The 71,696-nt window shown below is 39.9% G+C and overlaps 5 protein-coding genes across 6 annotated transcripts in view; 3 read left to right on the top strand and 2 right to left on the bottom strand.

The window, feature by feature from the left end:
• The first annotated feature begins 2,779 nt into the window (after positions 1 to 2,779).
• Positions 2,780 to 5,838, top strand: LOC118478219 (inactive pancreatic lipase-related protein 1-like). Its single transcript, XM_035971386.1, has 3 exons — positions 2,780 to 2,902; positions 3,742 to 3,889; positions 5,423 to 5,838. Exons 1-3 carry the CDS (start codon positions 2,869 to 2,871, stop codon positions 5,613 to 5,615), a joined length of 375 nt encoding a protein of 124 aa, XP_035827279.1. The 5' UTR covers positions 2,780 to 2,868; the 3' UTR covers positions 5,616 to 5,838.
• On the top strand, positions 5,700 to 11,956 carry LOC101852976 (pancreatic lipase-related protein 2). Its single transcript, XM_035971202.1, has 6 exons — positions 5,700 to 5,708; positions 5,885 to 6,182; positions 7,113 to 7,352; positions 8,512 to 8,624; positions 9,649 to 9,778; positions 11,726 to 11,956. Exons 1-6 carry the CDS (start codon positions 5,700 to 5,702, stop codon positions 11,758 to 11,760), a joined length of 825 nt encoding a protein of 274 aa, XP_035827095.1. The 3' UTR covers positions 11,761 to 11,956.
• A 10,428-nt stretch (positions 11,957 to 22,384) lies between these two features.
• Positions 22,385 to 37,919, bottom strand: LOC101852746 (mitochondrial import inner membrane translocase subunit Tim17-A). The gene is made up of 5 exons (XM_013085649.2): positions 37,798 to 37,919; positions 28,706 to 28,805; positions 27,789 to 27,852; positions 23,277 to 23,405; positions 22,385 to 22,464 (listed from the first exon to the last, which is right to left on the bottom strand). The coding sequence occupies exons 1-5, from the start codon at positions 37,821 to 37,823 to the stop codon at positions 22,400 to 22,402; spliced, it is 384 nt and encodes a 127-aa protein (XP_012941103.1). The 5' UTR covers positions 37,824 to 37,919; the 3' UTR covers positions 22,385 to 22,399.
• Positions 37,920 to 38,323: 404 nt separating this feature from the next.
• Positions 38,324 to 54,146, top strand: LOC101857619 (zinc finger CCHC-type and RNA-binding motif-containing protein 1). Of its 2 annotated transcripts, none has more exons than XM_005090356.3 (6): positions 38,324 to 38,646; positions 46,844 to 46,955; positions 49,448 to 49,555; positions 50,806 to 50,918; positions 52,347 to 52,428; positions 53,692 to 54,146. In XM_005090356.3, exons 1-6 carry the CDS (start codon positions 38,534 to 38,536, stop codon positions 53,800 to 53,802), a joined length of 639 nt encoding a protein of 212 aa, XP_005090413.1. In that variant the 5' UTR covers positions 38,324 to 38,533; the 3' UTR covers positions 53,803 to 54,146. The 2 variants fall into 2 exon arrangements, with proteins under 2 accessions (XP_005090413.1, XP_005090414.1); XM_005090357.3 differs by having other exon boundaries at positions 38,636 to 38,760.
• Positions 54,147 to 66,958: 12,812 nt separating this feature from the next.
• The window catches only part of LOC101852298 (THUMP domain-containing protein 3), a gene marked incomplete at its 5' end in the record, with an annotated part of 5,128 nt that continues 390 nt past the window's right edge, over positions 66,959 to 71,696 (bottom strand). The window contains 5 exon segments of the mRNA XM_013085636.2: positions 66,959 to 68,051; positions 68,722 to 68,842; positions 69,724 to 69,737; positions 70,348 to 70,435; positions 71,260 to 71,445. Of these exon segments, the coding sequence (XP_012941090.1) occupies positions 67,752 to 68,051; positions 68,722 to 68,842; positions 69,724 to 69,737; positions 70,348 to 70,435; positions 71,260 to 71,445 (709 nt within the window).

Raw genomic sequence — 71,696 nt, 5'->3', positions numbered from 1 at the left:
TCGACTTCTGTTCATGATGAACATTTTATTTTTTTTTCATCAAAAGCAATGCAAATGAACAGGTTTTAAGAGGATACCAGGAACTCTACATGGCCAAAAATATTGACAAGCGCCTGATTCCAAACGTCGTGACTCAAATAGATCTAGCTATATTCTTTTCTTTGCCCTTGCCGACCTTGGTTACTCAGTTAATTGGGCGCAATGTGGCTAGCGTTGTCAACTTTTCCAGGAGGGGAAGTTCAAGTGTTTTTTCATTTATTTTTGATTATTAAAGTGTTTTATGTCCTCATGGACCCAATGAAAATTATGTAGGAGGCTGGTTTCGATCCTGCCTGTCAGAGCTAAACTAGGCTGAAAGAGATACAACGTCCCCAATAGAAAGACTGAGATACTTGATTGGAATTATGCACATGGGAATCAAACTCAGGTCTCCGTTGTGCGACGGCGAAGAGCCTAACCGCTACACCACGTACAAAGGCCTGTGAAGGTTAAGTGTCAACCGAGTGATTTCACATCTTCCAGTTCCTCCATGTGCGAGCTTTGGCCCTTGAATTAAGGCTCGTAAAGTTGGGGGGGGGGAGCGGAGGGAGGATGGGATAATCAAACCATATCATCATCATCATCATCATCATCATCATCATCATCATCATCATCATCCTCATCATCCTCATCATCCATCATCATCATCATCATCATCATCATCATCATCATCATCATCATCATCATCATCAATATCACCCAGTGCCTTGCCGACTGGCGTGGTCGATCATGAACCTCCACTTCAATCTGTCCTGCGTGGCAGCCATATCACAAGCGGCTTAAAAACAGTCAACTGACTTTAACAGAAGTACGAGGCAATCTTTCTTCTTACCGTTTATTCGACCATTTCAAATATTATCAATATATGACATTTTGAATCCTCACTGGTCAATTCAACTTGATTTGTTTAAGACCATTTGAAAGTGTTTTGCATTAGATTAGGCTGTTTAGGCGATAGAATTCGATTCTGTCTGCCAGGAATGAAACGAGCCCAGGAGTTCATAAACCCAGCGAAAAAGAAAAGAAAACTACGGAACATTAACTCACGCCTTTGCCTTTCAGGGCAAGGAGCCTATTGTGTGGTCAAAATACCGTGGCGCAACTTATTGATAAATAATTCCTAAACTATAGAACATAGACGCTCCTGCTTTCGCACAATTGCTTTTATCATTTTGGCTTAATAGATAGTTTTGTAAACCCCTGTTAGCCGAATTCTTGAAAATTTCTTGATCAATACTAACTAAAAATCTGGGTGGTTTCTACAGATTTTAAAAGGTTTACTGCTAGTTAGGGAAATATCGCTTTTAAAAGGAAATCTGTCTTTTTTGTTCTAATAGCAAAGAGTCTACATAACAAGAGGGGCCACTTCTCTCTTTGAGCCAATTAAAAAAGTGTCCTCAAAATTCGGTGGCGCCCTCTTCACAAAAGTGCACCTTTTGCGAACAGAGTTACCCTACTTGAGTTTTAAAAATCAAAGTGAAACTAGCAAGTTTTTGAATAAATTTCGGAATTTTAAATGGTTACGCTGGCAAAAAACCTCTTCCGGAGGAAAGGGTGATTGTTTTCTTCGTTTAATTTGACTTTAGAATGAAAGGCCAGAGGTCATTAAAATATAAAAAAAAACTAAAACTCCACACTGAACGAACCTGAACTGCTGATGAACAGCAGTCGATCTGCGCACGCAGGGGGTGCTATTCCTATTCTTCTTCTGGAAAAACGAAAGAGAGCTTCAAAACAGACTGCAGCGCCATCTGAAGCAAAGAGCGCACTTCCTGCGGACACTTTTTTGGCTGAGTGGCCCATCTTGTTATGTACTATCTTTGCTAATAGAGACAATATTTTTATTGAACGCTTGTTTTGAGAACCTTTGGTGCAAAATGTATTGACTATAAAATTATATTTTTTATGATAAGTTTTGCTACTAAAAAGTATCATTGGTAAGCTGTGACGTAGGCTGGTGCGCACGTAAAATTTGAGTGAGAAGCGGGAAAAGCTGTGAACAATCCCATTTTTCGCGTGACATAGATTATTACTATTTTATAACGAATTTTTAAAAAATCCATCCTTAATGATTTTGGAAGAATATGATCTCTCCATCGCAAGTGATCTCTTGAATCAAAAATTATATCATGGCATAATTCACACAAGGGAAACATGTAATCGGTAAAAAAAATCGAGCGCCACACAAACAGATTGAAAGTTGGATGATTATAGATACATAGATAGATACATAGACACATAATTGATACATAGATAGATACATAGAGAGAAAGATAGAGATAGGGATACAGATACAGATGCAGATAGAGAATTAGATATAGAAATAGAAATAGATATAGATATAGATGTATATAATATATATATATATATATATATATATATATATATATATATATAGATATATATATATATATATATATATATAGTGTGTGTGTGTGTGTGTGTCTTTATGTGTGTGTGTGTGTGTGTGTGTGTGTGTGTGTGTGTGTTATTTCTTTGATTTAAACCGGACATCTCAGAAAAACCGCAGTTGCTTTTTTAAATTTATATATAGCAAAAGTCATAGCAACTGTCACAAACTAATCAAACAACCCCGGACTCTTTTTTCCAACAACAAATGTTTGCGTGGTAATATGAGGCGGTATGCTCCAGTTTTTATCTGTATTTTAGTCACGTGAGCCTGTACGTAAGTACGTTATTCCCAAAACGAATGTGTACCTTATCCAAGAAAGGCTTAGACGAACGGATAAAAGGTTCCAGACTGTTTGTGATAAGGCTCAAGACAACGTTGTTGCAGATCACTTGACCACCTCAATCTGGGCCTGCAACATGGGATTGATCTACGTTTTTCTCGCCCTCGTTCGTGAGTTGTGTCTCTTTGTCTGTTTCAAAGCGCACAGGGCGAACTGCGGAGCATGGATATGCGCTATATAAATGCAATTATTATATTCAGTGTTTGGATAATGTACCAAAGCGATGCCAAGAAGCTTAATTATTACCATATGAAATGCCTCTGGGGAATTCTTGGCACCGAATTATGGTAGGACAAAATACCATATACCAAAATTCTCAAATGGGCAAATGGCGACAGTCTGTTTTCTAAGTTCAAAAGGACTCAAGTGCGCTGGGCTGGCCATACCGTGACAATGCTCAATTTCAGAATCCCAAAGGCAGTATTCAATTCTCACCTGTCGTCAGGGAAGTGTCAAATTGGTGTACCAAAATAGCGCTGTGAAGACACCCTGAAAATGTCTAGAGGATTTCTACATAAATCTTTCCACATGGGAGAGCCTAGCTCCCGAGAGACCCACATGTAGAGCAGCCATCACAGTGGGAGGCAAGTCATGTGCCTTTACGAGTAATACATACTGAGGCTACACATGTAAGAGAGAAGCCCACAAAAAAAAACTGCGCACATCCGCGAATGAGGTCAACTATTTTTCTGCCAGACTTTACCTAATTGGCCTTAGCAGAAAGCTCAAGTCATTGTAACCTCTTTAGGTCTTCCATTTCACTAAAGAAATAATACCTCTGCAGATGTATTTGTCATCGTTGGACCTTGACGGACGAACTAGATCTATAGTTGTATTATTAAGCCAAATAAAATAACTGTAATCCACAACTACAATGGCTAATACATGTACAATTTTTTTTCATTAATGTTTTGTTTTGTTTTCGTTTGTTTGTTTTTTTCTACAAAAGCTGCGTTGGCGGTTTGTGAAGATACCACTCCCATCCCCGACAGGAAGGTATGCTACACAGATCTCGGCTGTTTCGAGAACAAAGCTCCTTTCGACAACGCCCAGGGAAGAGTGCCCAAGTCGCCCGAACAGATCGGCACTGTTTTCAGGTACAGCATTAACGGGCGCCTGGTGTATTTTGTGTTTGATGTTTCATTTCAGATTGTCACTGTCTCCTATTCAAATGCCTGCTGTGTTTGCAAAATTAGCAAGTATTCACAATGGGTCTTTGTTGTGAGGATGAGCGCCGTTAGTTAAGGTCTATGAAGATAACGATAAATCAAGTTCTGAAACAGCTAGACAAAACCTTTTTTTTTAAAAGCAGCAGCAACAACAACAACAACAAAAACAACAACAATGACAAAAACAACAAAGACAGCACAATGACAACAGCATTAACAAAAACTATAATAATAGCAAACAAAAACAACAACATCAACATCAACAACCTCAATAATAACAACAACCACAGGTCTGTGGAGATCCTTTAACCAAGTTATGGCATAGCAAAACCAAAACAAACAAAAAACAGACTAAAACAACAACAGACAAGAAACAACAATTATAATAAACATCAGATATATGGAGATCACTGAGAACTTTCTGACAAAAACAAGCAAACAAATTAACAAATGATAGTGTTTTTTTTTTTCTTTGTCGTGTCAACAAAACTATTACCTCTGTTCTAACTGATACAAAATGCTAGAGGTCGATTTATCACTTCCTAACAAAGCTCTTTGTCATCCCAATAGGCGTCTCTATTTCGTACTGGTACGGCTCATCTTGCTGCAAGTATAGGATCCGATTTTGATCTCCACCAGGGAAATGATTTTTCTTGTCGGTCACACACCCCCCCCCCCCCCCCCAAAAAAAAAAAAAAAATTTGTTTATGCTTGGAAATACCCCATCAAGCTCAGGTTGGCATTGACAGTCAAAGTCAAAGCAGCTCACAGTCTGTATGAAACACATTATGTTGTGGGGATGTAAACCGCTCTCGACAATACAAGCTCTAGCATTTATAAAAATATTATGTCCACATATCTCCAAGCGCATGAGTGTGGGTCATATCTTCCTATTGTTACCTAATGGCCACTGTACACGCAGCCATCACCTAATTATGCCCACCAATACATGCTCACATTAAAATAAACACGTGCACTCACACGTGTACACACACACACACACACACACACACACACACACACACACACACACATACGCACACGCACATACACACACAAACACACACACACACACACATTCCACTATCGCTTCATGCTCAAAAAACAACTTTCGCTCTTTATCGGTCATTAGCGTTCACCTTCATCTTATCTCTGTTACTTACACCAAAACCCCACCAAAATCATTCAGTGGATGTTTGTCGGTCTCTCTGGTGCGGTTTGCTCTAGACGGTCATATAATCGCCTAGGGTTTGCTCCTTCTTTCCTATCAAACATCTATCTCCCTTATCTCTGCTCCTTCTCGTCTTTGTATGTCACTCTCTAGTAACAACTCAAATCTTCAGCACTTATGTTATGCCCTATTTGTATTGCAAGGGCGATAAAACTCTTACTAAAAACTAAAATCCCTTACAGCTGTTGTCTTTTTTTTTTTTTTTTTTTTTTTTTTTTGGTATTGTCCAGATTGTTCACTCGCCTGAACAGAACCGACGGCCAGGACCTTTTGTACAATGACTCAACCTCCTTTGCCAGTAGTGACTTCAATAGCTCAAACCCCACCAAGTTTATCGTCCACGGCTTCGGTGGAAGGCTCTCTAACAAATGGATGGTCGCCATTAAAGATGCTCTCTTGGACACGGTAAGTTATTATGCTTAACCATACCCAAGCCCAGGTGCATTTTTGAGCAGGATACAGGCAAAAACATTATCAGCAATTATTTTGTGGATAAACCCATGAACTATGAGCATTGCATATTTCCATAAGAGTTGACATAGTCTCAGGAGAGACGTTGTTTAGTAACGGCGGGTTATTTGATGAAAACTGAGTTTACTTAATATTCATATAAAACTAGTTTACTTATTTACACAAAACTAAGATTAATTAATTATACAAAACTAAATTCCTTATTTATACAAAACTTACAGTACTTGATTTTATACAAGTCTGCATATTTATACACATTGTACACTACTCTATTTGTTTCCTTTCAGGGAGATTTCAACGTGGTACTCGTGGGATGGGCAAGAGGTGCGGCGTTTCCTGATTATGAACAGGCCGTGGCCAACACTCGCCTTGTCGGCGCTGAGATCAAAGTTGTGGTGAACGAAATGGTAGCCGAAGGTCTCAACCTGAACGATGTCCACCTCATTGGTCACTCTCTGGGAGCCCAAACCAGTGGCACCGCTGGAAAACTGCTCAATGGACAAGTGGGGCGTATTACAGGTGAGTATTTATATACATGTATTATATCTAGGCAGACTAGGCTGTCTCTCATTAGATCTAGTTCAAATAAGTGTTTATTAATTTCTCAGGGAAAAACGTTTTTGAGCAATTCCAAATTTGAGATACAATACTTACAATATCTTTTAAGTGTTTTTACAGTAAAAGTGTGTACTAACTCCCCTCAACAATCAAACAGAAGCTACGTAATGTGTCTGTGGTTTCTGTGTCTGAGAAAAGGTAACATCGTAGTCAGATCAAACTCTCCCTGTTGTTATAAAAATTCAATGAGATTGACAACTTTTTTTAGTTTAGTTTTAGTAAGAGTTTTACGGCACTTGCAACACAATAAGGTCATATAAGTGCCGAAGATTAGAGGTGTTACAAGAGAGTAACAAACATAAAAAAGAAGGAGGGGAGAGACAAGGACGATAGATCAACTTTTTTATTTAAAAAATCATATGATCAAATTAAGATCTTCCAGCCAGTCAAGAAAGCACTCTGTCCTCAATCACACACACATACACACACAAAAACACACACACGAACACACACACACACACACACACAAACAAACACACACACACACACACAAATACACACGCATACACACACGCACATACAAACACGCGCACACGCGCCCATACACACACAAACACACACACACACACACACGCACACACACACACACACACACACACACACACACACACCAGTTTTTGGGGAATACATATTATTATTAGTACAGGGAGAAGGGGGAAAAGGGTAGGGGGGGGGGGGGCTTTTGTGCGGAGTGGGCATTAAACTCGTGCTATACAAGCCAATAAAAGAATAAACCAAACAATAAAAGAACGAATTAAACAATAAAAGAGCAAACCTAATAATAATAGAACAACCCAAACACCAAAAGAACGACAATATTATTTCCTCCAGGCTTGGACCCTGCAAGGCCAAGCTACGAGTTCTTGCACGAGGATGTCAGACTAGACGCCAAAGACGCCAAATTTGTGGACATAATCCACACAAACAGTGAAGCGGAACCTGAGGGTCAAAGGTATGGCTATGGCGTTCACCAAGAGAGTGGAACGGTCGACTTCTACGTCAACGGTGGACGCAAACAGCCCGGCTGTCATGATATCTATGTCTCTTCCATTCTTGGTAGTTTGGTCGGAAGTAAGTAGGAATTAGGTTGAATATTTTTATCGTATAAATTTCCCTACCTGAATCTGTTAACGACAAATCAAATTTTGCTAGCAACTGTTGAAATGTAAACATTTTTTACTTTAAAAAAATGTAACATACATTATACACGTTATGTGAGTTATGGGTTGGGGAGGGGGCATAAATTGATATAGAATTCCTTGGTGACGAAGGGAAAGCTAGGCATATGAAAATCTCCTACCTTTTGAAAATTAATATGCCCTAATTATAATTTTAGAAAAGCGTTTGGACTTCTGTTTGGCTGGCCTTTAGGAAGAAGATAAGTGTAATTTTTTCTTTTACTTAGTAATGTTTCGCTTAATCGTGTTTCCTCACGAGGAAAACGTTCGGTAAAACGTCCAATCAAAGCTCTCGTGTTTTGTTGGGGACAAGGAACAGGTTGTTTGGGAGTGGGCTATGTAAACAGATGTTTTTTATTTGTTTTTTATATTTCGGGAAAAGGGGGGGGGGTGTTTTGGAGTTGCTTTTTGTTTTTGCTTGTTGCTTTTTGTTGGGGGGGGGGGGCGGTTTGGGGGGAATCTTTGGGGGGTGGGGAGATTTTTGTTTGTTTGGGTTTTTGCGCTTTTCTGTTGTTGTTTTTTTTGGTGTGTTTTTATTTCTTGTTTTTTTTCGGTGGGTGCGTTAACCACCAGGGTGATCCCACCGCCCAAATCCTAAATGGCTAACTAGTGGGCGAGACCACCGAGGTTGGCACTCAGGGACTGGTGGTTTTTCTTCGTAGGCTCCTTGCCTTCAAGCAACCCCATGCCACTTTTGAAGTACTCTATATATTAATGTTGTTGTTTGTTTGTTTGTTTGTTTGTTTGCTTTCTGTGTGTGTGTTTTTGTGTTTTGTTGTTGTTGTTGGCTTTTTTGGTTTGGCTTATTGTTGTTGTTTTTGTTGTTGTTTTGTTTGTTTGTTTGTTTGTTTGTTGTTGGGTTTTCTTTGGGGGGGGGGTGGTCGTTTTTTAATAAATTATTTGAATGGGCCTACTGAATAATACATTTTCAGTTTTGGTAGCAATTAATTTTGAATTTTGCCTGGGTGCCGGCAGAAGCCTTCTATTCTTATTGATTTTACAACCACCAAGTCCCCGTGTTCATTATTTACCTGTCCCTTGTTACTTCGCAGAGCGCAGATCTCTCGCGGACTTGTTCGCCTGCAGCCACGGCAGGTCCCATCAATATTTCCTGGAGTCCATCAAGTCACAGTGTACATTCACCGCCTACAAATGTGACTCATATGTGAGTTCTTTTGTTTGTTTGTTTCTGTCTTTGTCTGTCTGTCTGTCTGTCTACCTGTTTGTTTGTTTGTCTTTTTTATTGGTGTATGTATTTTACACCCCCATCGACTCAGCTTAGATTATATTTTATAGGAGGCGGGCTTCGACACCACCTCTCAAGGTCAAGCCCAGAGCACCGGAGAGGGAAAACTTAACTCTCAGCCCGGGTTGGCCCTTATAACAGGCAGCGCCGAAGACTGCCTCCTAAATGAAATAATTCAAGTTGATGGGGACGTAAAAACACACTCACATTTAAAAAACAACAATTATTGAGCCTATCATTAAAATTGTGATTGATGATGACAGGTGTAGCATCCTGAAAAGTAGTAGGCTACATGCATAGGTCTTAGTATTTAGTTTTAGAAGAGTTTTACTGCGCTCGCAACCGCATACGGTCATATGAGCGCCAAGGGGTGGATGTCAACAGAGAAGTCTATACAGGTAATCAGGCTTACTCTGCTCACCTCTCTAGCTTCAACAGCACAAAGGCTGCTTCGACTATCAAGGCACCCTGGAAATGATGGGTCACAAGAGTATGACAAACATACAAAAGAAGTAGAGGAAAAATGACGATAGTAAGGATTAGGAAAGAAAAAGCAGCAGTTCCCGGCTGCAGTTCAGACACGGTTATGAGCATAACATTGATGAATCAGCCCATTTACAATTCTATTGGGCAAAATAACATGTTAAGGTCCCCCCTTTGGGAATTGCCTAAAGACACTTCAGTCAGTAGCAGGGGGGTGCTGCGTAGGTCTACCTTCAGGTATTATAGAATATCCCAGAGTGTGATACAAACTTTCTGTTGTTGTTTTTTTGCCCGTTAGCTCTTCGTTGGTTTGGAGTTTTTTGCGTGTGTGTGTGTGGGGGGGGGGGGGGAGAAGGAAAAAGGGGGAGGGGGGAAGGGAGGTTAACTTGTATTTTTGTAACACGTGTACTTTGAATAACAAAATTATAAAACTGTACGTGTACTTCGTGTGTTTTTGCAGGAGAATTTTGAGACAGGCCAATGCAATAGCTGTGCCAACAACGCCTGCAACGTGATGGGTCTAAACACTGACCCTAACAAGGCTTTGGGAAGTCTCTATCTGGACACCAATTCTACAAGTCCGTACTGCTGTAAGTATAATTTTATTACCGACGTCCAAACTTTTGTTATGTAGAAAAGCACGATATTATTACAAGTAAGCTAAAGAGGTTGGGTTTTTTGTTTTTTAAACTCACATAGCTCTTCACAAGAACTCCATGTACAAGAAAGGCTGATAGGAGACTAGAGGGTTTGACTCACGGCTTTCTCTGTTGCAGTTTATAGTTAAATTATGGTCTTTGCTTGGGTCATCGTACATTTTGTACTGTTAATGCAGCATTACGCGTTCAGTTAAAACTAACAGTTGTCCGTCCTCTTTGTGATAAGAAATTAAATCACGATACAATCTCGGTAAAAAAATACATCCTGTACTTCTTTTTTGTGATGCTCAAAATCCAGCAAGAATAAGAGTCACCCTAGAGTAAGAATGGTAATTTCTATGCAATTATTCCGCGAATTTGATATCATTTTCACGATAGAACGCAGATCTAGTTATCAATAACTTTAAAACGAGAATTTTATCACCCACGGCCAGCTGTGCTAGATTTTTCCTAGCGGCCGACTGGATAGTCGCATGCCTGCAGCGCGCCATCAATAAAATCTTCGTTTTTAAACTTATTGTAGGCTACGTCCTATCGTAAAAATACTTTAATGATAATAATCAAATTCGGAACCAGCGTATCAAAATTAACAGAATGACTCATAACAATGATTCTTTTTCTTGAGGGATTTTGAAGATCACAAAAAGAAGTATCTTTACCAAAAATACATTAAGTAGGCCTATGATGCAGGCTACTAGCTGGGTAGCCGTTCTTTGAGCCGACTTAAAAAAAGAATCGATCGTCAAGTCATAGTTTAAACAGTGCACATTACTTGTGAACGGAAGCCTCGCTTGTTTACAATGGCGTCTTAGAAGAGGGACTTTTCTAAGATTAAATCTAAACGAAACTAATGAAAAACTGAAAATTAAACTACAGTGACTTCAGACTCCTTAATATAACTATGCACCCTTTAAATGACTCTGAATCGCTGTTATTTTTTATATTTTTTTCAAATTCGAAAGTTAAGTGGTTCGAAAGTTTAAGGCTACCAAAGTGACGAGCTTTTTTTTTTCAAATTCGAAAGTTAAGTGGTTCGAAAGTTTAAGGCTACCAAAGTGGCGAGCTTTCAGAAAGGACGGCCAACTGTCAGTTTTAACTAAACGTATAATAGCCCCTTGGCGAGTGCTGCAATATGAAGCGGTGATCTCAAGGAGTACTATACAGATACAGTACTCCTTGGGTGGTCCACATGCGCCTTTTGTGTACCGGTATAATTATAGACCTTACTCTCCGGACTATTGGTTTGCCGTAGGTCTTCAGCTCTGCACTGTGGAAGTGGGTGGTCTTTCCAATCTATAAAAGTCGGGTCGCATGACAAGAGCAAGGTAGCTTGCTTTGATTATTTCTATTTTGTCTATGAATCTACAAGTCTCTCCGTTTGTTTATTTGAGTTGAGAGAAGCTCGTCGACACAATAGCGATCTTGCAAGGGAAAAGTAATACAGGGACCAAAGAGACAAGAACAACAGGGGAAAGAAAAGAAATGGGAACTATCATTAACGCCCTCCAACAACTTGCCAAGCCTCTGTGAGCATGATATTACGATACTGATAATGTACAATAACAATATATCCCTGACCTCAAACCTAATGTCATACATTTCTTGGCTAAATATAATATTATATGTACTGCAAAGCAATATCACTAAAAGCGCTTACAATCGGTGGGATGTTTGGGGGGGGGGGTGCTCTTGTGTGATTTCCGTCTTTCCTATCGTCATTAAACATCTATTGTTATTGTCATGAGTTATATTGTCTCCTTTTTTGTTGTTGACATGTATATTCGTTACAACTCTATTGTAACACCTCTAACTTTCGGTACCTGTGTTTAAAACAAACAACATACCGGTAATCGGCAAATTTTCTGTTCCCTTATCCAGCACAAACAGCCGGTCCTCTTTATGGCAGCGAATAGGCGGGCCGTGAAAACAGCGCGTCATGCCCACCAGTGACGACTTTCACTGACGAAGGAGGACAGCACAAATTTTAATTCTCTATGGCTTGAAGGACGTGCAAGTGTTCTGTGAGGCGACCATGAAATAGTAGATCTAGTAGCTCTACATGCATTTCATATCAAGTACAGCCACAAATACGTCTGCTAATAAATTGGAGAAAAAAAAAAGAAAAAAAAACCCAAGCCAATATTATTATTGTTCTTCTATCTTCTTTTTCTTCTTGTAATGTAATGTCACGGAAACGAAACCCTCATTTTTTTTAAGTAGGCGGTTTGTTTGTTGGGTTTTTTTTTAATGGGGCCAACGAACACTTCGTTCACGGATGTCGATATGGTATCCCTTTTATTCCCGGCCGTCCTGAACTCCGTTCGAGTGGAGAGCACTTTCTAAAAGACAGTATAATGAACGTGCGCGCGGCAGGGCAAATCGGCATCGATACGTCCCGTAGATGGGTCTAAACATCTCACAGTTTTGTGAATCGCACTGCCACATCCAAAATGCCTACATCTTTTTAAAAGGAAAAGAAAGATCTTCAAAATAGCGGTCTTCACGTGAAAATCGATTCGGTAGAACGGGAACTATATTTTGCTTTTGAAAACAAGGCAATGTTTACAACGTGATAAAACAAAAACCACTGGCTGAGACATAAAGAAGTATTATTCATTCTAGCATCTTTTGGCATCTGAGTTGTATAGTATAGGTTGAAGTTTTCACAACGCTAATAGGCCTTTTCGGAAAAATGCATACAAAAGCCAAACCGCCGAATCGGCCGGTCTCTCCCATGCGCACTGCGATTACGTGTTGTTTCAGCATCGCATTTGTTCAGTACTATTAGAAATCTAATACGTTCCGCTATGGAATTTGTGTTGCATCGACTGACAAAAGAATTCAGTTTCTATTTTACCATATTTGGCTTTTGAATAGTCCAGAAGCCGTAGATGATAGTTAAGTCTAGATTCCCTGTCTAGAATAAGTAAGTAGTAGGCTAGAAACAGCCAGAGAGCCTACATCTGCTTGATCTAACTTATTGAAACAAAACTTGAATTGCACAGTTCTAGTTAATTTTAGATTCAGCTTCTAACTATATTTTCCAGAGTAAATACTAACAAACCTCGTCATACCAATCACTTTTACTTTTATTAGATCCAACTTTTTTTCTGATGTTTTTCGCAAACTTACTAGAATCTAGTAGAGAACAGAGTTTATAAGCCTCTGCTCAGACTTTCAGTACATAACAATTTTGCTATTATTTTCTAGATATGATTTTTACTTTTTTTTCACATTATCAAATTGTGCCATTTTCTTTCGTAAGAATAGCACTAGCATGGGAGTTTCTAGACAGCTAGTCTCTGGTTCAATATTGTTTTTAATTTTCTAATAATAAAATACAGTTGTCATAAATTTGAAGAAAAATGTGAAGCGTTCTAAAGCGTTCGCAACTGAATAAGGTCATATTGAGCGCGCAGGACAGTGTGAGGACACCAAACATTTTCAGTTGGTATTAAATTTTGCATTTTGCCCGGGTGGCGGCTGAAGCCTACTGTTATCGATTTTGGACCACCGAGGGATCTTTAACTTGCGCAACTTGCACACGGGACCTCCGAGATTTTTAGCCCTTGTCCGAGAAGGCAAGGTATAGATAATAGATCTTTCCTACCAGAAGATCAGGGGTGTGGCTGAAAGACAGCAGCAAGAAAGAGCCATGGAGTAGCAGTAGAAAGGCTACTGAAAGAGTTAGGAGCCCAGAAGAGGGGGCAAGGGAGGTGAGGGGTGGGGGCAGAAAGTGGAGGCGAAAGCAGACGACAGAACATTGCTAGAGAGCAGGAAGGGAGGTGAAAGGAGACAATTTTAGAGAAGAAAATTTCCCGTAGCTACCCAGATTCGAACCCAGGACTTTCGAATGAGAGACGAACACCTTAACCTCTAGGCCACGAGAGCCCCCGAAAAATGTGTGAAAAAAAGAGGTAGACTGCAAATAATCTGTTTTAAAAATTGCAAGTGCAAGTGAAGATCATAAGATGAATTTGTTCGTTTCCGGTCATCTTCACGCGGTTTATAAAATGTTCCAATGGGCCTACTACATGCACTATATCTCTGATAAACATTTTGTCTGACTTTATTAGCTTTTTTATGTACTTGAAATTATAAAACATAGTTTCCCACAAATGTACGCGTAATACTTTGAAAAAGAAGAATAAGGAGCTGACTTTTACGGCCATTATTTTTTTAAAGAGAAAAGCGCTAAAAACAAAGTTTTAAAAAATTAGAAAATGTCCATAATAATAGAAAATTATTGCCTGGTTGGCCTACTCTTTAATAATTATGAGCAGTTAAGAAAAGCAAAGAGAATGATGTAGGATTTGTCTCGATATGACCATTAGCAGCAAAGATAGTGCCAATTTTGTCCGGCTATCATTGCGGGTGATTTTTAAAATCACCCTGTACATCTATAAGTATAAAAACATATTTATGTGACTTTGCAAAGAGGTGTTTTGTTGCTATATGTGCATTCTATGTAAAATTCCCAACAAATTGATGTACACTTGGACCGTACAACTCAAACACTCACGCAACGCAATATAACTTTCACGCACTTACACACATTATACACACTCACACACACATACACACCATTACATGTTCTCTCTCTCTCTCTCTCTCTCTCTCTCTCTCTCTCTCTCTCTCTCTCTCTCTCTCTCTCTCTCTCTCTCTCTCTCTCTCTCACCACAGCCACACACACAACCCCCCCCCCCCGAGCGCGCACACACACAAGTCCTACCCTTTGTCCGTCCACTTTTCTTTCAGAATCACTCATCTATTTTGAAATAATCCCCTTCACTAAATTAAAGATCAGTAGAATCTCGATCTTGCGAATCCATTGTGAGGGGTGGTTCTAGAAATCTACTTAAGAAACAAACGAACTGCTGTATGTATATGATCTAATGTAGATATGTTAGGACTAGTCTATCAGCAAAACATATACCATGCCATCGAATCTGTCATCTCAAATCCTCAAAATACAAAGATTTTAAGTGTTGCCAGGTGGCAGTTTTACTCAAAATTCGGTCAAATACATTATGCTGGGATGATTCACCACAAAAAAAAGAAACTTTAAACAAATCATTTTTTTTCAAAAAAGTAAAAAAAAAAAAAAAAACATTTTATGACGATTTAGGTAGAAGTAGTAGAAGTAGTAGATGTATAGCAAGAATACTATCGAACCGAAGCTGCCCACCATGCCCCCCCCCCTCCCTTTCTTTTGAACCTTGCCTTACCCTAACACATGACGATGATAGGCTACATCTCGAGGTGTACCTATCCACTTTCGAAGAAAATACACATTTTAAAATAAATTCGGTACGGGCAATTTAGACATGTACCACCAGCACAAGTTTTTAACTGCAGATTCGTAGATACAGAAAAGGAACTTAGTCTTAGATTGATTCTAGATTTTTCATTAGCCTACATGTTCTGATGTGATGGAAACAAATAGATGTGAAGAGGGTTTTTTTTTCTACATGTGGCCTAAATAAGGTCATGTGAGGGGCTAGCTTATATAGGTCATATGTGGCCGAAATAAGTTTATGTAGGTTTTTTAAATTTTTTTTAGCTACACCCCCAAAAGTCCCGATTCGGCTCAAAATTATGAATTTTCAGTGGAAGGCGTTTTTTGGTTTCTTCAGCCTCTCTTACAACTATTTCATAGCACTAGAACCCCCTAAAGTGGCTAAAGCCTGATTTCTTCCGTTATAAAATCCGTTTAGGAAAAATTCAACAGACAATTTTGTAGAATTAATGTTTGCTAACATGCATGCAAAAAACCCAATCTATTTCCATGAAAAATAAGTGCGGTTTCATAACGTTAGACATATCAAGTCAATAAAATCCAGTAAGGGAGCCGTGTTCATGGAAACAAAACATTTTCCCTCAAATTTGACTGCGGATTTTAAGACTCCTTACTATGCTTGTTATTGTGAAATTTGGATAATTTTGATCAACTAAAAAGCGAGATAGCCTTCATGTGTAGGGCCTATCTGTTTTCGTTTTCAAAGATAAGTTTTGTCTTTATGAATTTTATGTTGAACACATTTCTTTTGAATGAATAACGTCAGTTCCAAATTCTAGAAACATTTTTGTACGAGATATTCAGAAAAAAGTTGTAATTTTATTTATTTATTTATTATTATTATTATTTTATTTCTTTATTTTTTTTTTTTGGGGGGGGGGGGGGGTCACCTGTAGTTAATACCCATTGCTGTGCTCTGCTTCTACTTTTAGTAAATCTACAACTTAGTGGCTGCTACTTTTGCCCCAATTGATTCCCTGGCACTGAAATGAATGTAACTGATAAGCCATAAAATCGCCCTTCTCCTCTTCATCTTTCTTCTTCCTCCTCCTCCTTCTTCTTCTCAAGAGGATGTTAGTCGGGGAGGAGGAGGATACATGTAATTAGTAATACAAAAGATCATGATGATTGAAATAACAGATCAAATACGTTACTGTCAAGTGCAGCTTGGCTCCCAGCTGTACTCAAGGCCAGCAGAGCTTCCTGATAAGACAGTCCAAACCACAAATTGAGGGTTGGTCACTTCTATCCTGAAAAATTTGAGGGACATAACCGTCCTACCCACGCAGTTTCACTAAAAATGATTTTTGAATTAAAAAAAAATTCTGCTGTTATTCGGTTAAGTGCTTTTATAAGTGTGTTGTTAAAAGCATTGATTTATCGCCAGACACCGCTGTTTTGAAATAAAAGTTATTTCCTTCTGAAAAATTTACCCTGCTGGGGTCAGTCGGTTTTATCACAAGACATACCGTACATGTAGGCTACAAAGAAAAGGAGGACGGACAAGGATAGATGTTTCATATAAAAGATGGAGCAAAGCACACCAGCCTAACATCCACTTTCCAGGCTAGAGGACAAGGGTACTTCTTGGGGTAAATGTGAAGTAGGCCTTTGATCGAAAGACTTCGGTAACGCCAAAAGTAAAAGATGTAAAGTAGAATGAACCCAAAGGGAAGAAACTGAAATACTTCTGTTTACTCCAAAGTTTAATTTGCTACCTCGAGGTTCTGAGATAAGAAGTTGAGGGAAAAAATTGTCGAACTACTCGAACTCGTCTTCGACGATCACCCATTGTCGAGGAGAAAAGTGGACGTCTGAAGTGGTCCACTTCTATGGCAGTGTCATTGTAATATAATAATTAATCTTTTTTTAAACACTCAAAAACTGCACATGGGACAGTGGGAATAGGTTGTTTGAATAGATGATCTAGATGATTGGTTGTCTTGGAAAAGTGGTCGCTAAAGCAGGTTGCACTGTAACAAACTATTGATCACATACTCATTAATAATTACCCAGGTAGCAAGTCGTTTTCTAAAACTTTAGTGGAAGTGAAATATACAAATGTATTTAAGCCACTCTGTTATTGTTGAATTAAAATTAAACTGTTTGGCAGGGCATTGTTTACTTCATCAGAAGAAGTATACGTTAATTTGGTTTTGGCGATTCCACAGGGACAAAAAGTCAAAGGGATCGGTTATTACACAGTGGGGAAAGAAATGTATATACATATGTGTCTTTTCTGAGCCTCAACAAAGTGTTTATTTTGAAGGTCAGCCACATACTGGTGGCAGATGGATCAGGAGTTCATTATTCCGCTGGTCGTTTGTTTGTTTTAGTAGAGGTTATACGGCGCTCGCAACTGCATAAGGTCATATGAGCGCCAGAAGATTAGAGGTGAACTGTAACAAGAGAGTAACAAACATAAAAAAGAAGAAGGGGAGATAAGGACGATAGGTGCTTGATAGGAAAGAAGGAGCAAACCACATCAGAGCGCCCGCCAACCGGGAAAAACAGCAAGAGAGCTAGACGGAATACAGAACAGACACCTTCAGCAGAGAGGTTGCGAGGTTTCAATTTTGTTGAGTAAAGAGAAGCACATCAACACAATAGCAGTCATTTAGAGCTGGGATAAAGTACGAAGACAGACAGAAACAACAGAGGAAAATTAAAGAAATAGGAACTACCAGTAGCACCTTCCAACCACCCACGGTACATCAATGGAACAGGAGTAGCACTCCTTAAGAAGAAGTCAAGAAATGGAAACAGCAGGCAGACAGGAAATAATAAGATTTAAAAGGAGCCAATATATTTGAAATTCTCAGATAAAAGCAAAAACATTCAGTAACATTACAACAAACAAAACAAGTAAGGTGAAAAACAAAAATCTAACAGCATTTTGCAAATAAAAGTTGCTTTATTTATTTCAGCATGACTATGTACATATTTTGAAAGGAATTTCCCAATCCTTTCCCGTCGGCCATCCCGAGACAAATGTTCGTAATAAAAACACACTCATCCATCCCCACCATACAACACATACAGGATCAACTAGGTTGAGAACCATACAACCACAACCACACATCCAATCTTTCACTAAATGTCACAGCACTCATTCAATAAATGGTAAAATGGTGTAGTCACTTCTCTGTGTGATATTATGAGCAAAACTAGATTCATATATTTCAACTCTCCAATCCCTTCATTGCCAGGAGGTGTGCGTTTCTACTGTCATAATTAATTTTGAGTGTAGCTCGTTAGTCAGGACAGCAGGCTATATCAGTACCATCAATAGAAGACTTGTAGGCTGGTTCTTGCCTACTTATAACATGTTTGGGCCCCCTATCCATGGTACGGCATGAAGCTAAAAATTACTGTATGCAATTTTATGACGTATCATATGAACATAATAAGGCAACAAAGGGGTTGACTTGATATTTATGCACTAAGGATTCATACTTCATCAGTATGGTGACTATAAAGGACATAAATATATCAAGTGAGCAATTACAATTTATCTTGATTTGCTCAAAACATCAAAAAATAAAAACATAGATCTACTTGGCCAAATATGAAACGAGTGTTATGACATATCACAGTTACCTGCAATGAACAATTTTCCCATCTTATATAACACGGACATGAGTCTCAAAGACAACAACATGACATCTGACTCTGAAGCTGAATTATTTTTTGTTTTCCGTTACAAACTCACTAAAGACAATAAGCCATACACCAATATCTACTACCAATATGTCCATCCGATTTTAGACTGAAAAGTGTTTGGTAACAATCTGTTGCAAGTCCTGCTCACTCATTACCCTGTGAAGAGAGCAATGGATGTGGGAAAAAAAAGACATGCTAAATAAAAAAGTGTTACTATTATTTTAGATTTGCTGGAGTTTTAGGACTTTCTATGTACCACTGACTAAAGGCATATTTAAAAATTTTTTTTTGCCTTGAGACTAGAGAAATGGAAACTACAAATCTTCAGACAACATGGGATGCAATTTTGCTGATACTGATATCACCTTACTGTACAACCTTTTGCCCTCAGATATATTTCACTAGAGGTAAACATAGCAACTAGTAATGTCTCGTCTCCCCTTTCCCCCTGCTTCTGAGAAAAAATTACAACTCTCTTGAAATGCAAGCAGCAATTATTATTTAGGGTTTATCTGATGTCTGAAAACTGGAAAACTAGCTTACTTCAGCCCACATATTTGCACAACGTTGACATACTCTGCTTATAAATGAAATTTGTTTTTGAAGAAAGAAAATCCAAACTTATTCATTCATGGTCCCTCTGTCATATTTTGGACAAACTAAAGAAGACAAAGGACAAAAAAAAGTTTACAAAACAGAAGTATCCCTCCCTGAAAAAGAAAGGGAGGGGCTTCCCAGGCTTATGGTTCATTACTTAAACATTCTTCAACGTTGCCATTACAAAGACATTGCCTTTTTAAACAGTGCAGGCTGACAAAGTATTGTATATTATAACCATATTAGAAAAACTTTTCACTTGGGTCTAAGAGAAATTCCGCCAAACAGCTGTGTGAACCAACTCGACAGCATGATCTAAAATCTAAGAACGAAGTGCGATTGTTAGTGAAATGAAAATGATTTCATGAAGGTAACACTTCCATATTTTCAAATAAATTTGAATTACCCTGAACAAGATGAAGCCATAGCCTGTGCCTTCTCCTAACTGGGAGATTCATCACAAAGAAAACTTGAACAAGTGCAAAACGTGCCTCCACCCTCATCCATTGTTTGTATACTCATAATTTGTATAGGCCTACTGCCCTCTATTCTTTCTATCACAATTCTTAACGCCAAGTCTGCACAGCAGGCCATCTCGAGGACAGGGAATGGCATTTGCTACTTCTGCCTCAAGTTTCTTCTTACATCAAGACATACTTGCAGCAATGACAATTACTTTTCAAGCTCCACTGTTCTGGTTTTTATCATTCCCTCTCTTCTAACTGAGATCTTCCTTCCAAGTCAGTAGTCCAAAACATCTTAAAAAAGACCCCCCCCCCCCTTCCACTAAAGATTAATTCTTCCCGGATCAAAACAGAAAACCCCCCAAACTATTTCACTCAACTTTAAAAAAAAAGAACAAAACTAGAAACACTACGCTATTCCCATTTTTTTTCTTTCAATTTCAAGACAATTCATAATCTTTTTGTGCCATACACGAGGAAAAAAAACAACCCAACAAATCACAGGAAAAATACCTACTGGGAACTATTATCAAACTGTCACTGAATTGGAATTGCCATAAACTTTCTCAAATGCTTAAAGCTATTGATCCCCCCCACTCCAATCATATCGATATTTAACATATATAAATAGAACAGACAACTCAACAAAAACAATCACTGATATGAGGCTTGTGAACCAAATATAGATCCTCCTTCTTGTGACCCTATAGAACCCATTGGAATTTGTTGGCCGGCCAAAGCAGGGTCTTCCTCCATGATACGATTCGCTGCAAGAAACAAAACAAATGCCCCCTTTACAAACAAATCATAGTTCATTTAAGCAATATTCGGTAAAAACATGTTATAATAAACAATACCTGGAGTCTAGATTAACACAAAAGTGACAAACACCATAGGCATAAACATGGCTTAAAATTAAAGATGCTGTATCTAAATTTTATAGACTCACATGGCATCAAACATTCTTACAATATATTATATACAAAGGAATCTGCTTAAACTGAACAAGCTTGGTTAACCAAAAACATTTGTAAACTGAAAGAAAATAAAATTAGTTTTCTTTTTCTCCCTTCTATTTGAGCAGTCCCTCTAAACAGGAAACCCGGCCAGACCACAGAAAACCCAAAGGTCGCGCAGATTTTGGTTTAAGTGGACTCTGTTGCACTTTTTACAAATGCAAAATTCTCTTCATTTCTAAGCCCAAAACTAGATAGCACTGAAGAAAAGGACTTCTGTTTTTCAAGAGATGTCCATCAAGAAGGTACCAGAAACTAAATTTTCAAAGTAGCTGTATGCCAAACTTATTTGTTCCATATGAAAGGCCATTATCTCCTGATAATTTTGGTACCATTCTTTAACCTCTTAGTCAATTTTTTAGAAAATGGTAGCTGTTTAAAATTTGATCAAAAACCATGTTTGACAGATAACAAAAAGAGAACCAAGTGCACCAAACATCTCCACATTAATAGAGTACAATAACTATAACATAGATATGGAGCCTAATTTCATTCAAGACAGTAAGATCAATACAAATCAGTATTTTATCACCGCAAACACGATCTATCGTTATTTCGACAAAAACAGCGAGCGTTGACCCCCCCCACTCCCCCCGACGAGCGAGTCGGCTCCATACACTGTAGTGTAGCGAGCGCTCCCCCGTGGGGGGTCACATGCTTTCCGAGTTTCGCGGAGGGATAGATGCAAAATAATTCGAAGCGGATTACTTTATTCTAATGAAAAATGAACTGATCTTTCTAATGGTACTTTTTCTTGGTCTGTATTTTACATATTTCGTGTAAAAAAATGATCTTTGAAAACTTCGACAATATTTTAAAAGGCTTTCTAATTAAACGCCAACGGCCAAATACATACCATGGCAAAGCCCGCCTAAAGCTCTACAGTTCTCCACCAACGAAAAGACGGCATTTAATCAATAATCTTTCCGCCAAACATTTGATGAATGCACCCGTGTCAACTTTTAAACTGGCAGACCACGTGGGGCTTTGGTTTCGATGGCGATTCTCCAGCTTCTAACAATCGGACATATAAACAACTTACACCATTGTAACGAGGAAAAGCTTAAATTACAAGGTGTGCAGCATTTGATGTTTTATAGCGAAAGTGCAAAGAGACAGTGATATGAATTAACCCGATTTCACCAATACCAAGCGTTCAGAAGGCCGCGAGTGCCTGCGAGGCCGTGTTTACGCTACCTACATCAAGACAAGAACAATTATTTAATGCTGGGAATAGGAAAGCCAGATAGACAAAAACTGAAAATGGGACTTTACGATAAAACATTACAGAAAATAAATGAAGTAAACAAAAGTGCAAGAGATTTATACCTGGCTGTCTTTCAACTGAAGAGTATTCAGGTTCAGGAACAGTGTAAACAAGCCTGCCATTCATATGACAACAATATCAAAACAACCCCCCCCCCCCCCCCCCCAAAAAAATCCCACAGACTGACACAATGTTACCAAAACTGAAAATAAATAGTGAACTGGTACGGTAAGTATTACTACAATGTCATTGTCTGTAATTTGCAAACCACTTACCAATAACAGCAGAGCCAATGATTGCTCCAGTTCCATCTGAAAAAAAAAGAAGGGGATGGAATCAATGAGACACATGATTATGATATGAAGGTCAGACTGCCAATTCAGATATGAAACAATGGTTTTGCTAGGGTCAAATCAAACTCTTTTTACAAAATAATAATATAAGCCTATAATGACTACAGAAAAATGCAATATCAAAGAACAGTTCTTGTTTGATGAATACGGTACAACAATTATTTTTTCAATAATAGCTAGACAGGAAAATTTTATGAGCAGAAGTAAACAGCAGGTCTGGAATCTGTGCAAGTAATTCTCCATCAGAACTGTGATCATAATACCTTCGCTGACCTCACTTTATGTACAATAGGCATTATCCCCCTCCCAGTTTAGAGAAGAAACAGGGGGTGGTGTGGGGTGATGTGGTGGGTTGGGGGAGAACCCCCCCCCCCCCCCCATTCATCGACAGCTTCTTTGCTTTTTTTCATTGTGCCACTGGAGCTTACTTTCAAAGAACCACATGGCAATGGGGCAATTTTTAGCTTTTCAGCTAGTACGTTGTCTGTGTTTGTTATTTGGCTCTCTTGGCCAGTTAAAATTTCCAAAATTGTTATTGACAAGTGTGTCTTGTCATTAAGGCTTTGGAATTGGATCAGTTAGACACTGCAATAGCTATGAACCACCAAGTGCAACAAAAACAGAATTTACCATAAACACTCTGTTCAAAAACAAAATAAACTACAACACTTACGCAGCACGCCATTACATAATGTTAAGTCTGAATAGCAAGAGTGCCCATCTACTAATATATTTTAAAAAACTGTTGAAATCAAGAACAATTTCCTTACTTCTAACAGACAAAATAGCGCCTGTGAGAGCTCCGCTGGTAATAGAGTTCCATGGATCTTCCTTCTTGCGTATGTACACCATGGTGCAGTCGATGGCAGAGAAGAGTCCTCCCCACACAGCAAAGTTACCTGTGGGGACACAGAACATGGAGTAGACAACATGAGCCCGACCATCCAGATACATAGTGATTGAGACAGAACAAACAATAAAATACACCACATGTGCATTTCACTTACTCTACTAAACTGGACCACAGAGATGGAACTGTAACAACTTCCTGCTGCATGTTTCATTTACTTTGAGCATTTCGCTAGCAGTCCTGCAGCTGGTTAGCATGCACATTTTCAATTCCCACATAAAAACCACAACATTTTGGCTCTTTTCCTATGGAGAAACAATAAATGCAAATTAAAAATATATACCACAGACCGAGCAGCAATGTGAATGAAACCACGACCAGAATGTGAGCTGCTCGGATGAAACTGCGGAACTCGGATTCAACGAGGTCGCTGGGCCTGACCTAAAATCCTGTTGAATCCGAGAGTTCTTTATAAACAAACATGAGGTTTTGTGTGGATAATTATAGGCACTGAGCAAGTAATGTATAAAGAGAAGTAACAAGTGGTGCCTAAAATGCCTGCATATTATGAGCTGGGCAAAAAAAAAAAGAAGACCAACTTACTCAAATGCACGCCTGCGTCATCTCGATTGTTTGCCAAAAGGTTGTGTTGCTGTGTAGAGCCTAGCATACAGCAACTTTTGATTCCTTAGACCAATGCATAATTCATTAATTAGATTTACTTCAAGACTATCTTTTCATCATTGTAATAATGATCAGTTGCCGGGGGAAAAAAGACTGACGTGTTGGTATCTGCGACGTTCCACGCCAGGACCGCTGGTGCCCCCCCTTCCCCTGACACCCACACACAGTCACATGTGTGCAGGCCGCCTGCCCAACCCCGACACACACTAGAGTAGACACGTGCGTGTGCCAACAATGCATGTGTGGGAATGAAAGAAGGCCGCTGATTGGTCGCATGCAATCAGCTAAGTGAATAATGGTTCACGATGCAGGTGCAATGGATGTTTTCCAGCGAGGAATAAAGTTCGTTTTGGGAGAAAAATGAGCCAAGCCACGCCTGCGGGGGCTGTTCACCCTGGAAGCAACCTCGTTGAATCTGAGCTCGCTGATTTAAATGTTCGTTGAATCCGCGTTATTTTTATTGATTTTAAAGAAGAAAAAACCCCCCCAAAAAAATAAAAAATGGGGAATCCATCTCCTTTCGTTGAAGCCAAGTTCCACTGTATGTGAAAAAGTAAATTGGCTTCAGTAATCAGGCCTGAGGCATAAAGACAAATCTTGTGTGCACTTATCCCAGCAATAGAATAGAGATTTTTTACATTAAAAAAAACTTTCCTTCAGCATCCTTGTGCAAGTAGTACTCACAAATTTCTTCTGCTACTTAAGATGAATTGAAACTATCCGAGCCCAAACTGACTAGTACATTTTACTCATTACCTTTGTAAACAGAAGCTGGCAAATGATATTTAGAGGGAGCTTTCTCAATAATTTGCAAACATTTTCAAACTGGCCTGTGTGTTGCCTGTCTAGTATAGATCTTGGTAAATTGTGCTGCCCATTCTGCAACTACTTGAGCCTTTTTAAAATTGATTTGAGCAGCCTACAATCAACCCCATGTTGTTACTTCAAAGGATGACTTGTACTAGAAAGAACATAAAAGAGAAGACAATATGTGAGGCAGCGTGGTGGAATCAGGTTCTCGTCAAAATAATCAAAGTGAAGAAACTTGCATTTTTCTGCAGGTTTGTGAATTTTTATCAAATTTTTTTTTTGGCTCAACATCGTTCATGCCCATTAAAGAACTCATTTCTATGTGGACATTTCTTTAAAATGTTGATTAAAGGCACAACAAATGTAGATTTTCAGTTACCACGGACTCTTAAGCTAAGGAAATAACTAATCTTTGGCTGCCATTTTCTCTCTAATTTTACCTCTGAAAACAGGTAATCCAAACCTTCATTCGCAAATATCTCAACTTGTATTCAAGATAAATGGATATTTTTTTCATCAAAATAAAGACAAGTGAACAAGCTTTAAGATGATACTAATAACTCTACATGCCCAAAAATTGACGAGAGCCTGATTCCACCACGATGCCTCACATATTTAAAAAATTACAAGCTAGATAAGTTAAAGATACTCCGTAGAACAGTGTTCGCACACTCAAAGTACATAGAAGACTAGGTGAACGTGGCACTCGCTTGAATTATATTTTTCTGCTTTGTAATGCTGGAACTGACATGGACCTTAGTGTACTCAGCGTGTAATGACACATATGATTTACTAAAAGATACTTGAGCCTCTTTTATGTTTAACCTCTAGCGCCCGAAACCGTTGCTGCCCTAGAATACTATACCGCTGAAAAACGCTGCTCTCAATTGACCCCAGTTAGCAATCACTACTTTCTGCTGCCTGTGTCAGGGGAAACAACTGTATTACTATTAGGCCGGTCCCAGAGTGGCTCTGTAGGTCTGACCTGTAGCTCGCACCGTGCAAATGAATGTATACATTATGATGATTATCGTGTGCTTAAGCAGCGTCGCTGTGTCGTCTGTTTTTTGTCAGCTGAGATGTGTGATGCCTCAGACGTGTTATTCAACAGTGTTGTAAAAATGGCGGACATGTGTCGCCTCGCTTCGTGTTTATTTTCGACTGAAACTCTTCAAAGATCATCAAAATCAACAAGAAGTATTATTAGGTGCTTTACTATTAAATATTGCTAGCATCAACACTTGGCCACAAAATCACCCAGAAATGCACTTTATCATACTCTTAGAAACTTCGAATCGAGAGGCTGACCTGGTTTTGACTGTTGTCGTAGGCCTAGGCCTAGATCTAGCCTTGCACTACCAATGTAAACTATCGCCGCGCGCAGCTGCAAGTGTGTTTGTGTGTGTGTGTGTGTGTGTGTGTGTGGGGGGGGGGGGGGGGGTGAGGTGTGCACTTGGCACATGACGTGAAGAAGAGTTGTCCCATCTTGGTATAATTGGTCTTGGATTACACAGTACCTAAACATAGCAAGGCAGACCCGTCAGTTGCACACCTACACACGTCAACACACAGTGCGGCTGTGCTGAGACGCAGCGAGTGTGCCTCGCACTCGCTGAGACACAGGCGCCAACCCATAGAGCGGCTGTGCTGACACGCACATGGCGTGCGCCAGGCGAGCTACAGGTCATACCTACAGAGCCACTCTGGGACCGGGCTTAAAGTTTGCTTGCACAGGAGAAAGTTTTGAAAACTGAATTGAGAGAGCTGGTGGCTATGAAGAAGCGAGATGAATGATTTATCTGAAGATGAGTTGCCTAGTCCTTCAGGGCGAAATTTATTTGAGTTATTTCACATTCCTGACAGTGGTGCTGAAGATATTCAGTCAGATATCTCAATTGAGAATGACTTTAATGTGCAGCAGTTGATGGGAAGTCATGATTCAGATAATGACAGTGAAAAGAGCAGTGGTGCTAGGCCTACATCTAGTTCTGGGAACTCAGGCACAGTCACAGCTGATGGTGATGCATGTGCCACACCCACTGATAGGTGGAGTTATGACTGCACAGACCTTGGGGAAAGGTTTTGCCATTCAGAGATCTATTCTATGGTCTCTCTAAAATGTTAGACCTAGACTCAGAACCTGTCGAATATTTTATGGAGAATTTTTAAAATGACATTCGCTAACCAAACCAATAAAATGCTGGGCAAAGGAGACGAGTGTCTTGATAGGGGTTAAAAGCTTAGTGTAAGAAGCAAGGAAATCACACAAAGCCAGGCAAACTAGTGCAAGCAACAACCCACCGCCCTGCTTGAAACAAAAGACTCTGTAATGACTGTTTTGAGGCATAATAATGTTACAATGGACATTGCTCATTAGCCATGAAAAAAATGAGTAAATTTCATTATTAGGTCAACAGTGCTCACTCCCATGGGTCACCATGACCCACTTTTAGAGTCATTGCTGCATGTAGGGTAGCCAGTCCATTTATCTACTTTGTATGAAAATTTGAAAGAAATCTGTGCACAAATATTTAAGTTATTTAGAAAACTGTACCATGACTCATCTTTAACTGTTCCATTGAAAAAAAGTCAGAACAACAATAATAGAGAGTAATAATTGGGAAAAACTTACGACACTAAAGGTTACTTAAGGATGCCCCTTGAAAAGAATTGAAAATTTACAGTCGCATTTGCAAACATAAAGACAGTTAATAGACACAACAACTATGGCGTAAACTTAGAAAATAATGCTGAGAACATAAACAGTAACCGTTTTTCTTACCTTATTTTTTTTTGCTTAAAGAAAATGATATAAATGTCTAGATTTTGTCAGGATATTTTATCTATTTGGCTCTCAAAACACATCCCAGTGTAACATGACAGAATTCTTAAGAAGGGCCTTCCTCATAATAATTCTGAACATAATTGATAATCTTACCTCCAACAACAGGAGCCCTTTCTTTCAGTGTGACGAAGCTGCTGATCAAACGTCTATAGTTGCCCTGCAAAAAAGTAAAGAAAGGAAGCAATGAGAGACAATGCAGTGGTGCTTCAGTGATTCAGATTAACCTGAAAATTCAAAACTTGTTACTTCTTTTATACGGCATATAATACAATTTTTACTTTTTGGTAAGTGTTTTACGGCGCTCGCAACTTCATAAGGTCATATATGAGCGCGCGGGACACACCTAATACTTTTTAGTTGGTAGGAAATTTTGAATTTTGCACAGGTGGCGGCCGAAGCCTACTCTTATTGATTTTAGACCACAAAGGGATCTTTAACGTGCGCAACTTGCACACGGGCCCTCCGAGATTTTTCACCCTTGTCCGAGAAGGCTAGGTGTAGATCTTTCCTACCAGAAGACCAGGGGTGTGGTAGAAAGACAGCTGTAAGAAGGAGTCAAGGAGTAGCAGTCAAAGGAGGGGGCAAAGGAGGTGAGGGGGTGGGGGCAGAAAGAGGAGACGAAAGCAGATGACAGAATATTGCTGGAGAGCAGAAAAGGAGGTGAAATGAGACAATTTTAGAGAAAAAATTTTTTCGGTTGCTACCCGGATTCGAACCCGAGACCTTTGAATGAGAGGCCAACACCTTACCCTCTAGGCCACGAGAGCCCCCGCACATAATACATGAATGGCAATGGAAAATAATGATTGAAAAGGCAAAGACCACAGAGCTTTCTTAACAGGTAAAACTATAAATAGACTACTGTCTTGACTGAAAAGAAAAAGTTAACACCCAGCAGTTCTCTAAAAAGGTTAACTTTAGTATTAATATCAACAACAAACATTGAGAGGAAAGACAATTTGGCATTATTAGTATAGAGAACAAGTACCCCTTCGGGCATGAATACTTACACTGGGAGCATTCCTATAGCCCTTGATACCATGAAAAAGAGAGCCTCCAATGGCTCCCATGGAGAAGGCACCTCCACAATCTTCCATAATCCTCCATGGACTGAAGAGAGAATGATAACAGAAAACGTTTAGAATAAAGGCCAACCACCTCCACCCCTTGACTTTAAATTATTTTTAAAAACAACAAACAAACATTATATGTTTGGCGTTTAGCTCAATTTCTGCTTTTTGCATTCCCAGGATTGACACCACGCTCGCTAGAAAGTGTGGGAACAAAATATCGAGATATTGTCAGTGAATACTTTTTTGATCGTTTTTGTGCTTTTCTCATAAAAATTTCGCAAATTTTTCCACAGAAATTTGTATTCAGTCTAGACATCTAGTCTCTACTCAATTGTTTATGAACCGAATTGGATGAAACTTTGTAGGCCTACACGGGTCTATTATGATGTTGTGCACACTCATACAACAGGATATATTATATTTGATTTGTAAAGTAATTTTTAAGAAAAGGAAGTGGTTAGTTAATAATAAGTGACATTTATATAGTGCTGAACCACGATTTAAGTACACAGTTACACAGGCTCTGAGAGCTTTACAATACAGTACAACGTACAATGTAACAGTAACATAAAACGATGTGTTCTGACTGAAAGAAAATCCCTCCAAATATTCATTTAATTTAAATTTAAAACCAGAAACGACCTCAGCTGACATTTGAATGAATCAAAAGATTTGATCTCTCTTTAAGTACTTGGTAAAGCATTCCAGATCTTGGGGCCTTGGTATACAAACGCCCTTTCACCCATTGTTTTAAGATTCATTGATAGTAAAATAAATTCCTTTTCGTCAGCTGATATGACCTTAAACTGCGAGTTGGAATGTACAGTCTTAACATGTCATGTGAATGTGCTCAAATTCTTGAACTAAATTCGGGGTGAGAATTTACCTGCCTCGCTATTCTCACCCCCTCGTTTTACCGTAAATGACCCTAGAGGGAGCAGGGCTCAGGTTACCAGAACTGATGCTCCACAAGATCATGTGCATTTTCCACTAGTCAATGAAAGTGAAGAAAAGACCATGGACAGCACATTATTTATTTAAACTAGTCACAACTTAGCGCCCTAGCCCATTTGGTCTGAATAATTTACAACCTTTCTACTGTCGTTCAAGAGTATTAGTCTCATGCTCGTGTCTCGTTACGTTTGTGTACACACTCTCTGTTCTTTGAACAATAATTTATTGTGTGCAGGCACAGAGTGAGAGGCCTGCCATCGTTAAGTGTGTAAACAACAAATGGTATCCCGCGCAGTGGTAGTATTAGCGTCTGCATAGTGAGACATTTTTTACTGGAGAGACGAAAAATGTTCTTACAGTATTATTTCTATTTGTTGTTCATTAAAGACTTTTAGCAAAGATCTGGTTAAGATGATCATATATATAATGTTTGAAAATTTTTCCATATATATATATCCAACGTTAATTAAGAGTGCTCCTTCATCTCATGGGATGGAACGCTTCAACTATTACTATTTTTACTGGCCACCTATATTCTCACCCCTGGTGAGAATAGCTCATGATGACCTGCTATTCTCACCCCCACCACGATGTGAGCATGAGGCGAGCCTGTGTTCTTGTTCTTAAAGTTAGGCTAGATTTAGATCTAGATCTATAATTGTGAGGATCCGTAGGAATCAGCTGCGTTCTGCTCTTGACATTTTGTGCTTGCATCATTATATAGACTGTTTTTTTCGTCACTGATTTTTGTTTGTTTTGGTAAATGTTTTTACGGCGCTCGCAACTGCATAAGGTCATATGAGCGCGCGGACACACCTAATATTTTCAGTTGGTAGAAAATTTTTGAATTTTGCCCGGGTGGCGGCCAAAGCCTACTCTTATCGATTTTAGACCACCAAGGGATCTTTAACGTGCGCAACTTGCACACGGGCCCTCCAAGATTTTTCGCCCTTGTCCAAGAAGGCTAGGTGTAGATCTTTCCTACCAGAAGATCAGGGGTGTGGCAGAAAGACAGCAGTTAGGAGGAGCCAAGGAGTAGCAGTAGAAAGGCTGCAGAAAGAGTCAGGAGCCCAGAGGAGGGGGCAAAGGAGGTGAGGGGGTGGTCACTGTTGTTTGCTGTTCATGATGTGAAATGGCCTTCACCAAGCCCATTAAATAAACTAAACCTGAAACTTATCCCTACAAATTAACTTATCCTCTGTGCTGCTCTGTGTGTGTCTTTTCTTTAATAGACTATAGGCCTACTGTATGTTAGCACATACTTAATGACGGCTAGACTGGCAGTCTAGCCATACTTATTCTTAATAGCTGATCGTGGCGTTAGACGCAAGACGCGAAGTCTGTGATATCACCTACTGGTGTTACTCTCAGTACCAGTACCGGAGCCGGTACTGGCGGTTCTCGGCACCTGGTGCCGAGAAAATGCGAACACTGGATTTCGCCGGTACCGCCCACCACTAACACACGGTACCAGTAACTGGAATGTAAACAAATCGATATTTGTCCTGTGCTGTCACTTGCGGAATAAAAAAAGAAAATAAATACAAGAAGCCTCTTGTCGGGCTCCCCATCGTGACCGGTCAGTGAACCTGTTCGTCCGTATCACGTTGTGAGTACCGGTGATCGTTGGGGTCACTTGAAGTCTGTGCGCTGCAAAGTATAGGGCTCCGGAATGGGGAGATTATTGTTTTTAAAAAAAGGTAGAGTTGGGGGAGGGGTGGGGTTGAAGGCAACACCGGTGGACAAAAACTGACTTGAACCAATGGAGTTTCTGATCTGCCCGGTGCCGGTAACCTGACACTGAGACTAGCCTACGTGTCTGTTGCCAGTTACCGCGTACGTAAATATTGAGGCTACTTGCCCCGTTATCGTGTACATGACACTGAAACTACTGTACTTAACTAGACTCTAGACCAACATGCCCGGTTGGTTGCCGGTACGTAAATATTGAGGCTACTTGCCCCGTTATCGTGTACGTGACACTGAAACTACTGTACTTAACTAGATTCTAGACCAACATGCCCGGTTGATTGCCGGTTAGTGTACGTAGATCTAGATTAGATCTAGAGTACCTGGCCCAACCTGCGACCACGTATCGTATTTTGCTTCTCAGCGGTCTCTGTCAGCAAAATAGGTCAGGCAATCCATGTTCAGGGCCGCTTCAGTGTGTCAACTTCCGGTTTATACTGTGATTTCGTCAATCATTTCAAAACGTCATTCGCAGATTTCGCATTTTAACATGTTAGTGCTCTGCCCTTGGCGCGACCATGTGCGCACAGATATGACAGGTGCAAGAAAGTTGTTAGTACACCATTTTTAAAGGTTGGCTGTGTAGTTATTCGCACAGGGTGTGTGAATACTATGGAATTGTATTCGCACAGGGTGTGTGAACACTATGAAATTATATTCGCACAAGGTGTGTGAATACTACAAAACAGTAATGGCACAGGGCGTTTCAAAAGAAGGATGGAAATTTTCTAGATCTAGCATTTCTTCATTTTCCCTTTTTTCATCCTCTTTCGCGTAGGGAAAAAGATCATGGGATAGATCAAGAAATCTAGATCTAATTATTCTAATTGTGCAATGCGATACAAAACCCCCCCCCCCCACCAACTCAAATTGGAATTCAAGTTGTGTATGGTGTCAATGATAATGACTCAAATCTCTCTTTTTTCCTTACTTAAATTGTTTCTTCTGTTTTCTTTGCGGGAGAGAGAGAGAGAGAGAGAGAGAGAGAGAGAGAGAGAGAGAGAGAGAGAGAGAGAGAGAGAGAGAGAGAGAAGAGTGGATGCTTAACTTTAACCCTTAATCTGAAACAAGTTATAATTATACTAGATATCTATAATGTCCAGTTGTTTTAACATTTAAAGCCTTTGTTGCCAAAAGGTGGGATACCCCAGTGTGACAAACGAGGTCCAAAATCAACGTAGGCTCGACCCTGTGCGAATAAAATTAATTCTATGCGCACACCCGGTGTGAATAAAATGAAATCTTATGCGCACACCGGTGTGAATAATCACTTCCTTAAAGGTTAGTAAAATCATTTCTTTATCAAATTATGATGAAAACAATTATCTTTTAATAACAGAGGGCACAGAGACAAGTGGTCGCGGGTTGGGCCAGCTACTCTAGTTTAATAACTGAAGAAAACTTCTCTAAGAATGTATCTGATAAGCCTTTCACTTCGAACTCGACTGGCTGTACTAGCAGACGACTGACGTTCTCGGAAAAGGATTGACCAAAAGTGGAACTAGACAAGGCATGTAACTCCAATAAAACAGATTGCACACACAAGCTGCACAGAAGGCGAAGGAAAAATGGGGAACTGGTCGCACTCAGGGCAGGTTAGTATATAGAACTAGATCTAGATCTAGGGAAGATTGAAGAATACCGGACCACTCGTACATTATTGCGCGAGAAAGTGGGGTAGGTGGGGCGGGTGGTTTGGATGGAGGAGGGTTCAGGGGGGTCTCCCCCCTGACAAAATTTTAATGAATAGATATAGATCTATACCGATCTGAGATTCTCCATTGAGAGATGTTAAAAAACGGGAAAAATTATGAATTTGTAAGGTTGAGACATAGGCAAAGTCAGTCCGCTGGTCCGGTATTCTTCAATCTTACCTAGATTGAATCTAGATTGAGGCTACGTAACATTAAACATGCCCTCTGGTATTGTAGGCCTACGTGACACTGAGACAACCGTAATGTGCCTTGACGATTACCGTGTACATGATGACACTGTGACTGTGACTAGATTTTTATCTAGATTTTCTAGATGTAGAATCTAGATCTAGAGCCTATGTACGGCATACCGTCACCTTAGTGTTCTGAGATGACTATTTCCGGAAGTGAACTTTTGTATTTCCATAACTTCGGCTCTTTCAAAAACATCGACCCAAAATTTCGTTTTGTTGAGAGGCCAGCCTTTCCTGTAGGTGTGGGGTGAAGTTTTTAGTCAGATAGTGTATAAAGAAGACCCCTAACCGAGACTTGACGCATGTCATGACATGTACCCCATACCGTCATGTGTCGGGTTTTCTGTCATGGTATGTACCCCATACCATCACCCCCAAATTGAAGCACAACTAGGCGTTTGAAAAGAGGAAAGAAGCAAAGACGAACTCCTTTTGTACAGTGGGCCTAAGACAGAACTAATGTTTATATTGACATACTAAAAAGAACAACCACCAGAACAGACTCACATACATCTTACTCACACATAGATCTAGATCTAGGTACATGAATGTTTCATTTTACTCTTCCACACATATATCACAAACTCATATGAACATGATCTTCCTCACACACAAGTACATGAATGCTTCATTTTACGCTTCCCCACATATATCACAACAAACTCACTTGAACCAGATCTGTTTAAAATCGCTCTTGTAAAACCTTTGCTAAAGAAGCAAAACTTACATCAGAATGTCTTAAAGAACTATAGACCTGTTTCAAATCTACCTTTTTTGTCTAAAATCCTTGAAAAGGTTGTCCTCGAGCAGCTTCGTCATCATTACAAGAAAACAATCTGTTAGAGCCATTCCAGTCTGCCTATCGAGCTAACCACAGCACAGAAACAGCACTTCTTGAAGTCATGAATCGACATGCTTACTGATTGTGATTCAGGAAAAGTTGTTTTGCTGAGCCTTTTAGATCTATCAGCAGCTTTTGATACAATTGACCATCACATTTTATTGAAGCGATTGGAAGTGTCTTTTGGATAATCCGGGACTGCCCTTAGCCTTATCTGGTTTTCTTCTTACCTGTCAAATCGTTACCAATCTGTTTTTATTAAAGGGCTTATTAAGTCATCAGATCATGCTCTTAAGTATGGGGTCCCCCAGGGCTCAGTCCTCGGTCCAGTTTTGTTCACCATTTATACTCAACCACTTGTGAAGGAAATAGTTAAATATGACTTAAAATACCATTTCTATGCTGATGATACCCAAAGTTATGGTTCAACATTGTTTACCAACTTAGATGAACTTGTCCATCGTGCTGAAAATTGTATTGCCTTAGTGAAAAACTGGATGAACAAAAATAAATTGATGTTAAATGATAATAAAACAGAAGTCATTCTGGCAGGCAATGCAAAGTCTGTTAAAGAGGTTGACCATGATCACATTATAATTGGTAATGCAAAAATTTTATTTTCAAGAAAAGTTAAGAATCTTGGCATCTATTTTGATTCTAGTTTGTCAATGTCGGCTGAGGTAAATCATCTGATCAGCTGCATGTATTTAGAAATAAGAAAAATTAGTAAAATACGTCATCTGATCAATACCAAGTATACTGCTTTACTAGTAACTAGCTTAATTTTATCTAAACTCGGTATATAAATTGTAACTCCTTGTTATCAGATATCACTGGAGAAAGTTAAAAGACTTCAAACTGTCCAAAACAATGCAGCACGTTTAGTTTTATGGAAAAGAAAGCGAGACTCTGCTAAACCTCTTTTACGAACATTGCATTGGCTTCCTGTTGAGAAAAGGATTGTGTACAAGTTGGCCACCATATGTCACAAATGTTTGAATGATAATGCACCATCATATTTATCAAATCTGTTAAGACTGTACATTCCAACTCGCAGTTTAAGGTCATTTTCAGCTGACAAAAAGAAATTTATTTTACCTTCTGTGAAACTTAAAACAATGGGTGAAAAGGCATTTGAATACCAAGGCCCCAAGATCTGGAATGCTTTACCAAGTACGTTGAGAGAAATCAAATCTTTTGATTCATTCAAATGTCAGCTGAAGTCGTTTCTGTTTTTAAATTAATAAGATGAATATTTGGAATAATTTTCTTTAGTCAGAACACAACGTTTCATGTTACTGTTGTATGTTGTACTGTATTGTAAAGCGCTCAGAGCCTGTGTACTTTATTAGGGGTTGAGCGCTATATAAATATCATTTATTATTATTATTATTATTAACATCTTTTACTCACACACAAGTACTTGAATGCTTCATTTTACTCTTCCACATGTAGGCCTATCACAACAAACTCACATGAACATCTTACTCGCATACATAGGCCTACATGAATTTCCCTGTTGTTTCTTCTTCTTATTCCCTGCTCTCTGCTTCTCCAACTTCCTTAACTTTTCTCCTCTTTTCTCTTCTTCCTTCTCCCCCCTTTTCTCTTCCTCTTTTCCACTTCTTCCTTTTTCTTTTCTTCTTCCAATTTCTTCGCCTCCTCCCATGCTTTGTACTTTGCCCGTAAGACATGTATGTAGGGGCCTTAGCCCGCTTCTCTGTGTTGAAACCTTAGATAGTTCCAGCTTGCTGGTATGGGCAGGTTGACGAACGAGGGGGAAGGAATGAGTTGATTTTACAAATCAAGGTATTTTCTGTATGCCCCCTCGTTCTCCTTAGGTTCGATTTTGTGCCAATGGCAACGGCGGACCCAATGCATGTCTGATGCCATCCATCCAGTGGCAATGGCGTGATCAATTAGACTGTCAAGGACACAGCAAAAGTGTTGTCCTGAGGCAGTTTTTGGGGGGCTTGGGGTGTCACCAGAGTTTCATCTTCCAATGGTCTCAATGCCTGCTCAGGTAGACAATAGACATAGTCCTGGTTAATCACAGGATCCCAAGCTGGTGTTGAAACCAAAGGTAGCTGAAACTCTGCTGCAGGATCCAGGAAGTCCTCGGAGGTACATTCGATCCCCGAGAATTCCAGACCTGTGGTCGAAAAGTCTAAGGCATCAACTGACCACTCACAACTAGAGACAAGGGCAGTTAGGGGAGGGCCAGCAAGTTTTTCTTCTGAAACTGAAGCAGTAGGAGCAGGAACAATATCACAACATGTGGAAACAGTGGCTGGAAGAACATCATCACAACATGTGTATACATTGGACAGAGGAACATCATCATTACATACAACGGGATAGAGTTTCCTTCATATAAATTTGTTTCAAACATTAAAAAAGAAAAATCTAAAGTCGCTCATTTTCTAATGAATCCGTGTCTAAATAGATCTATCTAGATCTAGATCTATATAAAATCATAGAAACTAAAAAATCTAAAGTACTAAGATGCCATCCATAGTCCGTCAAGAAATAGGGTGACCTTATTTAGGCCTAAATAAGCTAAACCCCCCCTCCCTTACCTTATTTAGGCCACCTGTGGCCTAAATAAGCTAAACCCCCCCTCCCTTACCTTATTTAGGCCATATGTGGCCTAAATAAGCACTCCCCAAGAAATAACTATTTTTCAAGTCACGCTGCATGTAAAAAATACGGTGACTGTATGGGGTACATCCATCAAAAAATTGTACCCCATATCGTCACCCCCCCTACGGGCGCCAATTGTTACAACAAAGAGCAGCGAATGGTTTGTGGTGGTAACTAGACACCTTATAAACTGAATAAAAATGCGAAACGAATCCTGCGGGTACGATTGTAGAACCAATAGCTTATTTCTCAAGATGTATTGCACATCTGCAAGCCGTAATGGCTGAACGCGGTTCTTACATTTGGAGATGAAATGGATTATTTCTGCTCACACAGGTGTCTGATTCTGCTCAAAATTGTTGAACTTGAAAACAAAACAATGTTGAACGGAATTGTTTAGCAGACAGCATTCCAGATTATCGCATAATTGTCTGGTTGTCCAATTTTAGGCCGAATGCGTGCCAACTGACAGTATGACGTACGTGACGGTATGCCGTACATAGGCTATAGATCTAGAATATAGATCTAGAATCTAGATCTAGATCTAGATCTAGATCTAGGTGCCCAGTTACCGTGTAGACTACGTAGACATTCCTTTCCGTATTCCCTCACCCCTAGCTTTTAGGCCTTTCACTAGACTAGTCTAGACAATAGATTCTAGATCTAGAAAAATCTACATTATAATGAATGAACGTTTAGTCGAGAGAAAGTGATGAAACATTGCCTGGCTACGCTACAGGCTACATTGAGTGACTGAGTGACATCGAAACTTTACATTGTCATCAAACACCGGACCACCAGTACTACTTTTCAAATAGAAACTGACATTTGTACCTGATATATGAAAGACATTTAAAATGAAAGACGTTAGTGTGAAGGGGGAGTAATGATTACCATGGTTCACGTGCGTAGTCCTCCATGACCTACTGTGTACAGAGATGCCCTAAAATTACAAAAGAACGACCTCTCCAATGGAACCATGCACCTCTCCTTGACCCAAAGTCAACTACTACTTCCGGTTCAGGTTCAACTGCTGCTCTTTTGTTAAAGAAAACTCAAGATGATGTAATATTTTACCTTCTTTGACCGAAAAAAAGAGCTATACAAAAAGGCGGACAGTTCTTTTTGGCATCTTTAGTTTTCAGAAACATGCATTTTAAATAAATTAAAAACTAATACGCTTGTAGTCTTTTCTGGCTCACTCCCCTCCAATAGCGCAACATTCATGGACATTTTATTTATTAGCCTATTTTATTTCGAGTACATTAGGCTATCAGGCAGGTGTCACGCTATAAGTCGACAGAGGTCTGCCATTCGTCAGTGGAACATTATTATTTTTGCCTGGCAGCTTTACGAAGAAGTTAACTGGCAATCTGGCAACTCAAATCTAGTCCGTGGAAATTGTTTTTGTAATGATCTACATAGCAGTAACACAGTCGGCAGTATTCACTCATTGCGCATTCATTCAGCTTTCAGCATGCAATGCATGCAGCTCAACAGTTTTTTGCACGGGACGCTGGTGGACACTTGTTTCTAATAACAACACAAAATAAAATACGTAGGCTACTGTGGCGCGTGTACACATGGTACACCGCTCTTTTGAGTTAATTTTAACATTTTTGTCGCCATCATGAGTGGAAAGCTAGCTCCAAGCAAAAGCACTGTTTATGTTTCCAATTTGCCGTTTTCATTGACGAATAATGATCTTCACAAAATATTTGAAAAGTATGGGAAAGTTGTGAAGTAAGTCTTTTGAGTAAAGGAGTGTCTACGTAACGTTTACCGGGCGCGTAGCCTCAGGGTCTAGATGTACACGGTAACCGGGCTCATAGCCTCAGACGCCTCAGTCTGGCCTCAGTAAGTAAGTGTCTACGTACACGGTAACCGGATACGCTAGCCTCAGTTCAGTCTCAGTGTCTAGTATAGTATACATATGATAACCGGGCATGTTATCTCAATGTCACATACACGGTAACCGGGCGCGTAGCCTCCGGGCGCCTCTCATTATGATATATCTACGAACACGGTAACCGGGAATTTTGTTTCGTGGGGGGGGGGGGGGGGGGGTTGAGCTAGGTGCACGGTAACTGCTTCGCTCTCGTCATGACATGAGCTTGACCTTTTTCACTCCGCTTTTTGTGTGTTGTGAGTGGAATGTAATCCCCAAAATGATCCCAATCTACCCCCTGTCATCTTTCCTAAGGGAGGGCAAAATGCAGTGACACTGAAAATCTGCGAATCTGGAACAGAAAGCTAAAATATAGATCTAGAGTAGATCCTGGGGTGCGATATACCATAAGCGATCTTTTGTTGATATCTCCGGAAGTTACTGGTGGATCTTCATGATTTTTTCACCAGCCAGAAGAGTTAAAAAAACCTCCTCTATACGGTGTAGCTATCATACAAAACCCAGCAGTTTAAAATTCCTATGTTGTGGTGGTGTTTGTTTGGTACCGTGTGTCTGGTTTGGTGCGCAAGGTTTCTGTTTGGGTGCAACATATCGTCTGGTTGAGTGCGCAATAGTACCATGTATACGGTTTGGTGGATTAACAAAGAAGAAATATGGACCAATTCAGACTAGTTTTCACCTTGGTGAATACATTTTGTAATAATATAGGACAAATGTCATAAAACAATATTAAAATTAATGCTAAATCAAAGCCACACACACACAAACACATCTATCATATTAGGCAGTGACATACACAACATAGAGTCAACTCACATAAATACAGCTGGCTTCCTGTTTACATGAAATAAAAAGTATCCATTGTCTCAGTTTCCACGAACTCCACCAACACAGTTTTTACAATAAAAGTCTTCATTCATAGTAGCATCGGATGGCAAGCCGGAGCAGGTAAAGTGAAACCAGGCATCACACAGGTCACACTGAATCCATCTGCTGTCACCTTCCTCCTTGTTGCACTGCTTGCATCTGCTCTCCTCAACACCAAGTTCCACATCATCATCACTTTCCAAAACCATGCCTTCTTCTTCTTCTTCACTGCTACTTTCCCTTCCTCTCTTTTTATTACTATTTAGCAGTCGCTCCAACTGCTTCCTCTCCTGTGTTTCCTTTTTCTCTTGTATCTTTCTCTCTCGCTCAACTCTAGCTTTTTCCTGACGCTCCTTCTTCTCTTGCTCTTTTCTTGCTTTTGCTTCCTCTCGATCTTTCTTCCTTCTCTCTTTCATCTCTTTCTCCATCCTGGCCTTGTCTTCCTTTCCTTGTAAGAAGTTCCTGTACTGATCTGAACTGAAGGCCATGGTCAATGAGGAGTTCTTTTTGGAAGCTGTGCCCCTCTTGTTCTTTGGGAGTTGGGGTGGGGCAAACAGGTCATCCAAGCTTTTGCGTCTGGAGGGAACAGATGAGGCTGGGATGCCCTGGTCTTGAACCTCGAGTACACCTGCTGCCACCAGTGTCCTCTGAAATTCTTGAAATTCTTTGTCCTCTGACGTCTTTCTTTCCTTCAGCATATCCAGGTAGCTTTCACATCTGATGATGCCTAACATGGAGGACAGGCGCAGAAGGGAACTGACGGCATCGAGCTTGGTTGTAGCCACCTGAGGGAGGGCAGTAGCTGCAGAGGTGGCTTGGGATGTTGACTGTGCTAGTGGTAGAGGAGTGGCTTGGGTAGCTGGTTGTGGTTGGAGAGTAGGTACTGGAGATGGAGTCGCTGGTGCTAGAGATGGAAGAGCAGCAAGAGGTGTCGGTGATGCTGCTGGTGGTGGTGGAGTCGCTGCTGGTGGAGGTGGAGTCGCTGCTGGTGGTGGTGGAGTCGCTGCTGGTGGAGGTGGAGTCGTTGCTGGTGGAGGTGGAGAGGCCCGTGGTATTAGTGAAAAGTATTTGTGCAGTCCTGAAGTGGATGCTGATGACAATGAAGGGGTTGTTGACGGTGGAGGCAAGGCTCTTGGTGGTGTTTGAGTTTGTTGAGGGATATCAGGAGTTGCTGAGGTACCTTCAGGGCTGGAGAAGAAACTCCTACTGGCCTCCATTTTGCCACTTGTCAGAGGGCTCTCTGGGTTAAAAGGAAAGATGCCTGAACGTCTGAAACCTTTCAGGCTGGCTTCTGGCCTGGCACAATGCTCCCACACTTTTTTCAACAGGTGCGAAAAATTGGCCGCTGATGGCGTCTCCCCTGTCTCCTCCAGGTGCTGCTTCACCACCACCGACCATCTTGCCTTCATGGAACCGAATACCGATAGGTCTAGAGGCTGAATTATGTGAGAGGCATGAGGAAGAAGGCCATAGAGTATGATGCCATGTTCCTCACACATCTCGAGCGTGCCAATGTCACTGTTGTGACTTGTGTGTCCATCGACGAAAAGGACGACTGGCTTTGGCTTTTCCGCGATGAATGGTATAAATACATCCTTTATGAAGGTGTGGAAGATGGTAACGTTCACCCATCCATTGCTTGATAGCTGCATGAACGCGTCCTTGAAGCCAGCAAGGAAGTTGGCTGAGGGCATTCTTTTCCTCGGAAAAACCAGCAGGGGATTCACGTATTCCCCAGCAGCTGATGCACATGCCAACACTGTTATCTGATTCTTCGTGTTATTGCAGATGTTATACACATGCTTCATGCCATGAAACCAGTCTCATCTGCATTGAAGATTCTATCTGGGCTTTTGAGGAGGGCTGGGTCTCGAGAGTCGAGATATTTCTTCATTTCGGAGAACCAGTCCCTAATGTCCTTCTCCTGCACTAGGGCTCGCTCCTTGCCAAGAGCTTGAGGGGATCGGAGGCTAAGTCCTGGGTGACGTTTTTTGAAGTTGGTCACCCAGTCCTTACCAGGAAGGCCATCTTCTCTCCTTACTGACGCTCCTCGCAGGTCTAATATTTCCTTCACCTTTTGCCGCACGTCTTCGTGGGTGCGCCCCATTGACCGTTGGGCATGAACTTTGATCCACATGACCAATCTCTCCTCCTCCTCGTCAGTGAGCAGCTTATGAACTTGAGGCTTGACGGCCCTTCTCCCCCGCACCTTGTCACCCAAAGTGGAGAGGGGGATTTTAAACGTTTTTGAAGCACCATATAGTGTCATACTCTTGGACCGGACCAGCTTCACTGCTTCCTCTATTATTTCTTGAGAGTAATTTTTATTTGGTTGGGCCATATTCAGTGGTTTATGGGAGATTTCCTTACACTGTGTTGTTTTGATAATTGATAAGAAAGAAAAGGTGCTGTGGACACAAGAAGGGGAAAGAAGAAAACAAGAATTAGACTAGACCAAGAATAGTATTCTTAAACTTAAAGGAAAAGAACAAAAAAGAAAAAGAAGAAGACGTGAAAAGAAGAAATTGGTCATTTTGGGGATTAAATGACAACCATGTCCATATCCCATTTCCATATATATTGATTAATTTTGACATTAATACATTCTGATCATCTTCCATTGGCAATATAAAGCATCCAAAAGGAAAGAAAACAGTCTGTTTCAGTGCGCAACGCAGGTCCTAAAGAAATAAGTGAAACAACTAAGGCTACAAGAAGCCACACTGTCAATGCCAAATGTCAAAAGCCGATATTGCGCACCAAAACGGACGGGGCAAATTTGGTCCGCTTCAGTGCGCAACCCCATCGGGCATGTTCCAGGCATTCAGAAGCAGCCTGCGATCGTTTGGGCTCGATTTTAGTGTACATTCTACGATACATAAGAGCTAGATTAACCAGAAGAGCTAAATAATCGACCACTCAAGCGCTTAGTAATTCACCGACTCCGATTACGAAAACAATCAATATGAAGGGGCAAAACTTACTGACACCGTAGAATCACGTGTGTAGACAGGAACCTCCAAAACGAAAGTGCAATTTAGTTGTTACTGCGCATGCTCACATAAAGTAACCTCGTTTTCGCTGTTCTTATCCAAAACAAAGCAGGAGACCGGGGGTTGCGCACCCAACAAGGTGCGCGGTGATGCGGTTTGACTCTAGATCTAGATCTAGATCTAGATTTAGATGTTTACAATACGTAATACTATCATGAGAGAGAGAGAACGAGACTCAGAAAACAGAGAGAGGGAGAGAAAGAGCGAGAGAGAATTTTAAAAAGTATGCACTTTTGATGAGGTCGTACACTTCTCTCTTAAAACAAAGGACAATGAAACAAACGTACTATCACCCATCCAATGAAACGCGGACCTTTTGGTTAAAAAACACGGCTTCCTAAGTATGAGTATGACGGATCCCAATTCCACTCAGGGCTTGCACCAATGCACTGTTTTCTTAGCAGGAAGCTCTAGTAGCAATAATCAAAATTTTAAATACTAAAATTTGCTTCCAAGTTCAGTTTTTATCATCCGGTGTTGCCTTCAACCCCACCCTTCCTCCCGACTGTACCTTTAAAAAAACGAAGTGATTAATTCGGACTCGAGTCCGAATATGAAAAAATGTTATTCGGACTCTGATTCTTGTCCAGCATGACATCACTTCCAACTTCCTGTGACTCGTGACTCCGGCTTCCTATCCTGCCTCACTCGTGACTCGCCTCAGGCTGGGTAGAGAACGGGATCACTTCAGGCAAAAAGGCGTTTTGTGCAGGAGCCGAGTTTTAATCTTATGATGAATTTGAGGCCGGCCTGAAAAGTTATAGCGCTTCTAATAAATGTTTATTTGTCAAGAGGTCATCAGAAGCAATTAAAGATGGCTCGTTAGCGTGTGTCGGTGTCGGATGGGCGGCCTGCACACGTGTGTCTGTGTGCGTGTCGGGGAGGGGGGTGGGGCACTATCGGTCCGGGCGTTGAACGTCGCATACGCGTCAGTCTTTTTCCCCCCGGCAACTGATCATTATTACAATAATAAGCTAGTCTTGACGTAGATCTACGTACTGAATTGTGCGTGGTCTATGGAATCAAAAGTTGCCGTATGCTCAGCTCTACACAGCAACACAACTTTTTCTGGATAAACAGCTCATAATATGCAGGTGCCAGGTGGTCTGCTAATCTTCAATTTCACCTTTTTCTACAACAAAGAAAGTGGGAAACGTGGGGGGGGGCGTATCAATGAGGCGGCGGGCATCGGATCGGCAGAAAAGGTGTGGGGGGGGGGGGGACTAAAAAATGTCGGAAAATTGGAAGCACTGAACGTTAGAACTATATATAGAAAGAAGACACTTCCTTTTTTCCGGACCCGAGTCCGAATGACATTTTTTCATATTCGGACTCGAGTCCGAATAAGAATTTTTTTTGTTCGGACTCGAGTCCGAATATGCGGCCTTAAAAAAAAAAATCAATAATACCCCCATTCTGGAGCCCTATACTTCGCGCAGCGCACACTTTGAATGAACTTTGGTGACCCCAACGATCACTGGCACTCACAATGTGATGCGAAGGTAGGCTACAGGTTCACTGACCGGTCACGGTGGCGAGCCCGACAAGACGCTTGTATAACTTTCTTTTTTTTCCGCAAGTGAAAGCACAGGACAATGATTTATTTTCATGGCGACACAACGTTTGTAATGCACAACCTGTACGTTACAAATGTTGCGTTAATCAGACTGCTACCGGCAAATTTCTGGGTGGTAGCGAAAGTAGATCGAGCTTCAGTACCACGCATACACTTACGCTTGCCGCCAAAGCGCCCTGTTCATACCTAAAACTATCTTTTGTTTTCATAAGAGTTAGCACTTGCAACGCAATAAGTTCATGTAAGTGCCGAAGATTAGAGTTGTTAGTGAACACGTTACAAGAGAGTAACAAACACAAAAAGAAGGAAGAGAAAGATAAGGATGATAGATGTTGAATAGGAGAGAAGGAACAGACCACACCAGAGGACCCACCAACCACCCACTAATACTATCTTTACACACACCACACTTACCATCACACTCAAAAATACATAAACACAGAGAAAGAGAGAGAGAGACACACACACACACACACACACACATCATGCACACGTGTGAATAGCCTCTCTATATATAAATTAATACACATAGCATGTTACACACACACGAATCACACAACATACACATTGGATAAAACGATATGAGGATAGCTTTATTGGTTGAGTTTGTCAGAAGTAGACTTGACTATGACTTTGCACATATATATGTAGTTATATTATATACAGTCCATGCCGGCTTTAAGCACGGTCGTCGGGAGAAAGCTTTGCGTGCTTAAAGCCGAAGCGTGCTTGAGTGCGAAGTAGATATAATCCAGAGATTTTCATGTAGAAAATTTCATGTGCTATTTCCCTTTGTTTGTAAGTAGGCCTATAGCGGTCCCGCAAAAGTGTGCACTGTTATATTTAGACACCCGCCATGGTAGTTTTTGTTCGCTTGTTTGTTTTTGTTTTGTGGTCGAATGGGAAATGCAAACTTATTTTAGATGGCCAGTCACGATACAGCTCACTAGGCCTACACACTGCCTGTGCGTACCACTGCCCGCTGTGCCACTCATACTTCATACCACCGCCTTCATCCCACCTCATGCGTGATACACAATCAGGATTAATGGATAGCGAGGGTCAAAGGTGAAATCGCAGCCAGCCTCCCTTTCTCATCTCCCTGACTCTCTTTGTATTTTTTTTTGGTCGTGTGTAGCTTTGCCCTAGGCCTAGGCTAGATCCTATGTCCGCGTGCGCGGCTGTGTGCATCTGCCTTCCTCTCCGCCCGTGTAAGTGTGTGTGTCCATCACTACTTGACTTTTTTGTGTTTCTCTTGACACACTCCACTGCTGCGGTGTAGACTGTGTTCGAACTTCAATGGGTCATCATGAAAATATTGACTGTCTTGTAAATGAAGCGTGCTTGAAGCCGAAGTAACCGTGCTTAAAGGCGTGTAATTTATTTATAGCAAAAATTCTGAAAGAGCCGTTTAGCGTGCTTGAGTCCGAAACGTGCTTTAAGCCGGCGTGCTTAAAGCCGGCACGGACTGTATAAACAAAGATCTCCATAGCCTCACAACGATATTCTCTCTGTCTCTAAACACACACAAACCACACAATCAACATACTCATTGGATTTAAAACAATTATGAAAGCTAAAAGAGCAAATAAAAAATGAATGACCCAGGACATATTAAAACTAATGGAAGAGAGAAGACAGTCAAAATCAAACATGGAAAAGTACATCTTTAGGGGGTATAGCAATGGTCAACACCCAAAGGCTATATAGTATTTGGTCTAATGCTTGCTTTTCTGCACCAAAGGGTGTGACATAGTACAAAACAAGGTAGCAAAAAATTCAAGTTTTTAGCTATAATAATCATGAGCCCGGTTACCGTGTGTGTGACATTGAGACTACACGCCCGGTACCAGGTTACCGTGTACGTAGATATTGAGGCTACGCGCCCGGTTACCGTGTGTATGACATTGAGACTACACGCCCGGTTACCGTGTAAGTAGATATTGAGGCTATGCGCCTGGTTACCGTGTATGTGACATTGAGACTACACGCCCGGTACCCGGTTACCGTGTACGTAGACACTGAGGCTATGTGCCCGGTTACTGTGTACGTAGACCCTGAGGCTACGCGCCCGGTTACCGTGTACGTAGACACTCCGTTTAAGTAAATAAGTAAACACTTCTCGTCTCTCGCCTTTGCCTTTTTTGTGTTTGATTTAAATAGGTTAATGTCTAAGTAAATCAATTAGCCTTCCAGATCTTAGGGCACTCTCTAACTCCATAGGCCATAGAAATTTGGCTGTAGTTATTCGATGGAATTGACCTCGCAAGGGGGATGCCCGCCTCGTCATCTGATCGTGATTAGAAAAATAGTGATGATTTTGCGTAGCGTGCGGCTTCTTCTTCTTCTCAGTTTACGTAGTGTTCAGCATCAGAATCAATCTGGGCGGAAGAAAGGTGCTGTACAATCACAGACAACCAAACTGAACAGTTTTGCAAGTTAAAAAAAAACTGGCTGTATGAGAGCTCAGTGACGATGTCTCTTCCCCTTTGAGACTTCTTAAGGAGTAACTGTCACTGTTCATCTTTTTCACAGGATAACGATTTTAAGAGACAAGCATACAAGAGAGAGCAAAGGAGTGGCATTTGTTCTCTTCTTGGACAGAGATGGAGCACACACAGCTGTCAGAGCTCTTAATAAAACAAAGGTTTGTGATTGTTGTTATAAAAAGTAAAAGATGTATTTTTGAAAGATAAATTATTTTTTAGCTAGAGCAGCTAGAAAAAAAAAAAGGCACATATGAGGACTGGTGACACTAGCCTTTGGTTAGGCAGTCTGTTAAACACCTTAAAATGTTGCAGGTTTGTTTCCCATTATGGGCAAAGAGGTTGTTTTTTTTTTGCCTCGGAAAAGACTCATTACAATAATTTTTCTTACACTGATATATTAAGATAAGATAAGATAAGATAAATCTTTATTGTCCAGATCCTGGCACATTTGTATGGTGTTCCACCACGAGTACACACACACACACGCACACACTCTCACACACACACACACAAACACACACACGTACACACGTGCACACACATGCACACACAAGTAGGTTTACAATCACATGCATAATATTATAAATGAGCAGCAATATAAACAAAGATAATGGTAAGCTAGATACACACTCAATGTTATTTTGATGCATGCTCTAAGGTCGTAAGTATACTTATACAAGATGGTTAAGATGGAAGCATTTTGATAGATGATGGTAAAAATGACCTTCTGTATCTTTCTTTGTTACAGACCAGAAGCATGGGTCTTTTACTTCTGACTGATGTTTTTATTTGAGGGAACAAGGGATGTTTGTTGTCTAAAAAGATGGAATTAATTTTCTTAGTGCAAGCTGTTATGTACAATTCATCCAAGTAGGGGAATGAAGATGTTGAAATTTTACATGCTTGCCGTATTAGTCGATTTAATTTTATCTTGTTGTCTTGTGTTCCCGGCCCATGCTGTTATACAAAAGTTGATCATACTTTCTATGGTTGAATGGTAGAACATGGACATCAATGTTTTATCAACTTTAAAATATTTTAGCTTTCTTAGAAAAAGTCTTTTGTTCACTTTTTTATGCAGGAGAGAAGTGTGGACACCCCAGTTGAGTTTGTTGTCTATTGTAACACCCAAATACTTATAGTCTGACACTTGCTCGATGTTTTCACATTTCATTTTGAGTGGCTGCAGGGGCAGTTTCTTTATTCTAAAATCAACGACAAGTTCTTTTGTTTTTTTCACATTTAAAAGCAGCTTATGATTTTCACACCATTCAGAAAAATTAAGTACAAAATTCCGGTAAGCGGTTTCGTTATGGTCAGCCTGAATTAGCCCAATTATAGTTGAATCATCTGCAAATTTTATCAACTTGATGTTACTGTTGTTTATTCGGCAATCGTTCGTGTATAGTGTGAATAAAACTGGTGACAAAACACATCCTTGAGGGGCCCCTGTATTTGTTGTGATGTATGTCGATGAAGAATGTTTTAATTTTACATACTGGGTTTGGTTGGTAAGAAAATTGCCTATCCATGATACTAAATTGACGTTAACACCTATGTTTTCTAATTTCTTTAAAAGGATAGCTGGCTGGATAGTATTAAAGGCTGACGAAAAATCAACAAACAGGATCCTACAGTATGTTTTAGGCTTGTCTAAGTGTCTATATATGTTGTCAAGAAATAGTAAAATGGCGTCTTCCACACTTCTCCCGTGACGATATGCAAATTGTAGAGGGTCCTGGATGGGTTCTATGTACGTTCGTAGTCTTTTTAGCACAATTTTTTCTAGACATTTTATAACTACCGATGTTAAGGCTATTGGCCTCAGGTCATTCATTTCAGTAATTTTTTCTTTCTCACATTCACACGTCCAAACACACATCTAGCTGGGCCCCCTTTCGATGAAAGGAATGATCGGTGCATTAACATCAATTGAACGTCATTGGCCTACTCTATTTACACTCTACTTGAATGGAGCAATAAATCTTGAGAGATGCCAAAAATTAGAAGGTCTAGATCTAGATCTATACTCTCAAAACAAAATGCGCCTCGCAAAATATCACTTCCGCACCGGATTTTCTAAAATTGCAGAGACAGAAGCGTCGGCCTACAAAAACGATCGGCGAAACAAAGAAATTTAGCTTTTTCCAGCAAAACTGTCTGAAAACTGAAAAAACGAAGGGCGTCATGATCTGGAGAATATGTTAAAGAATCTTTTGGCGAAAACCGCATGTCGATTGATGCAGCCATTAAAAAGCCTTTTGAATAGCAAAATTCGGCCACCACAAATAGATAATAGATTTGGAACTACCATCCCCTCCTTAGGCTTTCATTCTCTTATTAAAAATTTCACTTCACTTCCTTGCCCTTTCATTTTCAAAATTGCATTGTAGTAAGTTAGGCGAATGTAACTGAGGGGTGTCTATGCAAGATTATTTGTGCTACATTGCCCTTTGTTCAATTTGTAATGAAATAAGGCTTCCATGGTAGCAATTTAAGGAATATTTGTGTGACGATGCTGTTGTTAAGTGGACATGTAAGTTGGTGAGGAAGACTGACTGAGTGAGAAGGGACTGAGATAACACTGAGTTAGAAGTTGCATATTTAGTTTTAGGGTTGAATTGAAGACATTACGTTTTTTTTTTTCCAGATGTTTGAGAGGACCATCTCATGTAGCATAGCCAAAGACAATGGACGGGCTCCTGAATTCATTCGCCGTAGAGAATATCTTGACAAATCTAGATGTTATGAGTGTGGAGTAAGTATAATGGTCATGCTCAGCTGCATATTATTTATCATTATTGGTCCTAGTTTGTGAACTTTTGCACCATCCCAATACCTAGTAGTGAAAGATGCGTATGGGCTACCAGGAAATATTTGTGACTATATGTGAGGTAGCGTGGTGGAATCAGGCTCTCGTCAAAATAATGAAATCGAAGAAAACAGCAGTTTTCTCCCTGCTTTGCAATTTTTATCAAATTTTTATTTTTTGGCTCAACACCTTTATGTCCATTTACAAACACATTCCTTTGAGGATTTCACCCAAAACGTTGATTAAAGGCACAAAAATATACATTTTCAGTTTCCATGGACTCTTTGGAATTTATCAAGCTTTGGCGGCCATTTTCTCGCTAATTTTACCTCTTAAACCAGGTGACCCCCACCTCCTTCAATCTAAAATATCTCCATTGCTATTGAAGATGGATGGGTAATTTTTTCATTGAAAGCAAGGCAAATGAACAAGCTTTAAGATGATGCCATTAACTCAATACTCCCAAAAATTGACGAGAGCCAGTTTCCACCACGCTGCCTCACATATTTTCTTCTCTGTATTGGGTTACTTGTTCTTCTAATAAAAAAGAAGCAGGTTTTAGCTGTGTTATGATTGGTATCATGATGCTTTGTAGTTAGTCTGACTTGGACACAGGTTGCCGACAAAGCATATGCAAAGCAGATCCCAAAAGTAAAATTTTGAGTGTGCCCATTTACTTTTTTTTAAAGTCCGATTTTTAAAATTTTTTTTTTTGGGGGGGGGGGATCAGAACATCCATGCAGAGAACGGAGGTGTAATTAGGACTATAACTATAAATTGTTCTTCTCTTGTAAAGCTGATTTTGTGGTCTCCGTCTAAGAACATACCACATAAATACCGGGTCTATCCATGAGCCTGCTTTCATGGTGCAACAGTTTTTTCTCTGTATTTTAATTCTCAAAATTAAAAAACGGTTAAAAAAAATAATGCTTGAACTTTTCTAGTTTTCAGCATTTTAAAATACAACAATAGTTGTACTAAAAGTACTAAGTCCTTCTCCAAGGCAGGGAAATGTATACAAGAATGTAATGTAATGTTGTCCAATAAGAGAAATGAAGCAGTTCCTTATCCTTGATACAATAGAAGTACCGGTAATTAGTTACATTCATTACATTACAAAGCTGAAATAATGTTAGAGATGCAGATAAATTGTTTTGTCCAGTTACTGGTATACTTTTCTTTTTTTTTTAAATCAGGAGGAGGGCCACTTAAGTTACAAATGTCCAAAAAACTTGCTAGGGGAAAGAGAACCTCCCCCCAAAAAGAAGAAAAAGAGAAAACATCAGGATGATGAGCAGGACGCGAACAGGTAAGAGGGAATGAGCTGGAGTATTGAAGGGTGTGTAATGTTTTAACTTAACACGAGCTGGCTATGTATAACCATCAGTTTTAATTCTGATTTTTTCATGATGTGAGCTTTCCTACCATGCTGTGACATGTTCTGGAAATAGTAAAGGTTTTGGTTATTAATATTATTTTGATTGATACCACCCCCGAAACAACTTCTCTTTTTTTTTCAACTTTTGAATAACCATTTCCCACCTGTATTTTGTTGTTATTCAATTTGATCTGAGTTTCCATATTGGGCATTTCAGTAGATAACTTTGCTTGCTCTACCCAAATCCAAATAGGCCTAAATTTAAAATTATGCTCAACCCCCCCCCCCCCCCCAGTTGGTTGTTCTGTTTAAGTTGTTTTTCTGCTGTCTCCTTGACTCTTCTTGGTTGGTGGGACTGTTAGTTACTACTGATTTTTTGTTGTTATTGTGAATCGGCAAGATAATTTATTTGGTTTAGTTTCTTTCTTGATCTAACGCCACAAAGTGCCAGTAGTTTGATTTTTTAAAGTAGTGTTTGGATGATATTTTTTTATTTTCGTAGAAGTTTTACGGTGCTTGCAACTGCATAAGGTCATATGAGCGCCAGACGATTAGAGGTGTTACTAGAGAGTAACAAACATAAAAAAGGAGGGGAGATAAGGACGGTAGATTTTTTTATAGGAAAGAAGAGGCAAACCACACTAGAGCACCCGCCAACCACCCACTGATGTTCTTTGCCTTACCTGGTCAGCCTCTCAGTAAAACAGATACAGAATAATGTTTTTATTTTAGTATGCAATTGCAAATGTGTTCTGAGCTAAGTTGGTGTCATGTGGACAGGGATGCAGGTGGTTATGGTTCGAATCCCCAAAGAGTCATTGTTGAGCTTAGGATAACTGAGGAGTTTTTGAAGTTCTCCTCCACTTGGCACAGTCTCTCTAGGATTGTTGTAATATTCTACTAAAATAGATATTAGAAAGTGTTGTTGTACCAGTACATTATTGTTCTGTCTTAAAGATACTCTCACTGTTTTTTTTCATATCACTGATACTGCAGCTCACTGATATTAGCAGTATGATTTAATAAAGCAGTTATTTCTATATCAAAATAAGATGGGGAGAACATAGTTTTGGCTTTTGCGGTGGCGGGTATGGAGCGGGTAAGGAGGGTGTTGATGAGACTATGAGACTATCATATTCCCAACCTTTATCATTTTGTTGTTTTCTTTGTAAACTGGATTTGGCAGGTGAGGTTAATAGTTTGGCTGTTTGCATTTTCATTGTCCGTTCCATTTGGTTCTCATGTGTATGGATTGCCTTTTATAATAAATAACTTGAGAAGTCTCCTATTGATCAGGTATATCTTTATAAAATTGTAAATGCATTCTTATACATATTCACTTACTTGTCTTTATGTCAGTGAGGAAAGCTCTGAAAATGAAGAACCAAGCTCAAGTACTGCTGGCATAGATGAGTCCTTGGCAGCTGCAATACAGTATCAGGTGAGGATACATCTTTCGCCTTACTGCTCATTCCTTCAAAATACTCACAACATTATGTATAGCAATGGTTTAAAATAAATCTTTTGTGGAAAGATTATGTCCAGGAAACATTACCTCTGCTTATGTTGACTTTCGCTGTGCACATTAGAAGAAAAGAATTGTTGAATAATTAACTGTCTTCAGTTGAACACATGCAGGCCTGGATACTAGATTGTAACTAAACCTGATTATCCTGTACTGTACTGGCAGAAAAGGAATGAAAGAGGGATGGGTTGCTTATGGTGATGTAAACACATTTGAACATGAAAACTAGATATGTTGTACTGTTGTTATAGAACTGGCAAAATAAAGTGTGGATGGAGGTTGTGAATTGTGTTTCAGAGGTGCTACATGTATTTCAACATTGTATTTGGAGGTAACATATTTTGGGAAACTTCTGCTATTTCCTTCCGTACCTTTGTGAAAAAAGTTGTTTGCAGTCAAACAACATTTAGTTCAAGGAAGTTCTCTTTTTGTGGACTCGGCTGCATATATAAATTCAGCACTTTAACTTTACTTTGAAAGAGGCAGTTTGTTTTTACTTGATGGTTTTTGTGTGTTATGTGTAAATGTAGTTTATATATTTGGAGGTGGTACCTATGTTCTGACATACTTTTGTTACCACAAGTTGTGGCCACTGAGCCATTATTGCAATGATAAATGTGGTGTAAGAATTTTCTATATAAAGTCTCATATTTTTAGCGTTTATGAGTTTCCTAGCTAAATGGTAAGAAGTTAACTCAGCTCAAACAATATGATGATTGGCAATCTGTATAAGATGGAGGTGTATACAATAGCAGAACCCTCTTTACAGACTGAACCATGTTTTATGTCCATTGAGATTTAAGTTGAAATAATTCTCTGACTAAAGGAGATATTATAATGGGTTGTTTTTTTTATTCATTATATGAGAGTGATTGCAGATGCTCTGGTATGGTTTTCTGATTCTTTCCTGTCATACATCTATCGTCCTGATCTCCCTCTTCTTTGTTGTTGTTGTTACTATCTTGTAACACCTCTTATCTTTGGCACGTGTATGACCATATTGTGTTGCGAGTGCTGTAAAACTTTTGGACTAAATTTCTCTGAAAGGATAGCTGTGAGTGGCTTTCTTCCTCCAGTAATTTGAGGATGGTAAAGGAATGTTTTAAACAAACCTTTCATTTTCATCATCAGGTTATGATATTTTGCACCGTCACATTGCCTCTTTTCTTTTGACTGCAGCAAGCCATGATGGCACGTGACATATCAGCGGAGGAGGACGAATCTGCTTCCAAAAGGAAAAAGTACAAGAAAGATGCATATTTCAGTGATGAAGAAGAACTGGATGATTGAGGTGGGGTCAGCAGCATGAATGACTTGATGCACAGGGACATGGTTCCGTGGGACTGCATTGAGATTGTGGTGACAGCTCGGTCAATAATTTAATGATGCATTCCTGTTAAAGAGCTCTGTGAAAGCCTACAGACTTCTGACTTGTGGGTATTTGAGTCTTGATACTCTTCTATAAAACAGCTCCGGATTTGACATGAGAGGCATCGTCTGCGGTATGTCTCTCAGAGACTACACAAATGCACTGGACAAATGGCACATGATTGAACTTTGAGCAAAGTTAATTGCTCACCTTTAAGAGTTTTGACTTTGGACTGCTTAATTATGCTGTCCCTGTCGTTTTATGCTAGAAAAATTCTGAAATTATCCAAACTGAGCCCAAAAATGTGAAATTATGCAATTCTGTTAATTTTAACAAAGAATGATAAAGGAAAATATTCAGAAATTATGCAAAAAATTATCAAATTTTGCTCAATTATGCGGGGGGCATAAAACTACGGGGACAGATTATGTACAGTATTTGTAAATGGGGCAGAGAGATTTTTTCACCATGTTTGTTGCTATTTTTTATTGTATAGGTTTGAAGCCCCTTTGAACACTAAGGTGTTTTATTTAAGAGGCAGGACCTCCGAATTGAATATCCATCTTGGACTGAGACAAATGAAAAGAACCCAAGTTCAGAATGTTGTGTCGTGGACAGAAGTCTTTATCATCTTTCTGTTATTAACAAGAATGATATGTAGTCTACTCACCATATTGACAGGTTCCCCAACGTAATTCAGAAATATATTAATATCCAATGTCTGAAACACCAAGCTCAGATTATAAACACTAAAACTTTCTGAACACTACACAAACACATGCTGAAAGTAAAAAGAACCCACACGAGCAAATATCCAAGAATGAAGTGACAATGCAGCAGGAGGGTTGAGTAAACTCTATTCTGCTTGAAAATAACGTCGCAGTTGACAGGCGTAATCCTCAGTGCTTCTACTCTTCCGTATTTTTACGGAAATCCGTACTTTCTGCCAGTTCCGTTCTTGTTCCTTCATCATGATCTACTCCCTCCGTAAAAAACAGCGACAGCGTAGGACTGCCAAAATTCTGTAGCAAAAGATCCGTACTCACCTTCGTATCGTCTAGTACTCTTATAAGTTACTAGCTGAGCACCCGGCTTTGCTCGGGGTCGACGCCTTGGCATCACTGCTCCTACTGGTCTACGCCGCTGAGGCATTTTACATCTACATGTACCTTGCTGTCTAGCATTTCACAGTCATACCTGGCTTCTAGATCTATATTGCTTTAGTTTAAGTCTGCCTTGATTAACTCCTTTCTTGATCTACATTGCTTTAGTGTATTGCTTCACAATCACAAAATACGGATTTCGCCTAACACCATCACAAAAAGCACTAAGAAAATAATATTCCACGAAAGGGCTGCTACACTGAAAAAGGAACTCACCGACGTCTTCAAAATCACAGAGGCAGTGTCTACAGCTTGTTCGCTTTCCTCTGACAACGTTAAAAAAAATTCTAGCTCATTGACAAATTACCCTAGGCCCGTGAAACTTTGCATGACACTTCTACACTTTATTCGAAATGTGAGCGTGCAAATTCATATGCACATTTCAGATTATGACATACGAATTGTGGCAATGCAACATGACTTGAAGATCAGAAATGGTCCCAGGCTCAAGTACTTGGAAAAGACTGTTTCTGCCCTCTGAGGCTGCATCAGTTTCCATGAAATAAACTTACAGAAATAAATGCTCATTTTGGGAGTCAGGAAGGAGAGAGCCAATTCCATGATATACTTGACCCTACACGCGAAACTGTGGATTCCATTCCATTGAGGGTTGCATCGGAATAGCCCATGGATGTGAGCTGAAAGCAATTGTTGTACAGCCTGATTTTCTCCAGAAAGTGAATGGACAGTGTCGACACACCAGACAGAAGGATTTACAGTTCAGGAGGTGGTTTTGGAAATGGATGCATATCAATTTTGCCATTGCTACAGTACATACCTTGTATTTCATATGGAAATCTTATGGCAAGGCAGTGTGTACACTGTGTCGTCAGTTCCCGAATGTTGCACTCGTACTGAAAGGAATTGACAATGTAGAGGAATGCTTTTGGGAGATTTAGATCTAGAGAGTTCCCATAATTTTGTTGTTAATCTAGACCACCTCGACCTTTGCGAGCTCGAGGGGTTCCAACTGCAGAACGTCCTTTTCTTTTCGGCAAGGTCAGGCGCTATCTAGGTCTAGATCTAGATTCTTATCTAAGATCTATTGACGTTGTTCCCTGTAGCAAGAAAAAGAATTTGACAGAGGAGTCCAGAAAAAACGATGATGGGCATCAAATGAAAGGATCGCAGTCGAATTTAGCTCCAAGTAAAAAAAAAAATAAAACATGAGGCTAGATCTATGATCTATATGGGTCGCACACTTAAAATAGTGTTCAGTATTGCGGGACAATGCGCGATAGTATTGAACGGAAGTACGCCTTAAAATAAACAAACCTAGCGGATTTTCTAAAATTACAGAGACAAAAGCGTCGGCCTACAAAAGCGATCGACGAAATAAAGAAGTTTAGCTTTTTGCAGCAAAACTGTCTCAAAACTGAAAAAATGAAGGGTGTCATGATCTGGAGAATATTTTACAGAATATTTTGGCGAAAACCGCATGTCCATCGATGCAGCCATTAAAAAGCCTTTTGACTAGCAAAATTTGGCCACCACAAATAGATAATAGATGAATGTTTACGGTAATTCTCTCGGCAACATGTTATTATAGAAACCTGCCAGATTGCGCATTTCTTGCAATCGGCCATTAATCCGCTTAGCCCCATGCATTCATTGCGGGCTGGTCGCAGTACATGTTTTACCTGCAGATGGATCAAAATCTGGCGAACTTTTTGTTCCAATTTCTTCTTTTCTATTTTCTATCATTCAGTCATTCTGTCAATCTGTGCGTTCACCAAGTAAATTGACTTGTGATCTTAGACTGAAAATTACTGTCAGAGAGAAACTTTTTTTTGCAAATTTATCTAGATCTAGAGAAATTATCAATGCGAAGATTCTACAGCGCGTGAATGCGAAGGGCCGCGATGAAAGAAAGGTGCTTTTTCGGTAGTTCCCATCCCCATTATTTGACCCTAGATCTAGATCTCTACGTTTGATGCGCGGTGAGCTAAGATATCAAACCTAACAACTACAAAACATCAAATTATGGTAAAATCAGGGGGGCATGCCCCCTGAAACCCCCCACCTTATTTTTATTAGGTCAGGGGTGGGGGGGGGGGGGGGGCTGCCCCCCTGAAACCCCCCCTACTCTTGGGGCCGAAACCCGCAAATAACAATTGCAGTGTGGGAACTACCGAAAAAGCGCCAAAAGGAATATGCAAAGACTACTAAATTGAAGAATAATTCGAAGTGGTGTTCCGAGGTTGTGACATGCGACATTCAGACGTGAAAATTGAGGAAAGATTTGGGTATGCTGTGCAACTGTATTGCGAAGGTACATATCTATTCATTATTCCCAGGTTTACCTTCTATCAATGGTGCGACGACAATATAATTGAATTATAGTAGCAATGAAAGGGAACCTGCTTTTAAGCATTGCGAGCAATGGAAAGATATGTAGATGAAGAAATCAAACAAGACAAAATGTTGGTGAAAAAATAAATTTATAGGTTGTAGGCAATCACTCAAACAGGCTCCCAAATGCTATTTTCAACCCTCTAAAAGCACTAATTTCCAATTTCTTCGGGGGCTTGGCCTCCTTAACCCCCACCGGGACTCTGTCCCTGGACCCTGCTGGGGGCCTTTGCGGCCCCCAGACCCCTGGCAGAAATTTCCTTAATTTTCAACTTCAACTGGTGGAAGCACTGAATCCTGGTAACTGTGGTAGTGCTCGTGGCAAGGTTCAATGCAGAGTGGAACTTTACACTTCTGCACTGTTATCTTGTCTCTTTCCTCCTCACATACTCATCTTTCCTGTTGCTTTTGATAGTGCAAGAAGATAGTCCAGGACACAGAGACTCCCAATCACATTGCGCATTGCCTCAACGAGAACATCTTTGCCTGTGTCTTGCTCACGTACCGAACATACACTCCTCGCCGCCGCATTGATGAGGGCTAACATGATGTGCGAAATGTAGTCTGATGTTTTCCCCCCCAAGTAATTGTCATGTGTCGAGCACAAGACACTGCACCTTATTGACAGTTAGGTGGATTTCATTTACATGGGTACCGTCTATTGTAGTGGCATCCCATGACAGCAACAATTTTGACGACTAGTCGTGCATAAACTCCATCAGTTAAAGAGTTGATAAAACGCCGAGCTCATAAACCATTTGAGCACATGTTGAGCCACACGGCACATTTTTTTATTTCAATTCCAGTTAGTTGTTTTGATGTCACATTAATAAAAAAAAATCCCACAATGTGTGACAGGCACATCGCCCGACAGCTGGTGGTAAACGATTAGGCAAATATCCGTCTAGTATGATTTACCCACTTTTGTTGAACGTGCTTCTTCTTCTGGATCTCTCGATCTCTTTAATTTGACAAAATATCTTTTTTTTAAAAATCTCCAACCTCCAACGAAATTGAATGAACTTTTCTGAATAAACAATTGATGTGGTCATTACAATACCATACCTAAGTCACATTGAGTAAGAAATGAGAAAAAGGCCAAAAACCGTTTTTTGGAATTCACCATATTTTTAATGTCAAAACTGCAACAGTTGTCATTCTTTGATGGAGAAAGGGCGAACTACAAACAGGCAACACCGTGGGAGTAAAACAATGTGGTTTTAAACATGATTTTGTATTTTGTTGCTGCAAATACTAACTTATGTCCATGGATGAACCTAGGCATGTTATGGCATTTGGTAAAAGAGGTGTTTTTTTCTTTTTTTTGGTGAGAAACATTAATAATTAGACACACCGTGAAAGCCGGCAAACTTTCACCCGTGCTCACTTTTCATCTTAATCGGGTTGAGGACACCATCCGTCGTAAGTGACATCAGGGCGTCCTCCATAAGTATCAGGGAGTAGAGCCTCTTGATTATTTTCAAATAGTTCTGAAGCAAGGAAAGGGGTGAGGGGATCATTTGCCTGATATTTCTCCAGGAAAGGCTGGAGAATTTTGCATATGCGCAGGAAGCAATGCAGCTTCACAATTAGAAGCTTGTCTGCTGTAAAAGAACTGATGGTTTTGTACGACATACACATGGGCTCTGACGCTTGACAATCCGTGCAAGCTTTCACATATTTCCTTGTCTGTGGGAAAACAGGCAGCAAACGCTCAGCTGTCCCTTTGTTCTCAAGCCACCTGTGGTCGCAGAATTGAAATGGCAAGGTTGTTGTTCCTGTTATCTTGAAAAAAATCATCCCGTCGTGCAGAGGACGCTTGACTGAAACAGGTCGTAAACAGACTTGAGCAGGGAGTCCAGTTCCCAGCCCTTAGCTTTCATCTCGTCCTTAAACGTGTTGTGAAGGACGTGGAGACGGCCTGTTCCGTTATTCTCCAACTGATACAACTAGTTTTTTTTCTAGCTAAATCTTTAAATACTCTTAACACCTTAGTGACCAGTCCTCCAGTGCCCAGCCATTACCCCAGTACCGGAGCCGCTGCTCCATTTTCCAGGATTTATAGTATAAGATACAAAAAGTTCAATAACTCTGCTCTGGATAAAGCTACAACCATGACACTTCACCAATTCATGTATGAAATGTTCTCTTGTCATAAACACCAAATTCTCTGACAATACATTATGTTTTAACTGAAGTATGTGTTGTGCAATGGAGAAGAATGGTATGAGTAAAGTTGCAAGTAAAAGTACAGGAGGGTCAGGTATTAATCATAATTAATGATGCACATATTTACTTTGACAACAGCACTACAATGTATGAAAAGGTTTGTTAACTCCCCAAAAGATGCAGCAAGTAAATCAGTCTCAGTTGTGAATATAATTCAAGGCACAATGATGGTGGAATAAAATCCTCAAATGTCTGTGATTTCAAGCTCTAAATGAGAAAAAAGAAGGCTTCTTCACGGTAACTCAGAACTTCCAAAAAATACTACAACAAATTGAATATTTAGAACACAGCACTGGACGATACAGTTACAACAACAGGAAACAAGTAGGCACCACAGACTTTTGAAAAAGCTAATTGGCTTGATGTAACCGGTGCATCTCATGCCTGAAATCCTGATGCGTGTGATCAACTTCGTGACACGGTTCGACACACAGTGCAACTTTGCATTTCTTGCACTGGTGCTATGCTTCCTTTCACCTGGGATTGTCTCCTTTTGTGCAGCAGGCAGCACACTTTTTCGTAGGCCTCAGTTTCTTTTCGGACGCTGGAATGCTTTCCAAAAAGTGAGGGTTGGTCTTGTGTCTGAGGCGTTCCATGTCGGTGGGAGGAGCGGGTGCAGTTTCCTTTTCGGCCACATCCGGGACAAGATCACTCGCCAGATGCAGAGTGAACTCTTGGAGGGTGAGAGGGTTGGCACCTGTTGTACTCTTTTTATAAATTATATGGGCCTGCACTCGAGCCAGATGGATCAGGTGAGTTGCAGCACGCTTCCACCATATTAGTTTAGCGACTTGAGTCTTGCGGTTGAAATTGTAGAAAGACAGGTACCTATCTATTTGATCCACACCCTTCACGTACTTGTAGTTGTAGACAACGTTGGGTATATGGACTGGCTCCCTTGTCCTCTTGTCGACCTTCCCCATGTTGACAGTCTTGGCATCGTGAATTGTTGACAGGAGCATTACATCCTTCTTGACCTTGTAGCGCATGGCCAGGACCTCTTCTTTCTGACGCACTGCTGTCTTATGCAGTTGCGAGCACTGTAAAACCTCTACTAAAACTAAACTAAAAGTCTCAAAGTATACAGACCCGGTAACCGGGAATGAAGGCACTAGGTCTACCGACTAATATGCAGAATTGCAATGATCACAAAACCAAGTTTTCTTTTTAGAGAATTTTGGAACACACCAGATGTGACTCCACTGCAAACAACTTTCACACTGGACACTGTCAGGAATCAGCTGCATTTCACATGAAAATACAGTAGATTAGATCTTCTCCCATATCTCGTTTAACTTTAGCCATCTGGATCACAGAGGTCCAGGCATCTTTGTAAAAGAATCGCCAAATTAAAGGTAAATCAACCTGATTATCAACAAGTACATAGTTGACAAGCTCATGTTGAACCTCGACTTGCTCCTCAGTTATTACTATTTTTTAAAATGATTGTCTTATTTCTAAAGACTTGTCATGAATTAACCATGACAAAAGCAGTTGTTCTCTTTCAAAAACAGATTGCTGGACAAATTTCAGTTACTTTTCCATCTACACTTGTAAGGAAAAAGCATAAATTGTCACATGCAAAGTAAACTTCCCTATTACGTAAAATATCATGTTCATATGTGTCTCTTTGCCTTTCGTTGAGGATAAAATTTATTAGCTCTTTTTCAGTCTTCATTCTTAAGAAATTCTTTCCAAACCCTTGGTGTTTTCATGAACGTACAAGCAATTGAGTATTCATGAGAATTTCCTCTTCTAATTCTATTCTTTCAATTGACTCGATTGAGTCATCTTTGTGATTGCCTGTTAAAAAGTGGACCTTTGATACTTGAGGCGGGCAGAAAAGTAAAAACTTCTTTTGCTACTTCACCAAAAGTTTCAGGAACTTTATTGAGACTATGAAAGAGTGCATTGCCATTTATGATACATGTATGTGATTTCTCACCATCGTTGGACTCTTGTAGGAAGAGGCATCTTCAAGAATATATCAATCAGTACAGCTTTGTCAATCTTGATAAGCATACCATCAGCTGTTCTCGATACCCGGGAAACTGGTTCAAGAGGATATTCCACCACTTTCTGAAGATCTACATCGTATTCCCGAGATAATAATAATACTCAAGCAGTTGACCAAATATTTTTCTTTGTGCTGTCAATTTCACTGTTACTTTCTTTGGAAATTTTTACCAAGGCTGTTTTGGTGAGTGATGTTAATGTCTTTTTGTTAGTCTTTTTTATGCTTGCATGGAATGATATTTCCTTTTCAACAAGCTTTTCTTGAATAAATGTGTTGTATTGTTGGATACCATCTTGTTGAACTGACAAAAGGTCTATTTCAATATCAACAGTTGCTTGTAATCCAGATGACAAAGGGACTAACTTGTCAGTTCCAGGTGGGTCAAACGGATTCAAGAATGTCTTGAATGATTAAATCATTTTCTTCACTTCACTTTCAGCTTTTTTCATTTGAGATGCTTGATTTTCTATATGATGGGCATCATCTTCGGAGTCTAGTCCACTTTTGTTCTTTAGATGTGCAGAACACTCCCCACTTGGCTGACTTGGCTCCACTGATGTCCCCTCTCTTTCAATACTTCACTCACTGCTGACATCAGATTGTTGCTTGATTGACTTCTCTACTGCCAAGCAGATCAACAACACAGCAAGAGACAGCTCCTTATCAAAATACTGAACGAGCTGAGCTTCAGTGTCACACCCAGTGTGCATACTATCCTGTGTTTTGCAATCGTGTACTCCCTAGTTGTATGTCCACAGACCTCTAGCATAAAACGTATTCCTTGCAGTCACACTTGGGGACGGTAGATTTTGCTCAAAATCAAACATGTACTCTTGCAAATTGTCATCTTTCTAGGCTTGCTGACAAAAATCTTTCAATCTCTTGTATGCTGTATCGGCTTTTTGATTTTGTTGGTGAAAATTTTTCTTGAAGTTATATGCCGGTACTTTACTTTTTTCTTCCGCTTGTACCACTACCGGTGGGTGTTGCAGGGACTTGGTGAGTTCAGTCTACAATCTCATCTTTGATAATATGATCGTAGGATAAGGATTGTACTGTAAATATGCTGTTGTTCATGTAAAAAGTGTACAAAAATGTATCATGTTGAATGGTGGAGAAAATAAATCTCTAACAATGTCTCATGGAGTAAACTTGAAATAAAAATATTTTTTGCATCATATTTGTTTCATTTTCTTGAATTCTACATGTACATCACATGTACTATTTTCTAGACAAAGTTGATGGGCATCAAATCTTTACTGTTACTACTATTTTTTTTTTAATGTAAGTGGTTTTACACCCTAATCTACACGATTTAGATCATTTAGCAGGCAGGTTTCCGACCCCCGGGCTGATACTGATAGGGATACATCCCAGTAGAAAAACCAAGATACTCTAAAAATTTTCTCCTCACCCGGTAATCAAATTTGGGTCTCCTGCATGCAACAGCAAAGCACCTTACCACTACATCACAGATGCTGGTAAATCATTATTATGATAGCAGAGACGTTTTGCCTGGATGTGAACAAAGACATTTATTTGAAAAGAAGTTGAAGGAGCGTGCAACCCTGGAGCCTTAAAACTAACAGATCTAACTCACTTAAGTGGTTTAAGAACAGTTTGAAAGCAGTGTTTGCTCACTCGCTCTCATTTTTTTAAAGATTCTATGCTGTAACAGTCTCAAATGCAGAAACAGTAAATGGTTCCTTCTTTAATGGAGTGACATTTTGTGGGCAAGGGAGTTTAGGATTTATTTAGTTGGGGGTTTTTTTAGGGAGTGGTAGAGGATTATATTGATAACCGGTATGTATATATATGAAAGCGACAGACAAATTTCTTCGGACACACAAAGCGGAAAGAAGCATTGGAGAATATTGTAACAGGCAAGTTTGATGGAAAGAGAGGCAGACAGAGGGACAAGATACTGGACAAGATGACAACATGGCTAGGACTAGGAGCAGCAAGAACAACAGACACCATTGCTGCAACGCAAGACAGAGTGATGCTGAGGCTATTTCATGCTTTTCAATATTTTCATTTGGTTTAGGAATATCAGAGTACTCTCTAAGAACACGGACTTCAATTTGCTGGAGGCTGGAGTTTTAGTAAGAGTAAGAGTTTTACAGACCTAGCAACACAAATAGGTCACATAAGTGTGCCAAAGATCAGAAGTGTTACTAGAGAGTAACACACAGTCAAACCTCATTATAATTATATCAATAAATAATTATACAGCCACCCTTGGGACCAGCATGAAGTGGTTCCAGTGCAGCACACCCCTTCTACTTCTTTTCAAATATAAAGTGTTGTCTTTATTTACATCAGATAAAATGTCGGTGGCTTAGTAGTGGGTAGGCTCTCAGTCTCAGCCATAAAGTCGTAGGTTCGAATCCTGTCAGGGGCTCGACGTTGTGTCCTTGGGAAAGGCACTTTACACAAATTTTCCTCACTTCACCCAGGTGGGAATGGGGCACCCAGCTATAGATAATGAAAGTGAAAGATCTTGTCAGTTTGTTAGTGCTTGAGCACTTAATCAGAATCAGATCATGCTTGAACTGTATGCTTCTCGGGAAGCTGAGAATGTTTCTGAGTGTTCTGTGGTCTGCTGGGGTAATAATATAGTGCAAAGCGCAGAGCTTGCTGTCGAGCGGGGATATGCGCTCTACTCTATACAGATGCTATTTATTATTATTAATTTGGCAGTTCAACGAGGCTTCTATGTTACTGTTACGGCTTTATAAAGCCCCGACTGCCAAACGTCAAGGGGCATGATTCTTCTGTGTGATTTGTGTTTGAAAAGTCTTTTTGTTGGTGATATACATGTACATGCACGTACATTCAGAGCCAAGTCTTCTCTCTCTCTCTCTTTATCGAGGGAGAAATAGTATCAAGAAGCCAACCAGTGGGTGTTGTGCGCTATGTGTAATTTGTATCTCTGGCTGTCAGTTCACTGGCGGTATGGCGGAGCAAGTTTGTAATAATAGTTAAATAAAGACTGTACAACTCAGACAGTTGGCGGAGGGCAGTGTGAAGGGGTAAATACTATGGTTTTATAGGTGCTCCTTTTCACACATTGGCAAAACCTAGCGGTAAGCAGAGCTAACGGTACAACAATCTTTGTCTGTATATATAATAAATCAAAAAGGGAGGACAAAAAAGGACGATAGATGTTTGGTAGGAAAGAAGGAGCAAATTACACCAGAGCACCCATCAATCACTCACCTGCTGGAGTTAAAGTAAATGTGGGTAAATAATCATTTATGGACCACCTCGCTATGATTTATGCCTACAGAAAAATATAAAGTATTGTCTTTATTTACATCAGGTAAAATGTCGGTGGCTTAGTAGTGGGTAGGCTCTCAGTCTCAGCCATGAAGTCGTAGGTTCGAATCCTCGCTATGATTTATGCCAACAGAAAAAACATATCATTATTAATGTTTAGAGAAATATACCATGTTGAAATAGGTCTCAGTCTCAGTCAGTCTAGCTCTGTCGATTGAAAAGTAGAAGTAGTTATTCAGATACCGAGACAGAGACCTGCTTCAGCAACATGGAGACAGAAAATAATAATAATAGCAGGGGACGTCTTTGTATGATTGTGTGAGAAATGCAATAAAAGTGACTGATATACTATGCTTGTTCTGCTACTTTTGACTCTGTAGTCCTGTCCCCATCCTTTAAGCAAGAAAAATTCTGAAATTATGCAAACTAGGCCCAAAAATGTGAAATTATGCGATTCTGTTAATTTTAACAAAGAATGACAAAGGAAAATAGTCAGAAATTATGCAAAAAAAAAGACATTTTACTAAATTATGCGGGATGCATAAAACCACAGGGACAGGTAGTCCATGTGTGTGTGCCATTGCAGGCATTGTGTTCAGGCAGACACCACTGGAATTATTCAGTTTTACTCTGGTTTGAACTTTATAGACTATTGTCTTGGAAGAAGCAGAAAAAGAATCAGGTGTAGTGGTGAGGAATTTTGCTTTTTTTTTTAAGGTGTCAGGTTTCCAAATGGCAAGTCTCTTTCTGCATGAGACCACATTTAGTCATAATGCAGATTAAAACAAGAATTACAAACCACTTTGAACCATATCAAAATTACAATGAAGTGCACGTAACACAAACATGCAAAGGCAATATTTTATTTGCTGTAAATTTTTCATCAACAAAATGAAAGCTCAATAAAACCATAGGGACACTACTATCAGTGATATTGAGCACTCTTGTACGTACCCATAATGTTCACAACATACCGACCATGGTCAAGGTATGTTGCGGTCATTCAAGTCAGCAAGGAACAAAAGAGAAAAAAAAAGAAGCAAAAATAAGAAAACCCACACCTAAATAAACAAAAACTTTGGTCTTTTTCTGCTCCAACCAACCAGCATTCACACTGTAGTAATGACAGTAACAAAAACTTTTCTATAACACAGAGACCTCTGTTAGACCACAAAAAAACAAAAGAGAAGGAAAAATAGCACCACAGGCTTTAGCACAGAAGCATAAAATGAACAGTAAACACAAACTAACAATACTGGGAGTTTTCTGACAAAAACAATGATTCTTTTTATCTTAGAGGAAGAACAAAATACAGTGGAGTCCACTTATAACGAGTCCAGAAACAACGAGATCTGTTATAAAGACACTTTTCTAAAACCCCGTTTTTTTTCTCTCCTTTACCTTTGTAAATAAAATACTGCTATAGCGCAATCAGACAAACATGCGGGTTGGTTATAGCGGACTATTGCTGCTGCTGTGCACAGTGCATAGGCCAATTATACAATGTAAAACCTCGCAAGTTGAGAAACTTTTTGGTGATCTAGCGAAACAAAGAATGGGAGAGCCCATGTGTGTCAACAATGAAGGCCAGAGCGACTGAGTGAGGAGGGTGTGGCATGCGCAGACAAGCAGAACGCATCGCGTGATAGGCCAGCGTAAGCCTAGTTTAGATTATCAAGGCCTGCCATGCCTCTCACTTCTCCGATGCGGGGATGGAGAGGTCACAGAAATGTGATGGATGGAGCGAATGTGTGACATGTCCAAGCGGACAGTAATGCACCACAGGGTGTGGTGGGGTGGGGGAAACACAGCGGGCGAGTTAGCCCAGAACCCTTTCTTTCTGATCGCCAACCCCGAGCTGTCAGTCAACACTGCTAGCGCAAGAGAAAGAAACCTGATTTGATGTTTGATCAAGTAAGACCTAGAGGTCATGTTGAAACAAAATTATCATCAGGGGAGATAGCAAAAAGAAATAAACAGAACGTCAAACTCATAGATTAGGCCTACTTTACAGTTTCCCTTGAATTTATTACTGGATCTCTTATAGCGAGAATCCTGCTATAATGGACATTTTGCACCGGTCCCCTCCCTCTTGTTATAACAGGATTCCACTGTATTCCAATCAGAACAAATGAAACTGGAAGCTATAGAGTAAAGTGTCAGGACTCTGTTCTGGGGACAAAAATCTCACAGAGCTGCATCTTATCACTATTCTCATACTCATAATATAATGCATAGAAGAACACAAGATATCTTCTCCATTGGACACCTGTCAGTTGCTGGTTGTACCACCCAACAGATGTTGTTGAATTTGCAAAAGGGTGCAATGCCAACATTTTTGGTTAATAACCTTTTCCAGAGATACAACATATAATTCAGCGCAGTCAGGAACTGAAGTCCTGACCTTTTAAGCAAAAGGCTGGTAACTTTAACTTATGGTGCTAATAGTAATAGACTTCACTAAAGCACATCTCGTAGTGGCATGACCTCAAAATATCATCCGCGAAGTTGATAACAGGAGAAACACTGGGCAACTAAAGAGCCAATTAATATCATAAAAGCAAAATACAAATGAGAAAGAATGTACAGTACTTTGTCAAAAGCAAAATTCACAAAGATTACTTTGGATAGAACACCAAACAAAAAACAAAAAATAAATAAATAACAAAAAAAACCCCCAAAACAAAACAAAACCCAAACCCCCAACATGAAGGATCAACACACTAATTTACCAATCAAGTTAATAGCAACAGAAAGTGAACAACTAACTGAACAATTTCTGGTTGTCTGAAAACTATCCACAAACACTCTGCTGTCTCCCTGACATTTACATGGATGTCTCAGCCTCAGCGCTAGCACCTGAACCCTTTTCTCCTTCTGTTGCTGCAACATCAACAACCTCTCCTTGGGTTGAGGCACCATTGACTTGATCGTGGGCGTCTTGAGCTGGCAAATCGTTTTGTTCCGCAATGGCTGAGCCATCCTCTGTGCCTGGTCTCCAGGCAGAAGCAGCAGGTGCCATTGCAGCAGCCGTGCGGGTCAGAAGAAAGACAAACCCGGACAAACCTCCGATGTTGATGCTGAGGATTAGCCTTCGCTGCCAATACCTGCCCGTTGCTTGAATGGCCTGTGGAACCACATTCATGGGATAAACAATACAGACTCTATGAGTAGGTTCCGTGATGGTGTTCGGCAAAAAATTCTATCATTTTGGATAAAATACAAAGAACTTGCAGCTTTGAAAAAATCCCAACACACACTACAGACAATTTATCATTCAGAAAATCCCATTCAACCAAAGCCTCTATGACCTGGACACCCCCCCCCCCCCGCAAAAAAACAAAACAACAACAAACAAACAACACAATACTTGACATCTTTAGAAAAAAAACAACTGCAGACTAAGGAGCATGAGTATTTCAATGATCAGTAATAAATGAACAAACTGAAAGTGAAAGACGTGGCCATACTGCTGAAAAATTTCCCCTGGGGGTGGACTTTCAGTTTCATTTATTACTTATATAAATTACTTATGCTCACTTCTCAGAGTAGGAACAATTATTGCTTAGAATAGAGGCTTCAACTCTGTTCATGGTATAAAAATGTACATCTTGTTTACAAACTTTCCACTTTATTTAGATTTGCATTCAACATTTAATAAAGTTTCACCTACAACATTACCAGTGTAAGCCAGTGTACTTTAAGTGGGAACATTTATAAGAAAGACACCAGTACAAAAAAAGGATGGCTTTCATGGAATTCTTGTCAGGACAATAAATGTCTGTCACACAGTGTACCTTGATGAGACTGGTCTTGTCCTCTGTGAGTAGACAAGCCCTGGCCCCGGAGCGTGCAGTGCGTGCCATTTCTGACAACAGGCACGGATACAGAGTGCGGTTCACAGTGCGAGATCCCATCCTGAGGCACAGATTGGGAAAAGAGCAAATGTTACTTTGAACCAGTCTGAGCATTAGGCAACAGTTCTAAATGAACCCCCCCCCCCCAAAAAAAAAAGTACAACTTGCAAAGTAAATTGCTACTTTACTGAATAATAATAATGTACCGTACAGTCAAACCTGTCCAAGATGGAATTGTAAGGGAGTCAGAAAAAAATTATGTCTTAAACACATTACACATTATTTATCGTCTTGGACATGGGAACTTCGAGGTGTGTGTGTGCGTGGGGGGGAGGGAGGGGGGTGTCCACAGAGCCAGCTTGTGTGTGGTGGGATAACAGGTCACTGTCCAGTCAGCAAGCGATGGTGAGATTTCACATGCACACCATCTTGACTGTCTGCACTGCTCATGACTCACATGGATGAGGTATGCATCAGGTACCCCCAAACTGGCAGTGTGGAAAAACGATTTGAGACGATGGAACTAATCTTGGAAGTTTTGTTTCGAACCAGGGTTGAGGCTGCAAAACATTTTGTGCCTTGGACAGGTCAAAATCAGATGAAAAAAAAGGAATTTTTTCTCCTTCCTTTTCTGGAATGAGCAGGTTTCAGTTTTATAGAGGTAACTGACAATAATTGTAGAGGAATTTATCAAAGGGAGAGCAGGGAAATTACGTCTTGGACAGGTTTTAACTAAGGCAGGTTTGAATGTATTCATGAAATACACAATTCGCTCTGTTTCAATAAGTCAGACCTCTGTTCACGCCATCTCATTCAAATTCTATTAATAGAATTTAAAAAGCACAATTAAATTGTACAACCATTAACACTAATTTATCATTTTTCTATGGTAATTTTAATTTTAGTCATTACATTTTATCAACTGACAACATAAATTCTTACCTATGTCCAAAGGGCTGGAAAAAAAATACGAAGAACAATATAATTATGCTGAAACTGAAACAAAGTTAAGTAGCATAAAAAATGGCAAAGATTCAGAAATACATGTATAATTAATAAAGGACTCTTTGAACTCAACACCCACAATGCACACTATTGAACCAAAGGTACGAAGTATAACTTGTCCAAACATGTGTCATGACACCAAGCTAACTGAACAGCTTGGAACTTCATATTTCCCAAAAACCCAATCCTTTTGAATCTTCATCCGAGAACGAGGAAGAAGAAGAAGATTCTTCATCACATCTCACATAGTATTCAAGAACGACTAGCTTTAGTTTTACTGCACTTGCAACACAAAAAGTAACATTAGTGCTGAAGATTAGAGGTGTTACAAGGGAGTGACAAACACAAAAAAGAGGGCGAGAAAAAGAAAACTGACGTTTGATAGGAAAGAAAGAGCAAACCACAGCAGAACACCCCCATCAACCACCCTCAACAATTAGACAGCAACAAAAAAATATACATTGGTGCATGATCAGCAAACAATGTCTTGGCAGAGAAAAATCTTTCTAAAGGTAACACTTGACTCAAAAACCTTGATCTCTGCCTCCATGATGAACTTACCAGATCAGAAACAAACACATCGACACATTTATCTCTCAGAGGAAAGTGCTGGATGTTCCACTGCACAGCATCAATCTTCAATGTTCCCCTGAAAAGTGGGAGTAAGAAAAAAACAAAACATGTAAAACTGTACTTAACACAGATTGAACACTATAAGTTGTACGGCTACCCGCAACATTTCTGATTTTAAAAGAATAAAGAAGAATTTTCTTCTTCAATTTCAAAAGTCCAACAGAAATGAAAATGGGAAAATATTCATTCATCTAAAGAATACTGCAGGTAAATGAAATGACAGGGATGGTGGGTGGGTGGGTGGGTGCATTGACAGAGACCTGGAAAATAAATTAGGGCTATCTTCCGAGCGTTTAGTCTTTCTCATTTTGATGTTTCGTTAGTCCCTTGTCATCAAGGAATAGTAAAGCAAGACCATACTCCAAAATGTCCAGTTTCAGCACATCCCCGTAACTACAGATATCTTTCTTGTTTAAGGGCAAAAGCACAGTTTTTATTTGTCCAACAACTCGACCCCTAACTGTAAAAATAAAATTGTGGACATATTATTTTCTTCAGAGGCAAACAGAACTTGAGATGTTCAAGATCTTGAATTACGGTACTTGAATAAAAGCCATGTGAAACTGAAACTAACCTTTGTCTGATTCATCATGTAGAGGTGCTATTACTGTGGGAAAAGGCACGAAACTCATTTGCCAAAGCTAAGCTTATAATCTAAATTTTTGGCCGAGTTAAAACTTTTGAAACATGTAAATTTTTTTTCATTTGCCATTTGCACTCGATTTGAACTTTTCCACAATGTTTCTTTGTAAACATATACATATTTGTTCCCACAGCTTTTCTAAGAAATTACTTTTCCTCTAAAGCAAACAAAGAGGAAACGAAAGTGTCTTGACTCACTTGTCCTCAGCCTGGAGTTTTTCCTGAATTGCACTGATGTTCGTGATCGTCCTCTCTATGGCCTTCTCATGGAAATCCCCGCCAAAATGGTAGCAGTTGACCCAGTTCACAGCACTTTCAATGGGAATGGCTGAAGTGCCGCACATCGGGTCACAAATAAAGTCACCATTCTTGATACGGCACAACCTGGTCAGAAACATAAATGGGTCAGAAACTGCAATGACAAAAACAAAAAACCCGTACTATTCCACCATAAAATGACATACCGCTTTGCATGGATCAGAACTCAATCACATCAGGGATCAAGAAATGTGTTCAACACATCCCTAATTTGGATTGACCAATAAAGAAAAATTAAGGAGATATCACTAATAATAGCAGTCAGGGAATGGCAAATGGTATGAGTAATCCATGACTTCTGAGTTTTTCGTGTTTGT

This window comes from Aplysia californica, unplaced genomic scaffold (assembly GCF_000002075.1).
Source record: "Aplysia californica isolate F4 #8 unplaced genomic scaffold, AplCal3.0 scaffold00016, whole genome shotgun sequence".
NCBI classification, from domain to species: domain Eukaryota; kingdom Metazoa; phylum Mollusca; class Gastropoda; order Aplysiida; family Aplysiidae; genus Aplysia; species Aplysia californica.
Note: the sequence above shows the minus strand (reverse complement) of the source record. Positions and strands in the feature narration are given on the sequence as shown.

Excerpts from the sequence above, each read along its gene's own strand:
- LOC118478219 (XM_035971386.1), top strand. The coding sequence starts at position 2,869 with ATGGGATTGATCTACGTTTTTCTCGCCCTCGTTC. Across the intron at positions 2,903-3,741 it reads CGTTTTTCTCGCCCTCGTTC|CTGCGTTGGCGGTTTGTGAA; the intron begins GTGAGTTGTGTC and ends TTTCTACAAAAG. Across the intron at positions 3,890-5,422 it reads CAGATCGGCACTGTTTTCAG|ATTGTTCACTCGCCTGAACA; the intron begins GTACAGCATTAA and ends GGTATTGTCCAG.
- LOC101852976 (XM_035971202.1), top strand. Across the intron at positions 6,183-7,112 it reads ACAAGTGGGGCGTATTACAG|GCTTGGACCCTGCAAGGCCA; the intron begins GTGAGTATTTAT and ends TATTTCCTCCAG. Across the intron at positions 8,625-9,648 it reads CCTACAAATGTGACTCATAT|GAGAATTTTGAGACAGGCCA; the intron begins GTGAGTTCTTTT and ends GTGTTTTTGCAG.
- LOC101852746 (XM_013085649.2), bottom strand. The coding sequence starts at position 37,823 with ATGGAGGACTACGCACGTGAACCATG. Across the intron at positions 28,806-37,797 it reads GACTACGCACGTGAACCATG|TCCATGGAGGATTATGGAAG; the intron begins GTAATCATTACT and ends TTCTCTCTTCAG. Across the intron at positions 23,406-27,788 it reads AAGGGCTCCTGTTGTTGGAG|GTAACTTTGCTGTGTGGGGA; the intron begins GTAAGATTATCA and ends GTGTCCCCACAG.
- LOC101857619 (XM_005090356.3), top strand. The coding sequence starts at position 38,534 with ATGAGTGGAAAGCTAGCTCCAAGCAAAAGCACTGTTTATGTTTCCAAT. Across the intron at positions 46,956-49,447 it reads GAGCTCTTAATAAAACAAAG|ATGTTTGAGAGGACCATCTC; the intron begins GTTTGTGATTGT and ends TTTTTTTTCCAG. Across the intron at positions 50,919-52,346 it reads GATGAGCAGGACGCGAACAG|TGAGGAAAGCTCTGAAAATG; the intron begins GTAAGAGGGAAT and ends TCTTTATGTCAG.